At 39.7% G+C, this 72,089-nt stretch overlaps 3 protein-coding genes and 1 long non-coding RNA gene across 7 annotated transcripts in view; 2 read left to right on the forward strand and 2 right to left on the reverse strand.

The window, feature by feature from the left end:
• Positions 1-8,459: 8,459 nt before the first annotated feature.
• Positions 8,460-29,669, forward strand: cry1b (cryptochrome circadian regulator 1b). The gene is made up of 15 exons (XM_088645845.1): positions 8,460-9,617; positions 19,594-19,702; positions 20,527-20,669; positions 21,116-21,300; positions 21,724-21,812; positions 22,193-22,333; positions 22,749-23,060; positions 23,999-24,150; positions 24,263-24,465; positions 24,762-24,860; positions 25,399-25,485; positions 26,514-26,597; positions 27,092-27,169; positions 28,603-28,709; positions 29,091-29,669. Exons 1-14 carry the CDS (start codon positions 9,460-9,462, stop codon positions 28,704-28,706), a joined length of 1,944 nt encoding a protein of 647 aa, XP_088501971.1. The 5' UTR covers positions 8,460-9,459; the 3' UTR covers positions 28,707-28,709; positions 29,091-29,669.
• Positions 29,670-30,381: 712 nt separating this feature from the next.
• Positions 30,382-31,731, reverse strand: LOC148655328 (uncharacterized). Its single transcript, XR_015941244.1, has 2 exons — positions 31,631-31,731; positions 30,382-31,005 (listed from the first exon to the last, which is right to left on the reverse strand). It is a non-coding gene; the product is annotated as an uncharacterized LOC148655328 (long non-coding RNA).
• Positions 31,732-31,833: 102 nt separating this feature from the next.
• Positions 31,834-56,321, forward strand: LOC148655329 (dihydrofolate reductase). Of its 3 annotated transcripts, XM_088645854.1 has the most exons (8): positions 31,938-32,063; positions 32,321-32,341; positions 33,144-33,236; positions 35,457-35,506; positions 37,518-37,623; positions 40,347-40,473; positions 42,501-42,616; positions 43,318-43,439. In XM_088645854.1, exons 3-8 carry the CDS (start codon positions 33,178-33,180, stop codon positions 43,406-43,408), a joined length of 549 nt encoding a protein of 182 aa, XP_088501980.1. In that variant the 5' UTR covers positions 31,938-32,063; positions 32,321-32,341; positions 33,144-33,177; the 3' UTR covers positions 43,409-43,439. The 3 variants fall into 3 exon arrangements, with proteins under 3 accessions (XP_088501978.1, XP_088501979.1, XP_088501980.1); XM_088645852.1 differs by lacking the exons at positions 32,321-32,341; positions 33,144-33,236 and adding an exon at positions 55,134-56,321 and having other exon boundaries at positions 31,834-32,063; positions 43,318-43,459; XM_088645853.1 differs by lacking the exons at positions 32,321-32,341; positions 33,144-33,236 and adding an exon at positions 48,367-49,485 and having other exon boundaries at positions 31,834-32,063; positions 43,318-43,459.
• Positions 56,322-63,470: 7,149 nt separating this feature from the next.
• mterf2 (mitochondrial transcription termination factor 2) overlaps positions 63,471-72,089 on the reverse strand; it is a 10,072-nt gene continuing 1,453 nt past the window's right edge. Inside the window, exons 1-2 of one of the 2 annotated variants that reach the window (XM_088645850.1) lie at positions 66,992-68,554; positions 63,471-65,795 (exon numbers count right to left, since the gene is read on the reverse strand). In XM_088645850.1, the coding sequence (XP_088501976.1) occupies positions 64,617-65,753 (1,137 nt within the window). In that variant the 5' untranslated portion in view covers positions 65,754-65,795; positions 66,992-68,554 and the 3' untranslated portion in view covers positions 63,471-64,616. Of the gene's footprint in view, positions 65,796-66,991; positions 68,555-72,089 lie in introns of those variants that run through there. The other variant, XM_088645849.1, reaches the window with a different exon arrangement.

The following is a 72,089-nucleotide window of genomic DNA, read 5'->3' on the forward strand; positions in this document are numbered from 1 at the left end:
TCTGAAAAAAAATTTTCTCCTATTTTCACGAAACTACTTTTCATCAACTTGAATTGGGCTAAAAATCCATCCCTGAAAATAAAAATTCTCTGAGTAGTGTGGAAATGCTGATCCTTACCCTACCTGGGGTGTCCACTGAGCATTTCCACGAACTCTATCTGATGTTCTCTGGGCATGGGATTTTGACATGTTACCCAAACCAAAAGGAATGAGTGGGAAACAATCAAGACAACAGATAGAAGCACTTGCATTTGAATGAGTTTCAAGCATGCTTGGGTACTCGTGTGATTTGAGTGACTCGATTTTGCAATACAACTGTCGCGTGGTGCAACGCGACATCCAGGCACCCCGGAGTTTCTGAAAAAAAATTTTCTGCGATTTTCACGAAACTACTTTTCTTCAACTTGAATTGGGCTAAAAATCCATCCCTGAAAATAAAAATTCTCTGAGTAGTGTGGAAATGCTGATCCTTACCCTACCTGGGGTGTCCACTGAGCATTTCCGCGAACTCTAGTTGAAGTTCTCTAGGCATGGGATTTTGACATGTTACCCAAACCAAAAGGAATGAGTGGGAAACAATCAAGACAACAGATAGAAGCACTTGCATTTGAATGAGTTTCAAGCATGCTTGGGTACTCGTGTGATCTGAGTGACTCAGTTTTGCAATACAACTTTCGCGTGGTGCACCGCGACATTCAGGCACCCCGGAGTTTCTGAAAAAAAATTTTCTGCGATTTTCACGAAACCACTTTTCTTCAACTTGAATTGGGCTAAAAATCCATCCCTGAAAATAAAAATTCTCTGAGTAGTGTGGAAATGCTGATCCTTACCCTACCTGGGGTGTCCACTGAGCATTTCCACGAACTCTATCTGAAGTTCTCTGGGCATGGGATTTTGACATGTTACCCAAACCAAAAGGAATAAGTGGGAAACAATCAAGACAACAGATAGAAGCACTTGCATTTGAATGAGTTTCAAGCATGCTTGGGTACTCGTGTGATCTGAGTGACTCAGTTTTGGAATACAACTGTCGCGTGGTGCACCGCGACATCCAGGCACCCCGGAGTTTCTGAAAAAAAATTTTCTCCGATTTTCACGAAACTACTTTTCATCAACTTGAATTGGGCTAAAAATCCATCCCTGAAAATAAAAATTCTCTGAGTAGTGTGGAAATGCTGATCCTTACCCTACCTGGGGTGTCCACTGATCATTTCCACGAACTCTATCTGAAGTTCTCTGGGCATGGGATTTTGACATGTTACAAAAACCAAAAGGAATGAGTGGGAAACAATCAAGACAACAGATAGAAGCACTTGCATTTGAATGAGTTTCAAGCATGCTTGGGTACTCGTGTGATCTGAGTGACTCAGTTTTGCAATACAACTGTCGCGTGGTGCACCGCGACATCCAGGCACCCCGGAGTTTCTGAAAAAAAATTTTCTCCTATTTTCACGAAACTACTTTTCATCAACTTGAATTGGGCTAAAAATCCATCCCTGAAAATAAAAATTCTCTGAGTAGTGTGGAAATGCTGATCCTTACCCTACCTGGGGTGTCCACTGAGCATTTCCACGAACTCTATCTGATGTTCTCTGGGCATGGGATTTTGACATGTTACCCAAACCAAAAATAATGAGTGGGAAACAATCAAGACAACAGATAGAAGCACTTGCATTTGAATGAGTTTCAAGCATGCTTGGGTACTCGTGTGATTTGAGTGACTCGATTTTGCAATACAACTGTCGCGTGGTGCAACGCGACATCCAGGCACCCCGGAGTTTCTGAAAAAAAATTTTCTGCGATTTTCACGAAACTACTTTTCTTCAACTTGAATTGGGCTAAAAATCCATCCCTGAAAATAAAAATTCTCTGAGTAGTGTGGAAATGCTGATCCTTACCCTACCTGGGGTGTCCACTGAGCATTTCCGCGAACTCTAGTTGAAGTTCTCTAGGCATGGGATTTTGACATGTTACCCAAACCAAAAGGAATGAGTGGGAAACAATCAAGACAACAGATAGAAGCACTTGCATTTGAATGAGTTTCAAGCATGCTTGGGTACTCGTGTGATCTGAGTGACTCAGTTTTGCAATACAACTTTCGCGTGGTGCACCGCGACATTCAGGCACCCCGGAGTTTCTGAAAAAAAATTTTCTGCGATTTTCACGAAACCACTTTTCTTCAACTTGAATTGGGCTAAAAATCCATCCCTGAAAATAAAAATTCTCTGAGTAGTGTGGAAATGCTGATCCTTACCCTACCTGGGGTGTCCACTGAGCATTTCCACGAACTCTATCTGAAGTTCTCTGGGCATGGGATTTTGACATGTTACCCAAACCAAAAGGAATAAGTGGGAAACAATCAAGACAACAGATAGAAGCACTTGCATTTGAATGAGTTTCAAGCATGCTTGGGTACTCGTGTGATCTGAGTGACTCAGTTTTGGAATACAACTGTCGCGTGGTGCACCGCGACATCCAGGCACCCCGGAGTTTCTGAAAAAATATTTTCTCCGATTTTCACGAAACTACTTTTCATCAAGTTGAAGTGGGCTAAAAATCCATCCCTGAAAATAAAAATTCTCTGAGTAGTGTGGAAATGCTGATCCTTACCCTACCTGGGGTGTCCACTAAGCATTTCCACGAACTCTATCTGAAGTTCTCTGGGCATGGGATTTTGACATGTTACCCAAACCAAAAGGAATGAGTGGGAAACAATCAAGACAACAGATAGAAGCACTTGCATTTGAATGAGTTTCAAGCATGCTTGGGTACTCGTGTGATCTGAGTGACTCAGTTTTGCAATACAACTGTCGCGTGGTGCACTGTGACATCCAGGCACCCCGGAGTTTCTGAAAAAAAAATTTCTGCGATTTTCACGAAACCACTTTTCTTCAACTTGAATTGGGCTAAAAATCCATCCCTGAAAATAAAAATTCTCTGAGTAGTGTGGAAATGCTGATCCTTACCCTACCTGGGGTGTCCACTGAGCATTTCCACGAACTCTATCTGAAGTTCTCTGGGCATGGGATTTTGACATGTTACCCAAACCAAAAGGAATGAGTGGGAAACAATCAAGACAACAGATAGAAGCACTTGCATTTGAATGAGTTTCAAGCATGCTTGGGTACTCGTGTGATTTGAGTGACTCGGTTTTGCAATACAACTGTCGCGTGGTGCAACGCGACATCCAGGCACCCCGGAGTTTCTGAAAAAAAATTTTCTGCGATTTTCACGAAACTACTTTTCTTCAACTTGAATTGCGCTAAAAATCCATCACTGAAAATAAAAATTCTCTGAGTAGTGTGGAAATGCTGATCCTTACCCTACCTGGGGTGTCCACTGAGCATTTCCGCGAACTCTAGTTGAAGTTCTCTAGGCATGGGATTTTGTCATGTTACCCAAACCAAAAGGAATGAGTGGGAAACAATCAAGACAACAGATAGAAGCACTTGCATTTGAATTAGTTTCAAGCATGCTTGGGTACTCGTGTGATCTGAGTGACTCAGTTTTGGAATACAACTGTCGCGTGGTGCACCGCGACATTCAGGCACCCCGGAGTTTCTGAAAAAAAATTTTCTGCGATTTTCACGAAACCACTTTTCTTCAACTTGAATTGGGCTAAAAATCCATCCCTGAAAATAAAAATTCTCTGAGTAGTGTGGAAATGCTGATCCTTACCCTACCTGGGGTGTCCACTGAGCATTTCCACGAACTCTATCTGAAGTTCTCTGGGCATGGGATTTTGACATGTTACCCAAACCAAAAGGAATAAGTGGGAAACAATCAAGACAACAGATAGAAGCACTTGCATTTGAATGAGTTTCAAGCATGCTTGGGTACTCGTGTGATCTGAGTGACTCAGTTTTGCAATACAACTGTCGCGTGGTGCACCGCGACATCCAGGCACCCCGGAGTTTCTGAAAAAAAATTTTCTGCGATTTTCACGAAACCACTTTTCTTCAACTTGAATTGGGCTAAAAATCCATCCCTGAAAATAAAAATTCTCTGAGTAGTGTGGAAATGCTGATCCTTACCCTACCTGGGGTGTCCACTGAGCATTTCCGCGAACTCTAGTTGAAGTTTTCTAGGCATGGGATTTTGACATGTTACCCAAACCAAAAGGAATGAGTGGGAAACAATCAAGACAACAGATAGAAGCACTTGCATTTGAATGAGTTTCAAGCATGCTTGGGTACTCGTGTGATCTGAGAGACTCAGTTTTGGAATACAACTGTCGCGTGGTGCACCGCGACATCCAGGCACCCCGGAGTTTCTGAAAAAAAATTTTCTCCGATTTTCACGAAACTACTTTTCATCAACTTGAATTGGGCTAAAAATCCATCCCTGAAAATAAAAATTCTCTGAGTAGTGTGGAAATGCTGATCCTTACCCTACCTGGGGTGTCCACTGAGCATTTCCACGAACTCTATCTGAAGTTCTCTGGGCATGGGATTTTGACATGTTACCCAAACCAAAAGGAATGAGTGGGAAACAATCAAGACAACAGATAGAAGCACTTGCATTTGAATGAGTTTCAAGCATGCTTGGGTACTCGTGTGATCTGAGTGACTCAGTTTTGGAATACAACTGTCGCGTTGTGCACCGCGACATCCAGGCACCCCGGAGTTTCTGAAAAAAAATTTTCTCCAATTTTCACGAAACTACTTTTCATCAAGTTGAAGTGGGCTAAAAATCCATCCCTGAAAATAAAAATTCTCTGAGTAGTGTGGAAATGCTGATCCTTACCCTACCTGGGGTGTCCACTAAGCATTTCCACGAACTCTATCTGAAGTTCTCTGGGCATGGGATTTTGACATGTTACCCAAACCAAAAGGAATGAGTGGGAAACAATCAAGACAACAGATAGAAGCACTTGCATTTGAATGAGTTTGAAGCATGCTTGGGTACTCGTGTGATCTGAGTGACTCAGTTTTGCAATACAACTGTCGCGTGGTGCACCGCGACATCCAGACACCCCGGAGTTTCTGAAAAAAAATTTTCTGCGATTTTCACGAAACCACTTTTCTTCAACTTGAATTGGGCTAAAAATCCATCCCTGAAAATAAAAATTCTCTGAGTAGTGTGGAAATGCTGATCCTTACCCTACCTGTGGTGTCCACTGAGCATTTCCGCGAACTCTAGTTGAAGTTTTCTAGGCATGGGATTTTGACATGTTACCCAAACCAAAAGGAATGAGTGGGAAACAATCAAGACAACAGATAGAAGCACTTGCATTTGAATGAGTTTCAAGCATGCTTGGGTACTCGTGTGATCTGAGTGACTCAGTTTTGCAATACAACTGTCGCGTGGTGCACCGCGACATCCAGGCACCCCGGAGTTTCTGAAAAAAAATTTTCTCCTATTTTCACGAAACTACTTTTCATCAACTTGAATTGGGCTAAAAATCCATCCCTGAAAATAAAAATTCTCTGAGTAGTGTGGAAATGCTGATCCTTACCCTACCTGGGGTGTCCACTGAGCATTTCCACGAACTCTATCTGAAGTTCTTTGGGCATGGGATTTTGACATGTTACCCAAACCAAAAGGAATGAGTGGGAAACAATCAAGACAACAGATAGAAGCACTTGCATTTGAATGAGTTTCAAGCATGCTTGGGTACTCGTGTGATCTGAGTGACTCAGTTTTGGAATACAACTGTCGCGTGGTGCACCGCGACATCCAGGCACCCCGGAGTTTCTGAAAAAAAAATTTCAGCGTTTTTCACGAAACCACTTTTCTTCAAGTTGAATTGGGCTAAAAATCCATCCCTGAAAATAAAAATTCTCTGAGTAGTGTGTAAATGCTGATCCTTACCCTACCTGGGGTGTCCACTGAGCATTTCTGCGATCTTCATCTGAAGTTCTCTGGGCATGGGATTTTGTCATGTTCCCCAAACCAAAAGGAATTATTGGGACACAATCTAGACCATGGATAGAAGCACTTGCATTTGAATGAACTTCAGAGAGAAGTTGGGTACTTTTGTTCAACTTAACTTAACATCCAGGCCCCCCGGAGTTTCCAAAAAAAAATTTCAGAGATGGACAAAAAAACACTCGTTCTAAACCTGTCTTGGGACCCAAAACAGAGTGATAAGCAAATAAGCTGTGTAAATAGAATTTAAAAGCTAACACTAAAGCTAGCTGGGTTTTCAACTGAGAATTTTTCGATTTACATCTGAGCCTCTCTGGTCATGGGATTTTGACATGTTTCCCAAATCAAAAGGCACGAGTGGGACGCATTCAAGATAGTTGATCAAAGCTCTTGCAATTGAAGGAGATTCAGTAATGCTTGTTGACAGTTTTTGATCCGACCGACACAGTTTTTTGATACAATGACCGCACGGTACTCTGTGTCATCCCGGTCCTCAGGAGTTTCTGAAAACAAAATTTCAGAGAATGATAAAAAAAACACTCGTTCTAAACCTCTCTTGGGCCCCAAAATACAGTGCTAAGCAAATAAATTGTGTAACTAGAGTGTAAAAGCTAACACTAAACCTAGCTGGCGTGTCAACCTCACGGTGCACTGTGCCATCCAGGCCCCCCAGAGTTTCTGAAACTCTATTGTTTCTGTTGTTAGCATGAGACAAGTTCAAGTTCAAGTTTATATGTCAGTCCAGCCATATATAAGTATACAGAGGAGCGAGATATCATTCTCCAGGTCTACGGTACGAATACAGACACTGACAAGACAATGCTATAGGCAATGTAGACATAGACATTTCTGACAGGGTACAGGGTACATTTACAAACATGGTCTGTCTAGATCCAGCAGTTCCAGTAGTATTTCAGATCAGTTTCAAATTTATTGTCATATCAACCTGGGTATAAGGAATTGCTTACTTGAACATTTCTTTGCTTAACAAATTAATTCAACAAATGATAAAACAAATGAGAATATCAATTGTTTGATACAAAAAGATAACATGGACACATTTTGCAACTGTGAGCTACGTAGCTCAAGAGTGTCTGCTGTATGAATAGCTATTGACATTTTTATTGGATTATCTTTCTAGCTATAAACTGAGATGCTCTTCTATTTATGGCTATGTTGTAAGCAGTTAATGAAAACATTCCATGCCATTCTAAGCTCAAAGATCAAAATCAAAATGCAAATTATCATTGGCAAATGCATTTCCATACAGTGACTCTCCATACCCTTTACTTTGCTCTGATGGCTCATCTAAAGAGAACCGTAGAAAGAGGGACAGGTATGGTGGATTTTATTATTCATAAAGTTATTAAATACAAGCTTCACATGTTCATTTTGAGATACAGTATATCCCCTCAATGAAAACAGATTCCTTTTCTTGCACAGACTTCAGTCACCAGTTAGTATGTTCACCTTCAACATTCTTTGTCCTAATTTGTGGACAGCTGTGTTGCATTATTTAAATATTTATTGCATTATACTTTCATTTTTAACAGAATGCATATTTTGATGTCATTTCTTACAATGTTGATTGTAAAATCCATTGATCTGTTATTGCTATTTACAATAACAGTTGAATTTCCTGTATTTTCAGCTTGTTCAGGCTTTTTTTAACATTAAATAACCAGTACACTAGACATACATAACTATCTTGTGAATCACTTTATTGCATTACAAAAAGCAGACAGTGGATGTGATAATGGTCAGATTAGTAATTAATTTGTTAAACTCCAGGTTATGCAGTGTTAATGCACCTTGCAGTTTCAATAACATTTTTTCACAACACGGGTTGATTGGAGAAGACTTTTATTACACAGTGCATCTGTCTACGTAACTGGGGCTAGTATACCATCTTGTATAATCTTGTATAGGACTGTTCTAACTTAGTTTCCCCTGCCTAAAGAGTGTGTTTACATTCAATAATCAAATAATTAATGGATTCTTCTGTGTGTGCTGTATTCTTACTGGTATTCTTAAAAGCGATTGGCAGGGGTTTGCCGTTACTGCCTGCTCTTTAGGCTTATGTTAATGTGAAGCTGCTCAGGCAGAGGATTCTCATACACAGCACAAGGAGTGTCAAGAAAGAAAACATTCCAGTACAGAAGCTCTGCACTAGCAGTGCTTAACACTGTAACAGCTGATATGCAGTTCTACTTTCAAATACTTTTTGTTACAGAATGTCAGTTCCAATGCTCCCTCACGACCCTGTATTGGATAAAGCGGTTAGAAAATGGATGGAACAGCACCAGTTCATGGGGGAAAAAAACATCCTCGACAGCGCAGTGACGCAGTTAAATCCAGCGCCTATATAACACCAGTGCCAAGGAGGAGGAGGGGTGTGTATTGCTGTTATCTAACTCGAAGGATCCCTCCCCTCCTCCACTGCACAGTGGGGATGAACACGTGGAGACACGGTGGTTTCGTCTCGCCCTACTTCACGTGTTCATCCGGGTCCTGGGACCGTGACCAATGGGAGAGCGTCCTGGCGAACAGGGCGGAGCTTGGAAGGCCGGAACGATTCGCCATAACAACATGCCTAGTATTGGGTTAAAACTCTCGCCATGAGCGTGGGGCGCTTGAACTGTGGCTAGCGGGCCTCAGTGGGCAGGGGCGGAGAGAATTCAGGCCAGGGAATAGAAAAAAAGCGGACGATTCCCGCGAAGGCTGCGTCGTGACCAGAGCATCACACTACCAGAACGTGACTGAGGGCAGGGACGTCACTCCGGCTGCAACCAATCAGAGGCCGCGAGTGGCGGTTGCGTAGCAGCAGGGCGGGGCGGAGGGAGGGCGCCTGACTGACGTGGCCGGAGAGGAGGGTGACTGTCGCAGTCTTCCGCCGAGAAACAGAAAGAGCCAGGAGTGTGGTCTTCAGCCCAAAAATATTAATACACACGACGGCCCCGCACGCTGGGGTTCTAAGGGATGGCTGTGAGAAACCCGGATAATCACAGAGAGGGTCAGTGTTGTTGCAGGCAAAGGATCTGTTGTGGGAGACGTTGAACTGACACCTTCATCATCGGCGTTATCATCGTCATCGCCTTCAGGAAAGGGCAGCTTCAGCCCCTAGTTCGTGTGTCACTTTCAGCAAGCAAACGAGCAATTTTCTGGCGTTTGGACCCGTGTGGGAAAGAAGTTACAGTACCGGCGATCTATAAAAAAGGGCCGGCCAGAGTTCGTGTTTGTTTTCCCCCCTCAGGCGTTTCAAACCTTGGCGGATCGTCCCTGGGCTCGGCGGGTGTCGTGACGGAGACGAAACGCTGGGATTCGCGCCCCAATGGTTTTGCTGGCGTTCTCTGGATTTTACAATTCCATGGGAAAAGTTTTGTTAGAACAGGGCTAATTCCTGCCTGGGACACGCCATACCGAACTGACCACTTCTGTTTCGACTCAGGTAGACTAAGAATCGGGCAGACATCGAGCACGAAGTGAAACCCGCCGGCTCTGTGGTGTCTGGGTGACGTGCCACGCAGGGCCCTGGTAGTGTAGGAGCAGTGGTTGCAGAAGAGCGTGTTTCCACCGCCGCAGGGAGTAATGGTCGTGAACACTGTCCACTGGTTCAGAAAGGGCTTGAGGCTGCACGACAGCCCTGCGCTCCGGGAGTCCCTCAAGGGCGCCGCCAGCTTGCGCTGCGTCTACATACTGGACCCCTGGTTCGCCGGGTCGTCCAACGTCGGGATCAACCGCTGGAGGTGAGAGGGTCGGAAAAAACTTCACGATGATCAGCCGCGTTTGAAACTGTTTTGTTTTTGTTTACTAAAAACGCGCGAGAGGTGCTCCGTGTGCGGTTGTGTTGTGTTGCGGATGTGCGCTGTTCCGTGTGTGTTTGCATTCCTAGTGCTCCGGGAGCATGTTGTCCTCTCGGATTGTGCGCTTTTTGTGAGTGGCGACACGTCTCCTGTAGCTACAGAACTTCGCGGTGGGTCGAAGAAAGTTGTTTACAGCATCTCTACCTTGGGAGCTGTAGAACAGTATTGTTGAATTAACAACGAGAAACAATGAATCAAGCTGCTTAATGTATTGCTTTGTATGCAAATTTAACTACGTCCCCAAAAGAAGACGCTAGATGTTTGCTGCGCAGTGTTATTGATCAGAATCTGCCGTCTTAGTTGTCAGAGCTGAGCAATGTGGTGCATCAGTCAGGCGTTGTCTAGTCGCTGTACACTAACCCTACTTACAGTGTAACATTTCTTTTTTACACTTGTCAGGCTCTTCCTGTCACATTCTTGTATGTGGAATAATGTGCATCTGTTTTAAAATGGTTTTGAATTAAGTGTCTCCTGTTGACGCACCAGGAGACACCAGAAGGTGATGTCACCTGCAATATGGAAGTTATTTTTAGTTTTGCATCTTCTGTGTGGCAGTTAGAAGTACACTTGTAAGAAGTTCTTGTTATTGGGAATAGTAATCAGTTATTAAGAATGAAGAAGTGTACAGTGCAAAATGTTGATGTTAATGACAACAGAATTCGCCCTAGAATACCTCAAAGTTGTCTCATCTGCAAACAACAAATTTATTGACATCACAACCATTTTTTTGTTTTTTTACGGACTGTTTTAACAATAGGCAGTGTACCATTGAGAACTAGATTTGGCTTTTGTATTCATAAATGTTATAAAGGGCCAAGTGATTAGATCTTAGATTTCATTGCTTCAGGCTGAGTGTATTTATAAAGTTTTGTGACATATTAAGTGAGGTCTGGGTTGCTAAATGATGAGCTGTCAAGGAATATTGTTTCATGTTCAAATACTATATTACATTGGACATACGATAGCTTGATCTCGGATGCTTTTAAGATAATTTCCTTTTAAGAGTCTTTTAAAGAATGGAAAAATATATCATATTAATCTTATATCTAAGTTTGTCTGAATATGGATGGATGAATGCAGTTTCCTTTGAAAAATTCAGGTGGGTAGCTGCATCAGCATGCGTAGGCTGCAAAGGAACAGGTAGCAGGTTTATTCCATGCTGAAAAGAGAAGGAAGAAAACACAACGTTTTGGCCGTGGAGCCTTCTTCAGGTGTGACGCACTTCAGGTGTGTTCCTTTGCAAAATGACTAGCAAGCTGTGAATGTTATTACTTTGATCTTAATGAATGCAGCAGTCTCTTCACGTTGGAATGTGTTCCAACTTTTTAACAAAATGTGTCCTAATATGGAAAAAACACAAAGTGTGGACTTTGTAATAAATGTCTACATCATCTGGAGGCCTGAAGCCTGTATATCTGCCCAGAGAAAAGAATGAATAAAAATGCTGTTATGCAACAAATTCATTAAAGCAGAAATCCTATAAAATTATATTATATAACTGAAAGTAAGTTACATAGACCTGTATAATAGCTGGTCCTGTTTGACTGTGAAATAAGCTGACATGCAAGTGTACTGTACAAAGAAGATTTGGTGAAACATGACGAGGGCACTATTGCGAAGCCTGTTAAAAATAGTGTTGCTTCATTGCATGTGGTGTTAATGTGTGTGCCTGCATGGTGTTACACAAGGGCTAAGCAATGTTGAAGTGTGGAACAAAGTAAAAATGAAGGAAACAAAATTTGATCATTTGTTGTATTTATGATGGTGTTTTACTTCTGCAGAAGCTCAGAAAGTTCATAATTAAAAGAGGATCGGGAAACTTTTTGTTTACTTCTCTTGAATAAGGTTATTCAGCCCTTCCAGCTAGTTTTTTTTTGTATTTCCTAGCTAATTGATCTAATGTTCTTATCCAGCCATGTCTTGAAAGAAGTATCTGAGCTTCAGGAACGTGGCTGGGCATGTTGCTCCAGACTCCCATAACCCTTTGGCTAAAGAAGTGCCTCCTGCTCTCGGTTTTAATTTCGCTTCTCTTAGTTTCCATTTGTTTTTGGTTTTTGTTTTATGTCAATGGGGGGGGGATGGCACGGTGACACAGTCATTAGCATTGCTGCCTCATGGCGCTGGAGTCCCTGGTTCAATTCCTGCGGAGCGGTCTGTGTGGAGTTTGCATGTTCCCCCAGTGATCACGTGGGTTTCCTCTGTGTGCTCTGGTTTGCTAATTGACTTCTGGGATAAGTGTCAACTTGACTTCACAAAGATGCATCAAAGCTGAAACTGATGTGAGCATAGCCACCAAATTCCTTAAGAAGTAAGCAGCTTCTTATATTTCTCTACTCATTTTTATCACTTGTTTTTCTAGCCTTCGACTTTATGCTTCTCTGCATTAAACATCATCTGCTGTTTTTTACAGTCTTGAATTTCTTTTGAGCCAGTGTTCTCAAATAGTCCTGTTGTGTTGCTATAAGTAGGCCATTTGGCCCATCTAGCTTGCTTGGTAGTGAGTAGTTAATTGATTCAGTAGTTTAAGTGTTTAGAATTACATCTGTTATTGGAATACCTCTGAAATAGCTTGCTACTTACAAGAAAACTACAATATTTTACTGAACCTGAAGCCATATGGAGTGTCTCCCACACTAGTGCACGTGTGTTAAAATAATGATTCACCAGTACTGATAACTGCCTCAGGCTAAACTGGACACTTACATTCGTTTCTATGTTAGTATTTCTATGCTTTTCCAAACCTAAGGATGCTTTACATCATGAATAAAGAAAAAGATAAGAAAACTACAGTAAAAGTAAATGAGGGAGGGGGGGGGGGGGGACAGTTTTTACAAATTGACTGTAGGCAGTCAGATATAGATTTTGATAAAAAGGTAAGTTTTACGTTTAGATTTGAAGAGATTTGACTATACTGGGGCATTACTATAGACCGCAGAGTGAGCGCCCCCTGCTTGAACTTGAACTTGAACTTGAACTTTATTGCCATATGTAACCGGTACTGGTACAATGGAATTCTTACTTACAGAAAGTCTCTCGATTATAAAACAAGTGTAAAAAACAAAACAAAGTGCAAACAGTGCTGCCCCACTAACACCTGTTCCAGCACCAGCCTTCGCTTTCCCAGGAGTCTATCATCCAGGTACTGACCAGGCTCACACCTGCTGAGCTCCAGTAGGCTGCCAGTTGTGGTAGGGTGATATGGCTGCTGAGTACAACATATTGTTCAAAACAACAGCTTTGAACTTATTGCAACTTGTTGAGAGAGAGTTAGGGACCCCATACAGTAAAGAGTTGGAGAAATCATGCCTTGATGTTATAAAAGCATGGATCAGGCATTGATAAAAATGGCCTAATGCGGGCAATATTTCTAAGGTGGAAGGAAGATGTCTTAATCAAATCTTAATTAAATTTTTCACATGTGGCTCCAAAGACGGGGGAGGATTAGGTGTGACTCCCAGACTCCTGACAATGGCTGAAGTGAGAATGGTGAAGCCTTCCACTGTTGCTGTGTGACCTCTTAAGTATATCAGGCTAAGATTTGCAGTCCACCAGTAAACTTTCTGTTTTGTCACTATTATTATTCTTGCCTTCTGCATTACAGGACTCCTGTCATTACTCTGTGTGCCTCTGCTGAAATGTACAGAATTTTACTGAAGGGACAAGGCAAAATGACAATAAATTTGTTCCGATATTTTTAATACGCAATAAAATAGAACCAAATGGTAACACCGTTTTGCTGAATTTAACCACTGAGGTGTCAGTTTCTCATTACTGCTCTGGATGGATCTTACTATAGGTATTTGTTGTAGTTACAATTCAGGTTTTTTTTTTAATTCTGTGACTGTGAGCATTAATTGCAAGTTGGTGTGGCAGTTAGCAGAGCTCCCTCACAGCTGTTGGGCCCTGACAGAGGTCTGATTCTGGACGGGGAGGTCTGGTAAGAACAGGAACGTGAGTCAATTTATGCAGCAGAGTGAAATTCCTATGTTAGGTGAAAGCAGCTTTTACATTTGATTAGGAGTAGCTGGGTATCTGTAATGGCTTCCAAAGAGTTATTTTTTCTCTCTATAGCAGGGATGGAATCAGGTTTGTGTTGGTGTATACCAGTTTGTCGCCTACTAAATCTTATCGAACAGAGTTTAAATGGATTTGTATAGCGAGAGTGACCTATGTGATTGGCAGGCTCCAAGGACCTGGTCAGGATTGGCCATGCGTGTTGAACACAAACATCCAAAAATAAATGGTGTATATGAGTTGAACCATTTCTTCTTACACTTTTGGCTTGAATACCACCTGGGTCTAATTTTGTTAAGTGAAGCCGTAGCTTCCTGAAAATGGTAGTACACATAGTTCTTTGACATTTAACATGCAAGTATTCTGTTTACATCTCACCCATCGATGAACAGTGCAGTTGAAGTGTTTACTTGAATCATTTCTACTGTGCTAGATTTAGAAACAAATGCTTTTACCGAGTGTTGTTTCAGTGGAAGACAGAAAATGATTCACCCTCTTGGTGTCTCAGGAGCTAAACGGATGCTGGGTTGTGAGGACCTTATTCAAATAAGAACATAGAAGTGTCTATTGCAGATTTTTCAGTAGACATTTTATTTCAGGTTTTATTGGGGATTGCTGTACATTAACACTTTAAATTGGAGTCATGTTTCAGTGGTTTATTTAGGTGAAAGAGGTTATTCTCTTTTGTACACTTGGGAAGGATGTAGAGTACATCAAGATAGGTTAATGTGTTTGAAAGGTTAGGTTTATCATTAAAGATGTACTGTTAGGATTTTGAAATAGAACTTGAAAATGAAAGGGGTAAGAATTGAAGTACTTTTACATAAATATCAAACAGTCAGCAAAGAAACATGGCACCTTGATACAAAGATGTATCAACATGCAGTGAACACTGTATTACAGTGATGTAATAGAAACTTGATTGTTCAAAGAGATTCTGTGCAAAGATAGGAAACAGGGAAATGTATAGCAAAATGTGTTATGTCAATGATGACATAAATTAATGCATTGATATAACAATCATTGTAAAACCATTTAATGTACTAACAGTGAATTTAAACAGTGCAGAATCAGCAGTCAAGTATTCAAAGCTATTGCAGCTCTAAAATTGTCGCTTCATTAATTTCCAAGAAGATAACAGTGTTAACTGACTTTCCTTTTAACGTACTGTTGATAGGCTGGTTAATGCCTGCAGGGACTTCATGCTGCCTTTTTTGTGAAACTTTATTTTTTTCCTTTTTGTAGAACCAGGATAGTGCGGTGAAAGATCTAAATTCTAAACATGGCCTTTTCTGGGAAACTTCACACTATGTGAATGTCTCTGTAGGTTTCCACTAGATGGCTGTTACCTAGTCAGAAAATAGATGGCATAACTCACATAACCACGTAGGAAGTAGGGCACTGTGTCGTTGAGTGGTTATACAATTTGTGGCTGTTAGAGCAACTGACCTACTTCTGCAAACCACCCAGTGCAACTGTGGTATCATAAAACAATCCATCTCATGTTTACTGAAGTAGGAGGAAGAAAAAAATTGCGTTTTGGTGGAAGACGTCACTCAAGCTTTCATTGAGAACCATCACATCATTATTGGACTGTGGATCCAAACACTGATTTGTATGTTCACAATGCTATTTGAGTGACTTTGACAGGCAGACGTGTAGCAGGATGATTGCTTGTGTCATAGTCATTTTAGAAAAGACCTGAAACCGCTGAGGTGTTGAAAACAAGGTTGTTCAAAACAAGAAAACAAGGCTGCTTATGTTTTCCAGGAGTTCTGCTAGTGCTTGGTGTAGTTCAAGCTTTCAGACAAGATGTTATCTTTTATGAAACCAATCTTGACACGTTTGTACAATTTGTAACTTATTTGAAATGCTGCAATACCTGAATGGTGTCACATTCAGTGTTTACATTGTACTTAAAAGATCACGTTTATAGGAGGAAATCAACACTTCAGTGTCGTCCCGACTGTGAAATTACTGGTTTACGTGTGAATCTGATCTTCTTTCTGATTTCGTATTTTAAATTGCAGATCAAAAACATTTCTTGCACTTTAGGAGTAACCTGGTTTTAAAGTATCTTCAAGGCACACTTACCACATTCGTGCAGAGATTGCAGTATAATAAAAGTCAGAAATGGCAGAATGGATAAATATAGCTTCAGTTTTGCCATCATTTATTATTCTTTGTAGTTTGAGATTACTTTCTGCTGCTGATCGCGGTCTCCAACTGTGACCCAGACAGTGCGAAAAACACGTGTGCTATTACTGTAGCACCCAGCCATATGGATTAACTTGTGAGGCCTGTGCAGACAGCCTGCACCTCACTGGACTTTCTAGGTCAGACTTTGACCTGGTGTTGGTTTGGAGCTGTCTGTGTTGTGGTGACCCAGTCAGTTCCATTAGCCACTATAGTGGTGAAGGCCAAGCAGATTTGTAGCTCATAGGCAGGATTTGTAACAATGATTCTATTGGTCTCCTACATGTCTGATTGTAAATCACATTAACATACTGACATCCAAGAAAAGAGTTGACTATACCATTTGCTTGTCACAGCTGCTTTGCTTTAGGAGCCTTGCGCAAACGATTATTGGCTTGCTCTGAATTCTTCTTCTGGCTTCCATGGAAAAATGTTCTTGCCAAACACATTTCTTATGTAATTCATGTTATGTTACGTTAATTCAGTCATGTTATGTGGTGTTTATTTGTGGCTGTCGGTTATTTGTGGCTCTGTGGATGTTCTGGTAGGTATGTAAGTCAAAGAAGAAATTCACATCTGGAAAATGAATTAGAGCCCTTCTAACCTTGCAGCATGGAGTACCTACTCCTTCAGAAATGTCCACAGACATGAAGAAAGACTCATTTCCCATTAGCCTGGAGTTAAAATGGATACCTTTTAATTTTACTGGTGTTATGGAATGGGAGGTCTAACTATATTCAATCATTTTTGGCACAGCATCCCCCAAAAAATTAATTACAATTAATCAAAATTTGTATTCTGTGAGGATTTGAACTGTTAGAGAACAGTAAGTGCTTAATGGATTCAAGAATCTCATCCCGCTATTACCTGAAAGAAGCCTAGAAAAATGCTACCCAGCTATGTTATTGAAGCCACATATCCAAACTTTTGCTCTTGGTTTTAAATACACTCCATTTAGTTTGCTTGTGCATTTTCTGTTTGTTCTGAACAGCTCCATTTGCTTGACCGAAGAGAATTGTAAATAGTTGTATCAGATCCCCTTGTACTCCGTTCAAGACTGAAAAGGTTCCATTCCTTCAGCCAGTCAGTGTTAAACATTCCCCAGAGCCCTGGAAAGTATCTGGTTGCTCTTCTTGGGCCCAATTCCTGAGTAGTGATGTGTTTTCTAGAATGTGGTGACCCAAGTGATGTAAATGAGGCCTTACTAGTGTGTTATACAGTTCTGCACATTAGCTCTCGCTACTGTACGTTGGGATCGTTTATATGTTGAGTTGGTATGAATCACTGAATTATCTATAACAGAATTGGCATTATATTGGGAATTCCATTCCATTTTCATTTTACAGATGTTATGTAAGTCACTCTTGGGTATTTTCATTTTATGTAATCGATGTGACCTATATTTCTACCCTTTCTTAATTGTGTATGTGCAATTTTTGCTGAGCGGTAGTTAGCATCCTGTTTGGTTTATAATGTTTTGTTTCAGAATAAATGCATCAATTTATACGGTGAAACTAACAATGGGGTAAACTGTTATGCATCACGGTGCTAAAAATATTTAGTTTGATGGAATTGTGGTTTCATGCTATTTCTCTCATATACAGGAATGAACAATTTACACTATGAAAAAGCCCTCATACCATATTAATTAGTTTCCTCCTTGCTATCCTTCTTCAGTCATTATCTGAGTCATGAACAGTCAAATTGGCCAATGTGAGAGTGGCCTCCAGTTACATCTGGGATTTTATTGTAACTTCCTTGGTTATTTTCTGGTTTGTTGTTACCTTTTGATTGGGTGACCGTTGCTGCATACAGTGACTGTAGTCTTCATCTTCATTCTTATCTAACAGTGAACTGGTGGAGCCCTAAATTCTAAGAAAAGTTTTTATAACTTTTTATGTACTGATGAGCGTCAGTAACTCTATTTCTGAGGTCCTCAGGAATTTGCTTACATCATGGCATGACTTTTTTCCACACTCCTGTATGGTGACAGTGTTTGTTATCTTTATATATTGTGGAGCCTTCCAAACTCAGTCCTCAGGATCTGCTTAATAATGTAAACACCCGATTCTAATTATTCCCTTAATTGAATTTATGAAATTAGGGGTTTAGTAATTTTTTCACATCACATTAATTACTCATTGTTTTTTTTTTATTCATATGTAATTTTGATTGAAGAGACCTGGAATTAATTACTATAGGACCCTATTGGATACGTACAGACATGAAATTTCCAGATTTATTTTTGGGATTATTTTGGGATTCGCAAATCTTTTCTCTGAAAATATGAAGATGTGGAACCTTTTAAGCATTTGATGCGTGCTCAAAACTCAACTTTGACACTAGAGGTTCTCTTTGTTCCAGCTGGTATTTAAGATGGTTTGAATGTTGCCATAGCTAAACAGAAACATAAGTATTACACTTGGAGGACGTTTTGTACATTTTATGCCACTAAGCTGCCTATCAGCTTGTCTTATGTCATGATATCGTAGTATTCCTAAGCTCTGGATCAGACAGCTTCAGATGCCTTACTGATTATGTCATGAATTTTAGTGCACTAACCAGGAGGCAGTCAAAAGCAGGAACTAGGTTTGTAGGTCATTTCCACTGTATATGTAGGGCTATTCATTTAAAGAAGGCTCCATAGCCAAAACGTTGGGTGTCTTTTCAGCATGGGATAAACCTTTACTTGTTCCATTGTAGCCAACACATGCCAATGCAGCTCCCTACTTGAACTGTTCATTTAATGTGTTTTTTTCCCCAGCTGCCCATCTCACTTCAAACGGTAGTTAGCAGTTGTTGAGTCTTCATTAGATCCCCAATTGAGGGAAAACTATCCATTGCCCTTTGAGATTAGGATTATTGTTTCTTATTAACTGTTATGTTTTTAAACGCTGTGTTTTTAGTAATTGTACAGTATGCTACAGGCTTCTCCTTTCTGTTGAAAAGAATATTTACACATCTCATCTTCTTCACCATCGCATGTTTAAGTTGTAAGATGAAAAAATCTCTCCGAAATTAAAGGTGATGTCAAATGTTCTGAATTCAATAAGAAAACATTTAAACATTATTTAAGTGCATAGTGGTAATGGGGAATTTTGGCTTCTTTGTGCACGTTGATGAAGATTTTTCAAAGACCGAGCCATAGAAATTCAACATAAGGCTGCTTCATTCCAGTTCATTACACAAGTTTTATAGAGTGGGCTCCCTAATGTTAACTGATAATGAGCATGATCACTTTTGAGGAGGTGATTATATTCATGTAGAGCTGTGGGGTATGTCAGAAGGGCTGCATATTTAGTAGGCTACATGTCTTCACTTGCACTGTGAATGGATTATTTGATCATGGTGGAAAGTAAGGTATTTGGTGCCATCTTTCAACTTTCCGTGTGCACAGCTAACATTTCTATAAAGACAAAAAGATAGTCCAAAGGTATCCACCGTCTAAAGACAAAACAGTTGTTACATACCTATTCATTGCTGTTAATGTACTTTTGTGTTGCAAGGCAAAATCATATGAGCCGTTATCTATTACTTATTTACACGTTTAGCGAGTTTTGCTGACAGAGAATTTTGAAGTGTGCTCAAAACTGGCAACAACCCTGACAGAACCGCTGAAATAATCAATTTCTTAATTCCATTTTTTTAGGTTTTTACTTCAGTGTCTGGAAGATCTCGATGCCAGCCTTCGGAAGCTGAATTCCCGCCTGTTTGTCATCCGAGGGCAGCCAGCGGATGTCTTTCCCAGGCTTTTCAAGGTGCGTTTCCTAACACGGGGGTGCCAAGGCCGAAGCCCACCCACTTCCACCTGGGAATACAGGTCCCCCACATGCCAGGAAGGACAGCAGACTCCACACGAAGCTGAGCTGGAAGATGCGGAACAAAGCCCAGGGTTTAATAAGCATAGGTGCAGCGCTGTTGCTTGTGCCATTTACAGAACCTGAAGGGCTCCCTTGTGTCTTTAAATATCCCACTTGTTTGCAGTCTGTGCCTCCCTGTTTATGAGTCTGATAAGATGTTCTTGGAGTTGAGGTTCTATTACTAGGTTTCCAAAATTAAAAAGGTGCTCTTTTATTTTCTTTGTAAGATATTTGACATGTATAGTACTTGGGGTGTTTCTGGTAAGTGCAGTTGCTTTTGAGGCGCTGCTGAATTTTTGTTATATAGAAACTAGACAATTATCTTTCGTGTGTTAGCAAAGCAGCCTGCCTACTTTATAACAAAAGGCTTATATTTAGGCTCCTTTGGCCTATGATGGACAAAATGCTTGGCTGTCATCTTATTTAGTGCCCATGAACACAAGTGGACAGTTTTAATAGTCCTGTCTGAGTAAATCACTGTTACGATTAATGAATAAAAAATACATGTTTAATGTCATTTCACAAAGAGTATATTCATATTTTAGTTCTTCATGAAGTAGTATTCTTACCTGTGATTTTCTGATCTTTTCAGATGCTGCGTAATATAGCTTCTTAGCAATATTCAAGTTTGTTTCTGCTCAATGCATTACCGTTAAAAAATCTGTGGTACCTATTTTTATTTTGATTGTTTTTAAGCGGCTTTAATTTTTGATGCTCTCCAGGAATGGAACATCAACCGCCTGTCATTTGAGTATGACTCTGAGCCTTTTGGAAAAGAGAGAGATGCAGCAATTAAAAAGCTGGCGAGTGAGGCTGACGTGGAGGTCATTGTGCGGGTCTCGCACACCTTGTATGATTTAGACAAGTAAGTTGTTTTTCTGGATAAGAGAACCACCTATATTCTCAATATATAAGAGAATCTGATATTTGTGAGGTTCTGTAAGCACTGTATGCACAAATTATTTTCTTCTGTAATGCCTTGTTCTATTTCAGAATGTGTAAAAAGCTGGTTCATGTTGTATGAAAGATTCTGAATGCCGACAAAACCAGATGCAACCAGTAGATGGTGGCAGATACTTATGTTTGAAGTCACGCTGTGACTAGGAAATACTGTTGGAAAGCATGTGGTATTTCCCTATCTTGGTGAAAGGACTGTGAGACTGATCTAATAGTATGTGCTTGACTGCTAATCTTTGCGTTTATCATTTATCTAATTAACAACCCATCAGGTTTTCTGAGCATATTAGAAATGCATTATGCATATTTTTGTCTGTGTTCAGTGTAATAAGTGTTGTGTTTAATTCTCTTCAGGATTATTGAGTTAAATGGAGGGCAGCCACCTCTGACATACAAGAGGTTCCAGACTCTGATCAGTCGAATGGATCCTCTGGAAACCCCTGCAGAGCCTATCACTGCAGAGGTGATGGGGAAATGCACAACTCCAGTGTCAGACGATCACGATGAGAAATTTGGGGTCCCATCTTTAGAGGAACTGGGTGAGTCCTCCATTCCCAGTAGGGACTGAACATTTAATAAATCCACATACCTTTTACTTTTTATTCTTAATTGTGTGGTTTAAAATTGGTTTGAAAATTTATATCTTTTAAAGGTTTGATAAGATTATCTAAGCAGGCTCTAAGTTTTTCTGTAATGTACTTGCTAAGGAGTATTGCACAATATCTTCTCAATTTCAGAAAACAATCTAGAAAAACCTTCTTAATTTCAGAAAACAATCTAGAGAAATGGTTAAACACATTTCCTAGTGATGTACTGCATCTAGTTTTATCTGAACTTTCTTATCAAAATGACTTTTTTTCTGAGTTTTTTTGTGCTTAGATGTGGGTCAGCAGGTCGTAGCCCTACATGTGAGTGCGCTTTGAGTTCTGCATTTCATTATTTTCCGGCCGCTGTACTTGCAGGTTTCGACACGGAAGGCTTGCCCTCTGCTGTCTGGCCAGGAGGAGAAACGGAGGCTCTCACTCGATTGGAAAGACATTTAGAAAGAAAGGTGATGACGGGCTTTGATCTGGAAACCCCAACATGTGCTCCTATGTGTACAGAATGAGCAAAGATATGAGACAATGACAATATAAACACTACACCTAAAACAAAAACGAAGGGGCTAAATGGACTATGTGGCCTCAGCCTTTCTTATGTTCTTATCGACACCAAAATGAAGCATCCTTTCCCGCTCTTGTGAACTATGCGTTATTCAGTGATTGAGGGAGACTAGTGCAGAAGGCTGATATTTAGATCAGAATTAAATGAGATCAGAATTTGTAACTTTTTGCATGTTAAATGACCCTTCTTTCCTAAAATTGTATTATTGCACAGTTTTAACCAATGTCTGTACAGAACTCACTGAGAAATGTTTTTCGGTCGGTTCAGGCGTGGGTAGCCAACTTCGAGAGGCCCAGAATGAATGCCAACTCCCTTCTCGCGAGTCCAACGGGACTGAGTCCGTACCTGCGGTTTGGCTGCCTCTCCTGCCGCCTCTTCTACTTCAAACTGACAGACCTGTACAAAAAGGTGAGCAGGGATTAGAGCATTGTCTGAAGCCGACTTCATCTTAATTTCATGGAAATATTGTGGTGGTGAATAAAATAATTACATTGTACAGATTTGACTTAAACTTTCACATACGCAGCAAATTACCACGATACAGTAGGGCTTATGAATGTATTTAAAACTTATTTCCATGTCCTTACCATGTAAGCAAACCATCTGTATTATGGGAAATTAGTATGTGTGATCAGGTAGACAATTCGAATGGTTTCATTAATTGTTTTCTGCATGGAATTGTTAAACCTACTTTCTATGAAACTTTAAATAGTGTAGCAGATTTGTGCCGAGTATTATTTTGAGGACTTTTCAGGGGTCTGGTTGTCAGGTGCGTACAGTGCCGTGGAACAGTTTGTAATCCCCGCTCTGGGTGTGCCAACAGGTGAAAAAGAACAGTTCGCCCCCGTTGTCCCTCTACGGGCAGCTACTGTGGAGGGAGTTCTTCTACACGGCAGCTACTAACAACCCCCGGTTCGACAAGATGGAGGGGAACCCCATCTGCGTGCAGATCCCCTGGGACAAGAACCCCGAGGCGCTGGCCAAGTGGGCCGAGGGCAGGACGGGGTTCCCCTGGATCGACGCCATCATGACCCAGCTGCGACACGAGGGCTGGATCCACCACCTGGCCCGGCACGCGGTGGCCTGCTTCCTGACCCGCGGGGACCTGTGGGTCAGCTGGGAGGAGGGCATGAAGGTAAGGGATAGGCAGGCACAGTGTGCTGCTGGCACTGGCAGGAGGATATTCCATGCCCTCACCATGACTATTTGGGGTGCAATAGAAAAACAACATATGGAAATCTTCAGTATGTAAAAAAGTTGTGGAATTCTGAACCATGCTGTTGTGCTCAAACCGTACACTGACCTCATAGGACCTTATTCAGAATCTTTGGTGACCAGACCGCAAAATGGTGTGACAGATTGAGGACATTCAAAGAAAATATTCAATTAATTTGAACAAGAACGATCCTTAGTCTCAGGTGATTGTTGAATACTAAAAGGTTAAGCTAAATCTCTTCAGTCTGGGGGGGGGGAGGCTGTTGAGAAGAGACGTGATCTGAGCATATAAAGACTTCGGTGGTACAGAGAGAATGAGCCCAGAAAACTATCACTCTCTGGAGCAAACAAGAATATGGGATCCCAATTGGAAATTTAGGATCAAAACTAGGAGGCACAGGGTTCTTAAGGAAAGGGTTGTTAGAGGCTGTAGGAGGCTTTCCAAGCAGATTGCTTAAGCCCAAGACTCTGGGCTTCTTCAAGTAATGGCTAAATAAAAAAAAAATCATTCAGAATATTTCTGTAAATCTAAACCAAGACATCAATGTGTGGTGGGTTTGTATCCCTCATTTAGATCGCAGATTTTTATTTTTTAGTTTGAACAGCACAAATCTGTAAAAAGCAAGGTGACCAATATAATTGAGCATAAGAAACATTCACCGTTTGTGTCCGCAGTTTGTGAATTATGTCAATATATGGTGAATTAATTATACCATACTGTATTTTAATATCCAGTTCAGCGTGGCAGGTAGACCAAGACAAATCTCCTTTAATAACAAGATGGAGATTGTGAAATTGCTCCCTTGCTGGTGATCTTTCTCCAGTGTAGGTTGTATCTCAGGCTGTCTTTGTCCTCAGGTGTTTGAGGAGCTGCTCCTGGATGCAGACTGGAGTGTGAATGCAGGCAGCTGGATGTGGCTGTCCTGCAGCTCCTTTTTCCAGCAGTTCTTTCACTGCTACTGTCCAGTGGGCTTTGGGAGAAGGACCGACCCCAATGGCGATTACATCAGGTAATGCAATGGTTAGAATGGCTGATCCAGCTTAAACAGTTTGTTTTTCTGTTATAAAATCACTATAGCTACACACACAATACCATTTTCATTTATAATGACATTTTCCTAGACGTTATTTGCCGGTTCTGAGGGGATTTCCTGCCAAGTACATCTACGATCCTTGGAATGCGCCTGACAGTGTCCAGAAAGCAGCAAAATGTGTCATAGGGGTTCATTACCCCAAACCCATGGTGCACCACGCCGAGGCCAGCCGCCTCAATATCGAGCGCATGAAGCAGATATACCAGCAGCTTTCGTGTTACAGAGGACTTGGTAAGCCAATCAAGTCCTTATTTGTTACTTTTTGGATTGTTTTTTGACCTCAGGTGTATATAAACGTGGATCTAAAATCACCAGATCAGTTGTACCATCAGCTCATGTTTGGTTGTTAACGAATACTTTTTTGTTGTCACCACTGTATTCCACTTGCTTTTAACAAGCTTTACCTAATGAATCATGGGAGATGCCAGCAGGTGTTTGATTCATGAAGACGGTGCGTTACGTGTTCTTGCATTACCAGGTTTTCCAACTCGTTGATGATCTCCTGCCTTTTGTGTGTTGTCTTGCAGGCCTTCTTGCTTCTGTGCCTTCCAATCCCAACGGCAGCGGAGGTGCTGGGATGACGGGGTTCTCCTCAGGGGAGGGAATGCACAGCAGCAATGCTGCAGGTGATCTTTCTTCCCTTCGCCACAGTCCAGTTAGTTCACGGGATAGTTAGCACTGCCGGTCATCTGCCTTCGTGCGTTTCAGACCGTCGGCAACAATACTTCTAAAAGGAGCCCGATAAGCCACTTGGTTTCAAAGCAGGTTTTAAAACCTCATGACTGTGTGACTTTAAAAGAGTTTATTTTAAAGTGTCTGCTTTTTCCACATTAAGAATGTAGTTTGCTAAACCATCATTTTGAAGTTATGGTTATGTTATTTCTTTCAAAAATAGTGGTGGGAATGTCTTCAGTTTAAGTTCAATCTGAGTAATAGGCTTCTTGCACAGGTTCTGTGCACATCACCATGTAAAAACCGGAATAACAAAATTCTGCATTTTCAAAACCTTAATGCAGTTGTTCGCAATTCAGTTCCCAAGAGCACTGTTGCCCACCACCTTCCAAGGGTACTGTTAAATGATAACAGCTGAGGGGTACTGAATCAGAGGTTGGAACAGCTGAACTAAGTGACTAGTCATTAAACACAATTGTCCTGTTTTTGCAGGTACTTCAGCAGGAGGAGTGGAGGGACAGGCTGTCACTGTGCTGTCTTACTCACATGGAGAATCTCACAGAGGGTTGCAACAGCAAGGTGAAGTTCCACAAATGAAACAGTTTTTATATTACAGAACGTTTATGCACAATAACAAAATGCAGGTATAGAGGAACCTTTATTCATAAGTTTGGAGTAAAGACTTCTACTGGTCAGAGCTTTGTAAGACACTGAAGGCGCCTGTCTGCCTTTGTGGACTTGAAAGGTGTAGTGATCAAGTGGCCTAAACAGTGCTTCAGGCCAGGACATTATATTCTAACCTATTATATTAGATCACTTCTCAGAAAAATGTTCAGGAAGGAATCTGTCAGCATTGAACTGACAGTTCAGTGTCAGAGCTACGTTGACAGTATCATGAACTAGAAAGGAACAAGTACATAATGAAATAATGGAACTTAAAAAGAATAAATCAAACACTGTTTGGAATTAAGTCCTGCTCTGATTTTTTCACATACCAAAAGGCACCACAGGTGAAATGTTATCTTTTCTGCTTTTGGGGTTATCTTCTAAAAAAACTCTTGTAAACGGGCCATACTTTACATTTTCAGTTTTAAGAAGGCTGTCAAAGCTGTGTAGGAATGAGAGATCATCTGCTTAATTCTTGACAAAGCAGGTAGAAGTAAGTACAGTAAATGCAGCAGTTAGATAAGAGCATAGCATTTCATTACATGACTACTTTGCAGACAGTTTCTGCTTGCAAATGAGAATGTAAAATTAATTTCACTGTACCCGATTTCTTAGTGTTAAATTAAAATGTCTTAGATATCAGGTGAGTACAGACAGGCAAGTGGATATAAATTCCAAAAAAGCTATAAGTCAGAATTACATTTCTGTGGGTTTAAGGGTTTAAATCTTGTTCTGTAACTTTGGGGTCTGGGGGAGTATGGACCAGCCGTGTGCTTAAAGACAACGTCCTGTTTTATTTCAAGAAACAGCTGGATGAGATCCTTCGATCAATAAGCTACTAACTACCAAATGGGCTAGACGGGGCCAAATGGCCTTTTCCTCTTGTTTGTAACATCTCTCATGGGTTTTATGTGAATCCCGGGAAATCTTTTTCCATTCAGGATATCAGATGCCCTCTGGCAGAAGTTCCCTTCCTTCGTACTCCTCAGGGGACTCTCAGGCTGGGAGCAACCTGTTGCCGCAAGGTGAGTAAGAGGGGATCTCCCTCTTCAGCGTGCTCCTCTATTCAGAATCACATGAACAAAACCCACTCTCTGTCACCCAGCATTTCTGCAGGACTGGGTTTTGGAGCTTATTTTTGTTTGGCGTTTGATCGGCGCAATAACCAAATGGATATCATAAGACCTTGATAATCACGAGTAGCGTGGCACATCTGTTAAACGTTCATTCAGCATTGTAGCACTTGTACACAATGGATGTTTTATAAATGAGGGCTTAAAATAAGGATACTAAAATTATCAAGAAAAATGGGGGAAACCAAAGAAGATGGATTTCATTAATGGCATCTGAAAGGTCTTTGAAGTTCTTGAGTTACTACTCCAGTTAAATGTAATGTTGAAAGAAAAAGATTGTTGCTTAGTAGATTGATACTTAATAGGATTGTTTGTCTCTGTAATGCATAGTAACCTCAGGTTTTTGTGATGTACTGCATGTGACCTGAATGTAAATTATTTTCAAGGCTACACACGTGGGAGTACCATTGTGCATTATACACAAGGAGATTCACAGCAAACGTCAAGTGTGATACTACAACAAGGTACTGTTTTTTCATATCTATTTTCAGTCAGTAGACCTGTAAAGACTTAGAAATAGCCGAATAAACAATGAAACCACACATATATATGAGTGACTCTTAAGCACTGTACCATTGCACAAAAATGTCAATACTCAATGGCTAAATTACCCATTAAAAGTTGAAGAAAAAAAATGGGTCTTTTAATAATTCCTTACACTTACGCAGCGTATTTCTGGACACTTCACTCAAAGCGCTTTACAGGTAATGGGGATCCTCTCCACCAGTGTGCAGCCCCACCTGGATGACGTGACGGCAGCCATAGTGCGCCAGAACGCTCACCACACATCAGCTCTCAGTGGGGAGGAGAGCAGAGTGATGAAGCCAGATCGTAGAGGGGGATTATTAGGACGCCATGATTGGTAAAGGCCAATGGGAAATATGGGAAACACCCCCTATTCTTTTAGTGAAACGCCCTGGGATATTTAATGACCACAGAAGGTTAGGACCTCAGTTTTACTTTTCTTTCGAAGGACAGTGCCTTTTAATAGTATAGTGTCCACGTCGCTATACTAGGGAGTTAGGACCCACACAGACCATAGGGTGAGCGCCCCCCACTGGCCCCACTAACACCTCTTCCAGCAGAACCCTTTTCCCAGGAGGTCTCATCCAGGTACTGACCAGGCTCACAGCTGACCAGGTTGCCAGTTGGGAGTTGCAGGGTGATATAGCTGCTGGTGTTTTGACAGATTTGTTGATGATTTTAACAGAGCAAATGGTCATTAGGTGTTGTGCATTTTTTTTAAACATGCCTATAATTATAAAATATGTTACAAGTGTTATGAAATGTTGATTTGTTTATGCTATCAGTTGTCAGAGTATGTGAATGTGTGCAACAACATAGAATAGAATTGAAGCTCTTAGTTATAACTCAACACTACAGTTCTCTCAAATCCATGGGGTTGAGGGAAATGGTTTCATGTATTGTTATATCCTATCACTTAACACCTACTCTAATTTTAAGAACCACGTACTCTTGTCGTCATGGAAACAGCAATGGCAGACGACAGACCTCCATAAACCTCTGTGAAATGCAAACCATAGTAACAAACTGCTGCAGAAACTGAACATTTTGATTTCTGCTCCCTACTTTTACAACAGAAGCTGAATAATTAAGTATTGCTGTTTCCTTTATTTATGGTAATGATTTGGATATTTCATGTAACTATAGCTGCATATTTTTTTATCAAAAGAAACATCCAACTTCCATTTGGGGTGTTGTAGTCTTGTAATAAATATTGATCTTATGATCGCCAAATAATAATGACATTATTCATTGAGTGATGGATATAGGGCTGAATCGGACATTGGTTAGAACTGCTTCAGTGATTAACTCTGTTAATGGGGAGAAGACAAACAGTAGATTTTTGACAAAATAATATTTCTGATCTTCTTAGGGAGAGGGCACCTTCCCAGTGTGCTAACCACAGTGAAGCGACCCAGTCCTGAGGAATCCACTCAAGGCATCGTTCCCAAAGTCCAGAGACAAAGCAGTAACTAGCTTGTAAGTGTCTCGCATCGCATTGTCTCTTCACAGTATGCACAATGTAGCCTGTAGGAATCCGATCGTTCTATATACAGAGAAATACAAATGATACCTCACAGTAGCCAATCGATTCTTTTAACACAATGTTCCCGGTACAGTTTCCACAACTCCCTTTACGCTAAGCACAGAAAAACCAAAATGCTGAGAAATGACAGACGTCTTTCTCAGAGGACACATTACTTGGGCTGATACCCTTTAGTAAACTCTATTACCAACCCAAAGCAGAATGTTTTCTGAGAAATTTGATTTGAAACTCCAGGATAAATAACTGTGTTTCAGTCTCTTGGTTTTCACCCATCCGGTGTTTACTTCGTGTGCTGATTGTCGTTTCCTTCACAGCGATTTGGGACGTGGTAGGAATCAGAACATTCATATACCGATGGACAGAAGAACTCAACACTTTTCTCAAAGCTGTTTATCTTTGCTGAAAAAACAAAATTATCTTTTATGAAGAGCACGACCCTTTCTGTAAGCACATTTCCATGTTCAGAAACTTTTTGAAATGTATATTCTTACAGGGACAATCTGGAACTTTGTGTATATAAATTATTTGATTAATTCAGCTTACTAAAACTTTAAATATTTGATATTGTATGTTTTTGTTTAGTTAATAGACCCATTGATATATTTTTGATATTACAAATATGATACGTTACAATTTAACTTTGATCTATATTAAATCTTCAGATAAAAGAGAAGGATGTTTTTAGACATTTTTAGATGCTGTTCATCCTACTGCTACCTTTGCTGTCAGGATGTTTTTAATTCTGCGTGCATTCACTGGTGTCATCTATGAAGCTTTCTCTTTAAAGTTGTTCCTGTACAGTATTATTGATATTATGTACAATACCAAATATAATTGTTTCTTTATGTATTGTCACTTCACAATGTGCTTGTTTCATTAAAAAATCTGGGTAATTTGCTTTGTTACTGTTGTTCTTTGTAATTTGTCTCTTAATCTATACAGATGCAGCCATTCGAAGTTCGCGATACAAACCCTAACCGCACACATCTACCCACAAACCACCGCGGTATGTGATTGACTGGCCAAAATGACCGACAGGGGCACTCGTGGTGCATTGGTCGGTAGTGAAAAGATTTAATCATTTAATCTCTTTACTGTGCACATTTTCATCTGCTTAGTATTGAATATTTAAATGGAATTTTGCCACTAAAGGGAAATTTTAGTAGCTGAGCCTATAAAGAAATAGGAGCATGATGCATCTGAAGGTCATAAATGATATTAATTTAGGAACATAAACATATCATGTAAACTGTATATTGCTGGTATTGGTGTTTTAAAGAAAAAATACATTTCTCCCTAAACATTTTAAGCATCAAAGTCTTAAATGTGGTTATTTTGAAACGTTTTTACGTGCTCCTTCTGACCATATTACTGTACGTTTATATACTTTGTGAAAAGTGATCGTTTTAATCTTTTCTGTGAATACGCTCGTTATCGGATTAAACAAAAGCATACTTTTAGAATTGGAACGAGGCGATGCGACATGCCCACCGCATTGTACCGCAGCATACCCCGCTCATTTTGAATGGCTGCATCTGTATATATTGAGCATTAAAAGAAATATCACTTATAAATGCAACAAATCTACCATGAGGAAAATTACACTTTTTGTCACAGGTGCACTGACACTTTATTGAATATGGCTCTATTCATTATGCTGATTGGCATTTCTTCATCGGCAGGGGATCTTACATAAGATGCACCACAGGGGCCACCGGTGGGGACAATACTGTGCATGTGCATGCTTTGCACCAGGTTGTAGGGCGTGTCTTGTGCGATGGTGTGCCATTTGTCTCATACAGCCTGGGCAAGCATGTGCCAGTTCACTGGTCTTCCAGGGTTAGGTACCACACTTCATCCCAGCTAATCCCACTGGAATTGAAGCGTGACAACCTGGGCATCCACAGCATTACTGTCACAACTGCTTGCAAGAAAGCTGATGTAAGATGAGCGGTGTAAGGACGTGCACTGTCGTGCTGGGATGTCGTCAGGTCAGGATGAGTCTGCAGCAGATGAGGTCCCAGCACTTATTACTGTCGCATCATTGCTGTCAGGTCACCATCAATCAGATGAAGCTCTTTAGTGCCTACTCCTGCCTAGGAGCTCCCCATAGTTTGATCTGTTTTACACAATAATCACCATGTTCTGCTCAGCTGTGCCTCACTCACTGATGGCTGTGGCTGAAGAGCAGGGTCCCCTGACAAGTGTGTCTTTGTTCTTTTCGCCGGGCTTAATATTTTATGAAATACAAGCATAGTGATATTTTGATGATCAGTTTGTGAGACAACTATAAAAGACAACTTTAAATGTGTGCCATTCATTTATTAGGCCTTTTAGAAAACTAGATAACATTTTCCGGTTATTGTGTCCATTCTCGGACATTATGTAAGAGACACACTCCGCAAAGACGAGGGAAACATGTAAAAGATAAAAGGTACATGATTTAAGAGGCTCTGTGGGTTATTTTGGTGACGCGATTTAAAATTACATTTTAAAACCGATAGTAAACTTGGCTTCAGCGTTTTCCTATTCACAGATGAATGAAGTCGTCGGAAGAATTGAGTAAATACGATCTTGCTATTCGCTGCGTGTATCCAGGAGCTTCAAATTGTCGATATAATACCTCTATAAATAGTTCTGTCCCTTTTTTAAAAATAATAAACTAAATATCGTTCGGCAATAAGAAAAAAAAACATCGCATCACTATTGAATTCTTAAAGTATTAGGTAAATATTGCAATTTCGTATTTCTAAACTACTGTACTGCATGTGCTCAGACAATACGTGTTAATTCAATATTACTGCAAGTATCGCATTTAAAACCCCCTCTAAAGCATTACTACTGTCAAACTGACCTTCATTTGTCAAAGTTTTACACAATTGCCATGAGAGTCCATAGCAAGTATATAAAAATTAGGTGCAAGCAGCTACCGAGACACGATCCTGCAAACTGCAGTTATGTGCTGCTGAGCAAAATGTGAGAATAATTACATGACGTAACCTTCGCGGAGAAGGTCACGTGATAGGACACACGCGTCATCCGCATTTATTTCCTCCCAAATATTGGCATCTTGCGAAAGCGCTCGGCTGTGCAGTCCCCTTCTCGGATTAGTCTGTTGCACAGAGGGTTTTACAAAAGTTGCTCAGCGGAACACGGTCGGTGGGGATTTGAACTGGCAAGATGAGCGACCGTGAAGGCAAAGTTCATCACAAATCGATCAGGCTGATCGCTGCCGCTTGTAACGGCATGGGGATTGGGAAAGACGGGATTTTACCCTGGAGTCTGCCGTAAGTAACAGAGCACAGCTTAATTGCAACTTAATATCGCTGCGTTATGTCCTGTGTAATGCACAATAAATGGTTTGTGGTCGTGCGTTGGAAAAGGGTTAGAGGAATTGAAGCAGCATGATGCTATAGTATTTGCTGCTGTCTGTAATGAATTGCATTTGTCTTTGATACTGTACGCAAAACACATGCACGCACTCATGAAACTGCTTGAATTCACGAATGAGTTCCTGCCATATTTCTGTATGTCTTTCATGCAGATCTACTTTTCAGAAGTAGCTGTAGGTATTTTGTTTGTGGAAACCACAAGTATTAGGGAACTTCCTCGTTACCTGTTGTGTAAGGCAGAGTAACATGTAAAAAGAGTGACATGAAATAATGTATAAATAAGAAACAATAATTATATATAAATAATCTAAATATTATGTCCCATTGCATGTAAATATTACTGTATAAACAATAAGTTCTGGGTCGCTTCAGTACAGATGTAAAAAATCCCAAATCTGCTTATTTGGATCTAGTAACATTGTGGCTGTGTATCCAGTCCTTAGTAATTTATAAGTCAGGAATATATGATAAAATAGCAATTTAAGTTGGCCTGTTCATTTAAGTGGTGACAAACACAATTTACAGTTTATGTCATGTATGTGCCGTGGTTAAAAAGTAAGGTTTTGTGCACAAAAGCCAGACAGAACAGACTTTGTTTGTTATAGTAGTAAGGATTTGTGTAGACCATTCCTGCTTACAGAACGTTTCTTATCCAAACTAAATAATTTGCTTTAAATTAATTTGCAAACCGTTTAATAATTAAACTTTTTGGAGTGTCAATGACATAATTATAAAAATTAGTTGTCTAAAAAGTCATGCTTGGTGTTTGAGCACATTATGAATAGTGTTAGAGGATTGTGATGTTTTATTCTGGAAGGATATACTTCCCTTTAAAATGCACTTAGTAGTCATTGTGTTGATCCCAGCTAAATCCCCATTCAGCAAAACTGATTTATGTTGACCTTTGAGTATTGTACATTTTTATTTCTGTTGAAAATAAATACCTAAAATACCATAATTGTGATTATTATAAAGTACATCTCGTTTCTGTGGAAAAGAATAAAGTCAGATGTCTCATTCTGGAACTGGAATAACAATGCACCGTCACATGTACTGCAGGGCTGAAATGTGAGTATGTGCTTTTCCATTATATTGAAATGAACAAGTGTCTTAACATCTCATTCATACATCCATCCATTTCTATCCGCTTCATCCAATTCAGGGTTGTGGGTGTCCGGAGCCCATCCTAGCCAGCAACGGGCTAGCCAGCAACGGGCACGAGGCAGACACAAACACAGACAGGCACACACCTGTAGTATGGTAGTGCCATATGACTGATCTCTGCTGAACTAGTATGCTGGACAAATTTAATGGGGCCCTAACATGTCACTGCGGCTTGACTTTGAATGTAGAAGGAGCCTTCCTGTTGTCCAGCAAATATTGCATGAATTGAGTACTGTTAAGATAGAACAAGACCCCATCCCATGTTACAACAAAGATATTACTGCTCTGGGATCATCTGGAGAAAAGCAACCAAATTCATTATTGGGCTTAAGGCTATGTCCTGCACTGACAGGTGGAAAAATCTTAATCATTTTAGTCTCTAAAAAATTAGACTACAAGGGGACCTACTGTACATGTATTCAGAATCCTCTAGAGCACTGAAGAAGTCAACACAGTAGAGTTCCTCAGAATGAGCAATGAAACACAAAAAACATGGAACAAATGGAACCTGTGTGGAGGTGCATTAACAACTAAAGAAAAGAGATTTAGGGTGCACAGATTCAAAATCGGCCACAGAGAGCCACCATTTCTTGGATCAAGGAGTTGTGTTGAATAAATATTCTTGCTCCAGTGAGGGAAGGAATGTATTGCTGATAAGAAGGAAGCCAACCCTCAAAATGGGAAATCCTGGCAGCCTCCACTGGTCACTGCTGTGAAACTGAAGGTGGTAGCCTCTGATGTAGTCTGTCCTATCCATAGGTCAGGGTTGATAGTTTTTATCATAGTAGGGCCCTGTGGCCTGCTCAGAAATGTCTAAGATGTCTACTGACTGGGATTGGTGTCCATGCATCTTGGTGAAGGTGGTGATTCAACCCAGCCAAAGCAGACAGTTGTGACGACTTTGTTGCTATCTGAAACAGGTGAAAAGCTCATTGAGCACAGGGACAGAAGTATGGTATGACAAGCTGGGCCATCCAGATCAATATTTGGGAGTTGTCAAGCAAAGGTGGCAGCAGATCTTCTGAGTCGTGGAATACTCATTGAGACCATCTAGTTGAAGGCAATATGAAGCTATTTTGATAAAGTGGAGGTTGAGAGTCCTAATGAATGCCCATGAGTCTTTGATTCCAGGATAATCATGACAAGTTCAAGGTATAGAGGGGGTCATCGAGTACTTGTAAATACCTCATACACAAATGATGACCAGGAAGGGAGTCATGGATGAGATCCCTTGTAGAAATGGCCCAGATAAATGAGTATGCCAAACATGTGGTTAGAGAGGAGTATTCGAAAAAAAGAAGCCAAGGGCCCTACCTTAATGGAAGACACTTCGAGGCACCAGAGAGTGACAGATTCAAATAAAAAAGACAAAATCCAGAGCACAAGAAACTAGGCCAAGGCCAATCCAGACAATAACGGGGAGCTCGGCGAGCACTTGGCCATTTTCACAGTGAGGCTAATAATGGTGTAAATTAAGCCACGTCACCCCTGGTTGTGTACAAAAACGGCAGGCCAGAGTGAGAGTGATCTGTGATAGGGTACCTTCCTGTTGATATTAAATGCATTCTGTCCTTGAAAGTGAACCAAGGTTTTCCTGAAAAATCCTGTACAATGAACTACAGCAGATCAGTTACCTCCAGAACATTTCATTGTCATGTGGTGCACAGCAGAGGCCATACCAGTGCCAAAACCATACAAAGAGCATAGAAAACTCCTACACAAAGCATGATTTTAATTTCCCAGACTGCATGCAAGGAAAAAAAAACTCGGTTCATGTTTGCTTTTGAAAAAAAAACTAATGATGGACTGCATTTTTACAAATTGGTTTTTCCATTAAAAATCAATTTCAGGAAAGGTTTGTAAAAGAAATGTTAAAATTGTGTGTTTTTGGAGAGCATGAGTATCCAGCTTGCTGTGAGCTGTGGAGCAGTTTCAAAAAGCATTACTGCATGTACAGGATTTCCTGCAGAGCTTTGTATAAACTCCCATCTGTTGATTGAGACTTGGTGTTCTAGAATTGCATCATTAAATTAATTGCACTACTAAACTGTATTTTCAAAACTACAATAAAGTGTATTTTCTATACTACTTATAAACTACTAAATTATATTTTTTTTCCAACAGGAAGGAATTTAAATTCTTTTTGGACACCATCACCTCTGTTTCCAGTCCAGGTAACACTTGGATATCATAGTTAAGTGCTTTCTTCGTAGAATTGTATATACTGTAAGTTCAGTTTAAGTTTAAAACACTGTTTCAGTAATAAAGATAATAAAGGGGAGAACACTATTGTATTTTGAAAGTGCCAGGTTAAATTTTATGAACTAAGAATATATTTCAGGAGTGTTATAAGACCCTTTTTGAAATACAGTAGGGTCTCGACATTCAAGAGGGTTTGATGCAGAGAACCACCGTGAACAGCAAATTTGCGTAAGCACTTTGAGTGGTGTCAAAAAAGGCACTATTTAACTGTAAGGATATGTATTATTATTTTGTATATAACTAAATTCACCCCTGTACAATCATATAATGTACTACAGTAACCCTTCTTTATATGATAAAATAACATTGATCCACTAAAACAAACAACAGTAATCACAAACTGAGTGTAACCAGCTAAAATAAACAACATGAATCCCTTGGGCATATAATGTGGGCACTAGGGCAGGGGGCAGATAGAGGCTCACTCACTAACTAGATTAATCTCATGATTCCAGTCTGTTATGCAGCTAATTTGAAAGTTGCGGTTAACTACCTTTGGCTCCGTTTCATACCAATCTGCTTTTTTTCCATCCAAAACCCTATCAGCGTGATCAAATTGAAAATAAGCGAATTCCCAAATGTTAAATTCCAGGCAATACCAAGGGCTCTACTGTAATCACATATTGAAAACAAGTAGCTTTATATATCCTGTATGCATCTGAACACGACTAGGTATTTTTCAGGTGGAAGTTATAATGGCATTCAGAAGCTTATACTGTGTTATCTGTAACAGTTCATAGTGAGTTTCTTTTAAAATAATGTAAATTTGCCTATTATTTGGTTTGGTAGTTAGTAACTAATTGATCCAAGGATTTCATCCAGCTATTTTTTGAAAGAAGCCTGAGAATCAGCTTCAACAAAATGGCAGGAGAGCTTCTTCTGTACTCCCACAACCCTTTGAGTAAATAAGTGCCTTTGTTTATAGAAACATACATTATATGGAAGTAACAATCACATCTTCATTGAAACTTACTTCTACTGTACATCCCCACGTCCTACCAGGGAGAAACGTACATGCATTGCTTGGCTTCTGCTGACATTTGTAAGAATCCAATATTTTGACACTATGACTATTGTGTTGCTAGAAGACTAAAACTAACCACAAAGTCTAAGCTACCCAACACAGGCTTTTTGTGCTTGGTGAGCTGAGTGCTTCTTCATCCCACTGATCCCTGCTATAGCTTATGCCTTTAGAAAAACAACATAACAAATATTATAAACCAAAGGAGTTTGTTTGGTCTGTCCCATGTTTGTTTGCTTGCTTTGTCCAGCTGTTTATTGATGGATTCCAGTAAATTCATGGCTGGATTGTTTATTCCAGACCCCGTCTACTCATTGTGGAGAGACATGCCTCCCGTTTTCTGTTTAAACTGGACTTCCTTTATATTTCTACCTGTGATCGACCTGTGACACATTGAAACATCAACGTTTGCTGTAGCCTGTGGTAGTTTCCTGTCAATACCCTGGTGAACCTTGAATATGTGAATTAAATATGCTCTTTTGTGCTTCCACTGGGTGTTCAAGTAACGGCGTGGCCTTGTGTTCACACCGGTGAGCTCTTGTCTGTAGTTTCTACTGGATGAGACGTGTAGGATCCCCAGAGCCATTGTCTCACTCACACATTCTTTTAAAATTTCTATTTATTACTTGTTCTGACTCAGCATTGACCTTGGTCAGCCTGACATGGCTACACTGACACATTTAGCTTTGATTGTAGCAGAGATTGTGTTTTGTGATATATTGCCCAGGATTTGTTTTTAGCCTTAAATGAAAACTAGAATAAAAAACAAGAGATTTTATGTTGCCAGCTAAATGAAAACCAGAACTGAAGTTAAATAAGCTTGAAGATGTTCTGAAATGCACTGAGCATTAAACTCAAGTTAATGGGTGTGACAGTCATCCCTCACGTTTCTGCTTCCCCAGACAAGAAAAACCTGCTGATTTGGGGGAAACAGTGCTGGATATCCTTCCCAGAGAGTCTGCATCCCCTGGCGAACTGCATTCATGTGGTCTTGAGCAGGACCATGGGGTAAGTCATCTGACAGAGAGAGAGGAGCCTGGCAGTCGGACTGTCATCTTCCCTCTAGCTTCCTTGAGACTCTTCACTGTTAACCAGCAAAATCTAGATTTCCACGGTAACATCAACAATACAAGTTTACTGACAATGTTTCCTTTATACAAACTAATATAAATTATCTGTATAATCAAGAGAATCCTTACAGTTTCTCAGTCTTCTACTGCTTCTGCAGTGTAGATTCTTTTCATCTCAGTTTTCCGTTACATTGTGTTCCGTGATTCCCTGTATCCCAGATCAAAAGGATTTGATGATACCACCATTAAATACTATGCTCCTGGGGAAAACAAAGGTCATATCCTTTCACAAAAGTACAGTTTAAGTAAACTGAATTGTGATCCTGAAGATGAAAATTCATCTTTCACCACGACAATAACCCAAGAACACGTCCAAAGCTACATACAGTATAGTGGGTTATCAAGACAAAAGTGAATGTCCTTGAGTGGCTCAGTCAAAATTCTGACTTGAATCTGATGGAAAAATTTGTGACCCCTTGAAAATTGCTGAACATTTTCATGGACGGTTCTCAACCAACTTGATAGAATTTTAGCAAGTTTGGAATGAAGAATGGGTGAAAAGTGCACCATCCCGATGAGCAATATTGGTAGAGACTTATCCAAAAATACCTAGAACTGTATTTAGTGTCAAAGGTGCTTCCATCAGACTCGGGGGCCTCTCAGTGACCTGCACCTTCTTGAATCAGGCCTTTTCTGTCATCTAGTTATTTGTTGTGATTTTGAGATTTTAATTACTACTCAAAAGTTCTTCTGTCAAGGGCCTTTAGTTAGCTAGACATGAGGATTCCATTATGCTGTACAGTTACACTATGGGTGGAATTTTAGATTTTGTTAGTTCTACAAAAAAATGCAGACAATTGCTGAAAATGTGTTAAAACATCACCCCACTTGAATACAATAACCAGCTTTGCCCCATGAAAACTTCGAATCGGTACAAAAACAAAAAACTGGGACATGCAGGCCTTTCAAAAAGTGTTCACCCTCTTATTTATAAAAGTGAATATTTTAAGTATTCACTTTAAAAATGTGAATGCATCATTGGAAGGCAGTGAATACATTTTGCAAGGCACTGTAGATAAGGTGACACTGGCCCATCTCTTCATTTAGTTCCCTTCGAATGCACTAATAATCACACAGTGCAATATTGTGATTCTGATTGAAGAAGGGAAGACATAACTTCTTTTCCACAAGTTAGCATCTCCTAAATCCAATTAAGAAAAGAACCCTACAAGAGTCTGTTGCCTAATGCAACTGCTTTTCTTAGATTTTGTCATCTAAAGCTGATAAACTCCTGGGTCAGGCTGAGTTTTGTGAGAATTATTTATGTACTCTCCAACTTAGTGCATCTCATCTTGTGGAGTTTCATGCAGCCCCTCCTCAGCAGCTGTCTGAAATGATAAATTAAGCCTGTCCCCACCACATGATATTGGATCCTATTTCCACTGTTTTGCTATGTTCAAATTTTAGCATTTTGTTTCCCTTGGTAACACATATAATCCATAGATAATAAAGAATCAGAATGATTAACTTGGCCCTTAAACATGCAGTTGCGAAGCCTATGTTAAAAAAGCAGAACTTGGACTAACCCTGTTCAGGAGTCAATTCATCCATAGTTTAACTGCTTTACCCAATGTAGGGTCATTGAAGGGTCGAATTATATCATGGCAAGCAATGGGTCCAAGGCAGGATACACCCTAAAGAAAACTCCAGTCCATCTCAAGGCATACACAGACACATACACACTCACACCAGGGCCAATATTCCCAAAACCCAATAAAACTGCCAGTATGTCTTTGGACTGTGGAAGGAAACCCATATGAACACCAGAAGAACAGGAAGTTCACTCAGACTGCACCCCAGGAATTGAACCCAGGGTCCCAGCGCTGTGAGGTAGCAATGCTAACCATGGTACCACTGTGCCACTCTGTAGTTATCAGCCAATATTTTGATTTACTAGTTCAAGTAGGGAGCTGCGTCAGCATGCGTAGGCTGCAAATGAGCAAGTAAAGGTTTATTCCATGCTCAAAAGACAAGAAACGCAAGATTTCGGCTGTGGAGCCTTCTTTAACACACCCTAAGAAGGCTCCATACCTGAAATGTGTTTCATTTGTTCTCTTTTCAGCATGGAATAAACCTTTACTTGTTCCTTTTTAATTGACTATTTTTGAAAAGGTTCTAGATTGGATTGTTGCTGTTCAGATGCATGCTCACCTGTCAGCCAATAAGTGTATATGTAAAATATGATGTATTTAACTTCAGTTCAGTTGCTGAATACATAGTACAGAAACAGCTCTTGTGAGGGTTACTAATGATCTACTGATGACAGTTTTTTTTGCCAATTCTTGTCTTTCTTCTGCTTTCAATACTGTTGATCGCCATCACACACCATCATGATCAGTATATCAGAGAGGGCTGTTGGTGTTGCTGGAACTGTTTTGTTGTTGTTTGATATCATATCTAACTGAAAGAAAACAATGTTACAATTTGTCATTTTTCCTCTCCAATAAGTTTGGTCACATCTGGTGCCCCACAAGGCTGTATTTTTGGTTCAATTCATTGCTGTACTGATGACACCCAAATTTATATTTAAAGTCTGCTGCATACAATATAGTTTGCTTAATGATAGAAAAGTCTAACTCTCGACTCTCGATTTTTTTACAGCTGTGTGCCAGACCATGCTCACTATCTCTGCCATGATTTACCAAGTGTGATACAGTTAGGATCCACCCATCCTCTCAGTGATAAGATTGAAACCATATGGATCTTAGGTGGGGCTGAGTTATATAAAGTGAGTATATCAGAAATTACTCAAAATGTCTTTATTAATAACTATCTAGCCCATTTGATTAACACTTTTTACTGCTTAAAATGAAACTAGAGTTTTCTCAATCCATTTTAAAATAGTATTCAGTCCAAGGGTGTTCGCATAAGTACATAAGAAAGGTGACAAAATAGTTTCATAGCTGAGTGAATCTAAAATGTAATTGAGCCCACTTCTTGAAGTAGTCCAGACACAGGCATCAGCCACCTGTCAGTTCTTGGTACTCACAGTTCTTGTGTAAAGAAGTGTTTCCTATTCTCTGTCCTAAATAGATTCCCTTTTATTTTCCAGTTGTAAACACTGTGTCTTTGTTTCACTACTGAGTGTGACACTGTCCTCTGGGATGATCCTATCTATATTACTTAGGATATTATATTCTTAGATTCAATGTTTTCAGTCTTCTTTGTTCTAGGTTAAATAGATGTATCTAATTTATAATGCCATTCCAGTCATACAGTACATTACCCTTGATTCATGTAGTTTTTAATTTTATTAATTTAATTAACCTTTAATGAGGCGTCTTGTCAAAAGCAATAAACAAGCAAACAGTGTGTTAGAAAACATCCTTGAAACAATAGAATTTAAATCAAGGAATGTTATTTTAAAATTGTGCAGTGCAAGAATTTAGAATGTACTGTTCAATTTTGGCCACCATGTTAGAAAAATATATTACTGCTCTGGAATCAGTCCAGAGAAAAGCAAATAAAAACTCAGGCTTTAAGGGATGTTTTTTCAAAATCAATAGTGAAACATTAACATTAAAGGATAGAAATGGAAACTAAGGGAAAGTTGATTGAAATTAAAAAGTATAAGTGTACTCTCACCTTGGCTTGAGTTTTGAGCTCAGGGTCCCCTCTTACTCAATTTAAAGAGATATGTGTAATTCTGCTTTGTGTATAGTAAGTTTCAATAAGCAGCGACAGACCAGTGTCGTGCCCTTATTATGGCTCATCAGCGTAGCCTAGCTGTATTTCTACTAATCTTTTATAAGGTTCACATAAGGAACACCTTTTAGGGGTTATTTTTTAAGAAGCAGAATTTGTTGTGAATTACATGAGAAGTCTCTTTAGAGATTTCTCCTTTATAGTATTGAGGTTGGATATTAAAAAAAAGGTTAATGCTATTCAATACTTCCACATCCCATAATTCATCACAAATTCTGCTTGCTGTTATAAACCCCATAACCCTAATACTATATGGAAACCATAACAGGGTTTCCTTACTTTAAGATATAATAGTGACGTGAGTGACCAATTCAAAGTATATTCTCTCTGATATGCAAGAGCAGACTGTATCTGCTTTAGCTTACTTGAACTGGCTCCCTGTGGGTTTAGAATAAGATGAAAACACTGCTGCTCTCCATTAGGGGCTCAAATAGTTTGACTCCTGACTAGTCAAACATTGGACATTCTTTCAGTTCCCAATATGAGGCTCTCATCCCTGGTTGACCCTGAAGGTCTGTGTTTCCTGTTTTCTTGCTCCAGGGTTGTAGAATCTCCAAGCTCCTATCATATCTTGCAAGTTAGTCAGCATTTTCCAACTCCACCTTAAGACACGCTTTTATTCACTAGCTTTTGATTTTATGTAACAATGTGTTAGTTTGTGTACCCATGATTTTGTTTTTGCCTGATTTGATCATAAACGGCCTTGAGATGCATCATGATAGGTGCTATATAAAATAAAAATGTTTTATTGTAATCAAGTAATTTTTTCAAACCAGAAACAAAAGCAACTGCTCTATTCTAAATAATTCTTAACGGGTAAATTAGAAATGTTTCGTTGAATAGGGAGTATGGAACAAGCTGCCCAGCCCAGTGATTGAAGCTGATGGCCTGGTTTCCTTCATGAAAAGGCTGGATGAGCTTCTTGGATCAATTGGCTACTAACTGGTCTAAATGGGCTAAAAGGGCCAAATGGCTTCTTCTCATTTCTCACCTTTCTTATGTTCTTACAGATCAATAGCTTTTTAAACTATTTTTTTAAATCAAATATAGGAGTCCTTGAAACATCCATGGTGTGACCACATCTACCTCACTCAGGTCATGGCAGATTTTGACTGTGACACGTTCTTCCCAGAGTTTGATCAGGAGATTTACAAACTGCAGGATGAGTAAGAGCTCTTTTTATTTCTGATGGGTGTTGATGAATACTGTGTAGGGGTAAGCTGCCGTTACCCCCAGGAGACCCCAGTAGTAGGTTTTGTAGTTCCCTGAGTTTCATCAAACAAGATGGGTCAGGACAATTTGTCAAAGTCAAAGTCATAATGTCAAAGTGGTGTTAGTATGATTCATTTTTACAACGTTATGTCAGTTGTGTTGTGTTCTACTATTATTCTATTGCAATTCCAAGCACAACACAATTTTTCTCATATAAATCAAAGTCACATACAATGGTCGTTTTAAAATGGAAATCGATACTCTGTTATTGGAAAACACTTTGAGCACCTTAACTATCTCTGACCCAGGTTCCAGTTGGAGAGACGATGGCTTCTAATCTTCTATGCTTGTGAAGACCAATGATCCTAAAGTTGCAGTAGTCTTCTCTGTGCCTAAATTCATTTTGATAATTTATGAATGAAGAAAAATACAAAATAATATACATTTCCTTTGGGTTCTCATCTCTGAATTGTATTTTAGAGGATTAATTCAGCATCTTTTTTGATTAGCATTTGTGAATGCAATTCAATATTGTATATCGTATATAGAAAAACAAAAAATCTTAAAATGTCTAAATCTACAGCTATTCTAGTTCTTAATCCCAGTAATCCTACATAATATGTTTTGTTTGTTTTTTTCTTTCCACAATTCCTAGGTTTCCTGGTGTGCCAAGTGAAATTCAAGAGGATCAAGGTATCAAGCTCAAATTTCAGGTTTTCAAGAAGGACATGCATCAGAAGAACTGATAAAAGAGGAATGATTTGAGTTTGAACCAAATTCAAGTGCACATTATGGAGGTATCTATAATTTTAAATACAAGATATAGCAAAAAGAAATATCTATGTGCTGATAAAAAAAATGTTGAACTTTTATAGCAAGAAAGAAGTGAGTTAAAAAATTCTAAGTTTGAGTAAAAAACTAAAACTCAAATTCCGTGTAGACTTTAAAATCCTCATGCTCAAGGCTCTGCATGGCTTGGCACCTCAGTACCTGTCTGAACTAATATCGCCCTACTCCCCACCTCGCAACCTTCGCTCTTCTAATTCTGCTCTCCTTACTGTCCCCCAAGCCCGTCTACGTTGTATGGGAGACAGGGCCTTCTCCTGTTATGCCCCCAAGCTCTGGAACTCTCTCCCCAAGGATATCAGAGGGTCACCTTCTCTAAACTCCTTCAAATCCAGACTCAAAACCCTCTTCTTCAGAATAGCTTTTACTTAACTGCTTCCATTCTTCACCCCTCTTCTTTTCTAAGTACCACCATCCACGATCTCCTCTGTATATTGTAATTGTGTTTTATCTTGTGTATTCTTATTATTTATTGTTGTTGTCATCCTGTAAAGCGCTTTGAGAAGCCACCTTTAAAGGCGCTATATAAAATAAAGTTTATGTCACGGATGTCGGAAAGGACGAACCGTAGAATGGCAGGAGAGCAAAAGACCCTATGCGTAGCAGCGAGACGGGGAGTAGCCTGGCTCAGCTGTTCAGGAAATGCCGTATAGAAACCTATGCCCTCAGGTAGCAACGTGGGGCGACCTGGTGCTAGGCAGGTCTCAGGACATCCGAACGTCAATGCTGAGCGAAGGCAGACTGAAAGACCCGGAAATATATAGCCCCAGAGCAAGAGAAACACTGGAAGGACAGCAAAGAACCGGAAATGAGAGACGGGACAGAGAAGGAGCACCCTCTGGCTGCAGAGGGCGTGGAAGTTTATTATTATTATTATTATTATTATTATTAAAAATACATATATTTTCTTTCTAAATGAAACAGTTGCAGAACACCGTGTGCCTTACTTTTTGTGTAGATCTGACTAAGACCAGGCTTTCTTGTCGTACTCGAAGTCTTCCAAGTTTCATCCTATTAGTGCTCATACATATGTGTTTGGATTAATTAGCTAATGAGAGTGCTTGGTCCAGTGATTATGGTGAAGTGTTTATTTTCATATGGTTCCTGTTTGCCATTTTTGTTCTACTCACTGTGTTACAGTAAGAAGGGCACTGAACCTCCTTGTGCTTTGTCAATTAGGTGAGAAGTAAAACTGAAATGATTTTGTAAAGGACTTTGTAACTGCAGCTACAGTGTGGTAAAAGTACACCCCCTTAAGAGTTTTTTATGGTTTAACATATTGTGATGCCACATGGGGCAGCCTACAAAAGAGGCACACATTCTAGGCAGGCCTGAGCACAGACATACCCTAAATACAAGACTAGAGGGACTTTATTCAATAATTTTCTGTAGCCAGAAATTTGGCTCTTCAGCCGGATGTTGGGAAAAATATCCGTGAGCTCTTGCAGAAAAGCCCTTCTGGCCTCTTGTCAGGGAAAAACGTCCACGGTGAGGAAAATTAGTTACCTGCACTGAGGAAAATATCAGCCTTTTGCTATGGCAGATTAAAGCTCTTCTGGCTACCTAGCTGGGAAAAACTTCAATGACTGCAGCAGGCAACGTGGGTTTTCCAACTCTCACACTGGAAAAGAGCCCGCAGACACGTGACAGGTTCAGCCTTTCCAAGCAGAGACCAGGGTTATCCAGAAGAGTTTATCTTTGGCCTCTATTCCTGGTCATTACCCTCTTCCTCTCTACTCGGCACTGTATTTATGCACAGCTGATCCTGCTTCAGTGATTGCTAGCCCTGTCAATTCTCCTGTGATTTGCACACTGCCATGTTGGGCATCACAATATTAAGACATACAGTATTTGACCTTCATCTGTTCCTAACGGTAGATAAAACTAACATCATTTGACAAATAACACACAAAAATTCTTGTGTGAACTTTGTGTGAAAAAGTTAGTGCAGCCTTACTTTTGGTTCAGTAACCTGTGGTACCTGTTAAGTGGCAATAATGTAAGTTAAAAGCTTCCAGAAACAGTTGATCAGTCGCTCACATCAAATAGGAGGTTTCTGACTCGCACCTCCTTACAGTTCAGTAAGCACAGTTCTCTTTAAGTCCCACCACAGCATTTCTGTGGGGTTTAGGTTTGGACATTGACTGGGCCATTCCAAATTTCTGATTTTATAATAATTGCTTACACTTATATAGCGCTTTTCTGGACACTCCACTCAAAGCGCTTTACAGGTAACCACCAATGTGCAGCATCCACCTGGATGATGCGACGGCAGCCATAGGGCCAACGGGAAATTTGGCCAGGACGCCGGGGTTACACCCCTACTCTTTTCGAGAAACGCCCTGGGATTTTTAATGACCACAGAGAGTCAGGACCTCGGTTTTACGTCTCATCCGAAGGACGGCGCCTGTTTTACAGTATAGTGTCCCCATCACTATACTGGGGCATTAGGACCCACATGGACTGCAGGGTGAGCGCCCCCTGCTGGCCCCACTAACACCTCTTCCAGCAGCAACCTTAGTTTTTCCCAGGAGGTCTCCCATCCAGGTACTGACCAGGCTCACACCTGCTTAGCTTCAGTGGGTTGCCAGTTGTGAGTTGCAGGGTGATATGGCTGCTGGCTCTTTTGTTTTTCTTTTTTAGCCATTCAGTTGAAGATTTGCTTAGGTTTTGGATCATTAGACTGTTGCCTGATGCACTCTGAGTTCAACTTAGCGGCTAGACACATGGTCTCACATTTCCTCTAGGTTACTCTGGCATGGTATGGAATTCATGGTTGACTCAAGGATAGCAAGGCGTCCAGGTCCTGGTGCAGCAAAGCAGGCCCAAACCATCACCCCCCCCCCCCCCACCACCACCGTGCTTGATGGATGGTATAAGTTTCTTCCCCAGAACACATTGTTCCAGAAGTCTTGTTTTTCATTGAAGTGCTGTTTTGCAAATGTAAGCAATTGAAGAGCAGGGTTTCCTCCTGGCTTTGCTCCCATGAAAGCCATTCTTATTCAATCTTTTCATGATGGTGATGGACTTACGAAGAAATTACCTTATGTTATCACAAACCTGAATGTGTAATACCAAACTGACAAGGTTTCTGATTTTTATACAGATGGATAATGATGATGATCTAATCATTTTGCACAGTTGTGGGAGACCTGATTGTACATACCTTCTTAACTGAGATGGTAAAACTATGAGTGCTCTTACTTTCTCACAAAAAGGTATTGAATGCTGGCTGATTTTTAAAAATTAAATAATGAAAAATAATTTTTGTATGATGTCAGATTAGGTTAGATTTTTCTACTATTAGGACTTGGTGAGGTCACAAATGTTTAAATATGTGCAGTCATAAATTCTAAGTAATAAATGTAAGGTGTACTTACATTTCACCACACTGTATTAATGTGTCGCTTGTCCAGAAATACGAATATGTCACTTAAGATAAAAAACATTTGATAAATAAGTAACTCTATGTTATATAAAATGTGTAGTAATGGATCTGATTGATTGTTCCCTTTTCTCCTGGTCCAATGTGGCATGTCACTGCAAGAGCTTAATAAACCCTTCTGGACTGTATTGTTGTCTTTTGAGAAATCATAAATGAAAGAAATGTATTTTCTGTAATAACCATGTTTTGATTGATTTACTTGCATTTGATCTGGAAGGTTTTGTTACTTTTGCTAAAAACCTTTGAAGTAATAGGATTCCCACATTTGAGAATATGAGTAAGAGTTTAGTTTCTGAGTTGGCACACCTGTCTTGTTTGGGGATCCCATTAGTTAAACCAGTAGTTTTTAGTCCTTATCCTGGAGTAAGTCTTTTCCACTGAATCTTGCAGTTTCAATTTCGTTCTATTAACCATTCAGACTACTTCATAGGCATAATTGAACTTCTTGATTAAACATTAGAAATACTTTGACACAGGCTTTTATTTGCAGAGAAATGTCGCAAACTGAATGCCTCCAGTTTCCACTCTTTTTGCGTACTGAGTGGTTGCTCCCTTAATTCTATCTAAATGTCTAATATTTTAGATGACCTATGAGTGTTGAGAGAGGTGGGAATTACTGTATAAGAAACTCAAACTGAAAAGGGAATATTCTATATTCTGCAGCGGACCCCAGAACTAATTACTTACGGCCCACACACCTGAGTGAGATGAGGTGTGACTGCCAGACAGAGTTGATACTAATTTCTAACACCATCGAACTTCTTGGGAGCTGAAAAAAAGGTCTTAATGTAATTATAGATCAATTGGCTGCATAGATTAATCAATTTGCCTTAGTAGGTCTCAGCTGGAAAGAGTACAAATCACTGAAACGTGACTTGGTGTTAACCTGAAGTCATGCAGCAGAGGTAGTACTTTTAGTACTATCTGCTATCTCAGAGATAGTAGAGTTTGTGAAGTTAGGGTTTTGCCATTTTGACCTCTGCAAAGCCCAAGGAATATTTAAGAAACAGAGGTTTTAACATAATGTAAGCAGCTGATACAAAAGGGATTGTGAGAGCTTAAGGTTAAAGCATCCACTTTAGCTGGGATTTGAATCTACTGTACAGCCCTCTGGTCAGGTGTCCAGATCTCGTATTACTACTCCAGAAGTGAGCACCCACTCTCATGTTTTTCTAAACTCCTTCACAAGGAAGGTTATCACACCTGTGCATTTTAACCACAAACCAGATCAAAAACAGCAAAGAAAAGATCACTGCAATCACTTAAAACTGCTTGCAGTAGTTCTCTCTTTTAGCTGCTTTGTGACTGTCTTTTTAACACATTCTTAGTATTTCAGATTTGTGGTTGCTAACCCTGGCATAGCAGGAACACTGTGTCGTCTTAATATTGATTTCTGTTTCCTATCCAGGACAGATTTTTAATTTTGCTACTGATTCTCAAAGGGTAAATGGAATTTGTAATGGATATCACCCCTGTACCGACTTTTGACTTTCAGAACTTTCAAAACATTGAGGCATGTTGCCTGAACTGGAGCTCTGCAGAAGGAAACAAAGCTCAATGTGAGCTTTTCTGATAGTGTCATTTCCACCTGTCTCTCTTCATCTTAAACTGAGCACCTTATTAAGAAGTTTTGTATCAGAAATAAGGGTAAGAATTTTGAAAAGGGACTGACTTAAGTTGTTGGAAACACTTCTTTTTAATTAGAGAATGTTTTCGAATATCAGGAGTGTAGAATCAAGTTAACCAAAAGTAGTTATATTAAGTAGTCAATTAGTACTAGATATTTAGATGTCAGCTTCAGTGAAAACCAGAAGATTTCAAACTCAGTTTCATAGACCATGGAATTCCATGTGGTTTTGAAAATGTATTTAATTTGTAAAGAAATATTTTAATAAAAATATATTTCTTTATTGTCCCTTTCTTTTGATTTTAACTTTACCTTTCACTATTGCTATGTCAATACATGGAACCTAGGCACATTAAGTGCGATTGTGTTGACAAATTGAAGAATATTTAGGCTTTAAAAGAAACAGGAAGTTTATAGAGACTTAACAGTAAAAGCTGTTTTCAGAGCCTTTTCAAATCACCTATCACCAATTGTAAAAACTGTTTTGGAGCTACATGTTTTTTTTTCTCCACAGATAAGTTCATCACTCAATTATTACATTTACTTCTTTAGATGCAACTGTACTGTATGTACACACTGTACATAGATACAGTTTCACATAGTTTTTGTATTCATCTCTGTGTTTCAGGCTACTTTAGTGTTATTTCTCAAAATAAAATAATTCTCTCCACTAGATGGAGACAATCCATGTTATCCACCGATCTGCAGGAAAAAAAGATGAGAACATCCAAGAATATTATTGTTTCTAGTGTATTCCACTCCAAGGTGAAAAACAGGCTGAGCACCCAACATTCAAGCAGATATTCCAAGTAGTACTAATTAAACCCATTTTCATTACCCTATAAATTGAGTTAATTACTAAATTAGTTACTAAATGTAAAAAAGCAAATACATTTTACAAATGAGAGACTGTTTGGAGTGTCATTGATCTCAGGATCTCAGGATCTCATCGTATTGGTTCTTGAAAGGACCTGGGGCCTCAACAACATCCTGTAGCTGGGTTGCTGGTCCAAGACTCCCACAAGCCTTTGTGTAAGAATCTCCTGTTTTTGTTCTCAAATGCACTTCCACATAGTTACCACTTGGGTTCCGTGGTTCGTGTTTCACTGTTGATTCTGAAGAACACTGCTGGGTTCACACTGTCAGTGCCTTTGAGGAGTCTGAATACTTGTATTGGGTCCCCTCGTACTCTGCTCTGTTCAAGACTAAAAGGGTTAAGCTCCTTCAGGCTGTCCGTGAAGGACATTTCCTTCAGCTCTAGACTGTATCTGGTTGCTCTTCTCAGGACTGATTTCAATGCAGATATATATTTTATAATGTGGTGACCAAAACTGTACACAATATTCTAAATGAGGTCTTACTAGTGTGTTATATTTTTACAAAAACATCCCTCAATTTAAAGTTTTTCTAAACTTATGAGGTTTCATATACTGTATAGCCTCTTCCAGCTCAGTTTCCTGTTTTTATTTATAGTTTGTTTTTGCCACTTGTATGCAAAATCCCTCATTTGTCTGCTTTAAACATTGTTTTCTAGGTGTTTGCACAGTCTTTGATTTTTGCTGATTCTGCAGTGTTAGTTAATCCTTCAGTTCTGCTTTCATGTGTGAATGTGACTAATTTACTAACTACAGTATACCAGAATATAGATTACCGATATATGTAAAAAGAGTTGTGGTCCTAGTGTAGATCTCTGTGGTACTCCGCTAATTAGATTACTCCAATTTGAGTATTCATCCCTAATCTGTATTCTCTGTTTAGCATTAATTCATTTTCAATCCAAACTCTTTAAATATTATCTTTTAAATTTTACTAATTTATTTGCTAACAATGTTAGGTTTTATTCCTTATTAATATAATTCCAAATTGATTGCTCACAAAAATATTGACAAAACCCAATATTATGCATGAGCATATAGAGTTACAATGATAATATACCATAATAATATAATAATCATTATCACAAATTTTTGCATTGACTCAAGTGACCCCAGCTTTAGAACCACATTAACACAAACCTGTGATGATACAAGGGACTGGACAGCATGCCAGACCATCACAGGTCACCCACATGTACACACAAGCACACAGAGACAATTCAGTGACACCAGTTAATTAATTAGCATGTGTTGCATATGTTTGGGAGAAAATCCACACAATAGCATGGTGAACATGCAGACTTCACACAGAAAGTATCCAAGTCCTAAATCAAACTTGGGACCCACAAACATCAGACATTCTCTGGTATTGACACATATTTCCACTGACATACATCTGTAGAAATTCTGAGACTTTTTTTCCCTTCTGGGAGTGTCTTTGAAGTACTCATCCAGAAACAAAACAAAAACAATATGATGGTTCTCTTTCATTAGACAGAAAAGTCAATGTTTCTGTCTGAACTGTGTCAATGGCTGTAATGATGAAAAAACGTACCAGCAAAAAATCAAGATTATTTGTACGATTTGACATCAGATTTGACAGCATCAGTTAGCATACTGATTTTTACTTCAGACAAAAGAACAACCACAAAATTGTAGTGAGGGGATTTAATCTTCTGACAGATTTTCTAGCTGATTCATTCCAGAATCACTATATCTATTCAATATAAGAAATGTGTATGAGGCAGTTAGAGAATTCAGACAGTGGATTTAATAATAATCCCATCCTGTTCATGGGATTTAGATAACAATCCACTTTCAAAACGCTTTTCCCAAAACAGTGGAGCTGGAGCCTATCCCAGCAAGCAACAGGTGCAAGGCAGGGTGTACTCTGGAAAAGACGCCCATCCATCGCAGAGCAGACATACTGTACACAAACACAGGCAGGTACAGTACATACAGTATTCATACCTGGGCCAATTTCCCCAGAAGCCAATTAACCTACCAGTATGTCTTTGGACTGTGGGAGGAAACTCATACAAACATGGGGCAAACATACAGACTCCACACAGACAGCACCCGAGGTCCAGAATTGAATGCAGGACCCCTGAACTGAACGCTAAGTGTCCTGCCATTGTGCCATCCAGAATTTGGATATTAGGAAAATGATTCCAGATGGTTTACTTTATGCTTCACAGAGCTAGACTATCTTAATATTGTTTAATATACTGTAGGTTAATATTGTCAGTTATTTAAAACAAAAACCTTTGTCATAATTTCATCCCCTGCTGAGTTTCATTTGTTTTTCAATTAATTATGTCCTACAAAAAACTGCTACTGAGATTCAACAACACCTTAAGAAATATCAGAAAACAACATGGAGAAAAAGTTCTTGAATGATAATAATACACAGGAAAATCTACTCTCTGTGCCTGCAGCAGTTTGCATTTTGCTGTTACTGAAATGCAAATATAAACAGCAGTCAAACTTAAGTTATCTATCCCCTCATGCTCTATATGCCATATCGAAGGCTTGGGGGAGTTATGTGAAAAAATCAGACGTCTGTTTAATTGTCTATTTACACTGAGGCGTTGTAATCAAAAGAAGAATATGACAGTTAAAATGCCACAGCTGCAGCAACACTGTGCTTGTCAAGGACAAGGACTGTCCTAGCATTATGGAGTATTTCCTATGAGAAGGCATTTGCTCTCAGACACAGAAGGGAACTAATGTAATAAAGAGCCAGAGCTGGGAAAAAATTAGACAAAATTGCTGAGCTTAGGTTCTGAAGCAGATATTAATTTCTGAAGATCTACTGTATATGACCTCAAAGACAGTATATTTACCACCTTAATTCCTTAACCCAGTTGTTACACTGCAGAAAATTACAGATTTTAATTGCATATGCCATCTATTTTCATATTCATTGTGAATTATATGCAATAAACTCAACATGTAACATTTCCTAATAATACTGTATGTCATGTTTAAATGAAAAAGAACGATTTATACTCCCTTTTATTAACCTCATGCGCTTTCAGGTATAATTCAGCTTGACAACTTCACTGTTCTTAATAGACACAGGTCTCATCTGGAGGCTTAGTAAGGGGTACATTTGGTGCAGCCAAAGGCTTGTTTAATAAATTAAAATCCAGCTCTGCATATTTTGGAAAATGAAATGGACCCTCTTTCTGTTGTTTTCCCATGTACAAAGGCTTCATTTAATGAGTCTATACTGGACATGCCCTCCTCACTTGGCTCACACTCTCTCCAAAGAAAAATTAGTGCTGAAGCAGAATTTAGTGAGGAAAAACTGCAAGGTCTCAAGAAATTCGGGATGTTTTAATTAAAGGTCTTGAGAAGTGGTTATAAAAGATGTTATGCCACGAGGGGCCTATTGTAAGAATTAACTACTTCTCAATCTTTCTTCTAAATTATTAAAAACTTTCAAAAACTGTAAATAAGCTAAGGTATCTGCAAAAAATGCTGGGAGGTCTTTAAGGGCTTTCTCTATGTCTAATGGCATCTCCCTTCTACGTTGTTCAGAGGGTACAGACCGCCTGTGTCAGCAGGGTGCTGTATTTTGATGTTGGTCAAAGCCATGTGGATCAGGCACTTGGAGATGCAATTAAACTTCCTGTCTGACCACACATGCTGCAGAACTGCAGTTTAGAAATGTTATTTGAAACGTTTTTTTTTAAGACAATTTGGAGGGCAGGTGCAGAAATCTTTAAATACTGGAATTCCAATATAAACAGTGTTTCAAGTCTTATTTGAGGAGATAGTTTGATAATTAACACAGTTGCCTCACAGCTCCTGTGTCCTGGGTTTGATTCTGACTGGGGTACCTTCTGTGTGGTGGTTGCATGATCTCTCCATATTTGCATGGGTTTTCTGCTAGTGCTCTGATTTACTCCAACTCTCCAAAGACATGCTGGCTAGATTAAATAGTCCTCTATGTTGTCCCTATCCCTGTGTGCTTCTCTGTCGGTATATGCCCTGCATTGGATAGGACTCACAATCTTGCTTGCATTCCTTCACTGAGTCCCATGTTTTTGGGATGGGCTCTGGTTTGCTGAAACCCTCTCCAGGAATAAGCAGCTTTCTGAAAGTGGATGGATGTGCTGCAAGGTGGTTCTAGTGGCAAAATCGAAAATGGCTTGGAGAGGCGGAAATGGAATGTAAGAAAGTTTGGGTTATCCCTGTTGGCTGCAATCAGTAAGAACTGAAAAACAGAGCACAATGTCCTCAGGAAAGAAAAAGTGAGATGCACCATTCCATGAAAAATGAATAATTCCCTAAAGCGCAATTCCCCCAAAAGTCCAGCAAAGCAATAACTCAGATAAAGTCACCTTGTGCAATATATTACATCCAACTCAAAGCATGCCTATGACAGTTTGATTACTGCCTAATACATGCATCATCGTATTGTCAGGTAAGTATTAGTAACTCCTTGGATAACTAGAATATAACAGCATTCAGGTATTGAGAAAGGTACAGAAGTTTAAGCAATTGCTCTTTCTAAAGGTTTGAATTTGCCTCCTCCTCCAGCCTCTATCGGTTAGATCTCATAAGATAAGATCACTTTATTGGCAATATACAATTTCTTGTATTAGGAATGTGTCTTTTTGCATACCCCAACTTGCTCTCCATGAGACACACAGACAGGGAGAGAAGCTTGGGGTCAGAGCACAGGGTCCACCATTGTACAGCACCCCTGGAGCAGTTGGGGTTAAGGGCCTTGCTCAGGGGCCCAATGGAGTAGGATTCCTCTGCCGGCTGCGAGATACGAACCGGCAACCTTCCAGCCACAGGCGCAGATCCTGAGCCACAGAGCCACCCCATAAGTGAGAGGAGTGGCAGCTACAATAGTCCTTTGCCAGGGACCAGGCTAAAAACTATACACTGCATTCTCTTCACGTACAAGAAGCCGAAGGAAACATAATACCTCCAGCAAATAGTGTAATAGCTCTTCTCATGGCTGAAGCACATGGATTTGTATATTTTGAGTTCAGAATGAATTGAGTATCAAGGTACGGAGAAAGGAATTGGTGAAAATATAAGCATATTTTAATTCCTGCTCAGTGCATAAGGTTAGATCATTTATATTCAAGCTAATCAGTCCTTACAATGCATCTTAATATGAAAGCATGAAATAATGTGTGAAAACTTTAAAAGGAATGGGTGAATACTGTATGTTTTGTAAAGAGGAAAACAATGTGTTAAAATCCTCTGTACACACTTGAGTTAATCATGTACAAAAGCATAAACAGGAAGTTACAAATAAAGCACAGTACATCACTACCACCAAGCACTTAATCCTGGATATAATGTTCCTTATTAAGGAAGATATTTAAAGACATACTGTAGCAACTAATAAATAGACTCATCATCTACAGAAAATAATGCTTATAATTACGACCATTAGTACCAGTTCAGCAGCTGTATATAATGCATGCGGAGAAAAGTATTTTTTGAGTGGCAGATGCTTTAAAAAGACTATTTCAAATAACCTGTAATATAAAATGGTGCAACAGTCAAAGCCTGTTTTGACAGGCTTATGTGTTGAAGGTATGACGACAAATACATTTCCATTGCCTTATTTATAGGCCTATTTCTGCGCTAAAACATATATCGTTGTGCTCTGTTACTACTGAAACAAAATGTTGTTTTTTTAGTCTTTCAGGACTTGAATGCAGTAATTGCTCCCTTCTCACAGAGACAGGGGCCTAATTAATCCTCGAAGGGACACTGAAGCCTGCGTGTCTTTTGGAGTCCAACAAGCTCGAGTTGGGGCCTCACATGAGGGTACTGGCCGCCTCCAAGCCCAGCACAAGGAGCCTGTGGTGCGTTTCTCACATTCATCTTGTTCATTTGTTTGTCCTTGCGCATTACTCTTGCGCTTTGGCAGGTGGAATAAATGAACACAGTTTGCTCTTCTCCCAGGAGGGGAGAGGTGGTCAGAGATCCGGCTGGCTGTGGCCTGGTGTCCCCCAGGGTCTCCTGCGCACCTTAGACTGGGGTTTCTCCAGGGGCCTGCTGAGCAAGGCATCTCGGAGCTGAACCGAGGCTCTGACCATCCTTAAAATAGATGATAAATTGCAGAGCATATCCAGGTTTTTTTTTTTTGCTCTTGCTCTTCTGTGAAGTTTCCTTAAAAATGTAAATGCCCTGTAAATCAAGCGGTACCACACAGAAAGTTCCAGTTGGTCAGCTTGACATTATGATCATTTCTGGTGTCTTTGAGTGACGTCTCCGGACAGACAGAGGTAAAAGCCTGGGTGATGTTCCCATTTGCTCACACAAAAAATGTAAAATAGCCAAAGTGAGCAAATAGATACCCTGTTCTCTTTCATTATATGTTTAAATGCAATTTCAAGGGAAAGAAAATTCTAATGCAGTGTAAAGTTTTAAAAAAGACTTCTATAATTGGGCACATTGATAGAGAACCCAGACAGACTAGTTTAGCACTAGTTTTGTCAGATTCTGGCAGTGAAAATTATTCTGTCTAGTCTATAACCTTATACATGTTTGTCAGGCAAAGCCGAGAGGTAGTGTCATTACTATTTTAAGAACATTGATACAGTAAAGTTTGTCATATTTCTATATTTGTGAAAAAAGTCAAATATAAAATGAAAATGATTGTATACAGAAAATATGTGTTGATTGTTCCTTAGTTTAACTGTTTGACAAACGTATGTTATATTACCACAAGCACGTTGACAGTCATAGACTAATTCTCAAATTTTGACATTTGGTGCAGATCTTTAAGAAACACCCTGTCATATCTGTGACAACTGCTGAAACAAGAAAAACCAAGATCATAACAATTGTATTTAAAAATATAACAGTTCTTGTGTAGCGTGTGTTGTTTGGTATAGTTTGCTTTTATTAATTGTTCAGTTTCAGGAATACGTACAGTAGGAATGAGTGAGCAAGTTTTGCGTCTGCTAAATGTTTGGTGATGAAAGAAAAGATTGTTCGATTTTGCTTCCTCTTGCACAGCAAAAGAAGAAAAGGGGGACAGGAGATTTCTGAATTACTTTAAGGAGAATTTTTTGAAAAACTAACTAACACGCATGGAATACTTCATACAATTCAAAGCCCATTAAATGAAGATGAAATCACTATAAAGGTCACATTTCTACATTAAATTGCAAAATACCTAGAAGGGAATATATTTAAGGCAATGGAAAACTAGTGTATCAAAGAATAGGTCATAAGAAGCCGATCCAAGGGTAGGCCCATTCATCATAAATGAAGTGGAACCTTAGACCTGATTTTTTTAATGTTAATGTTTTTAAGTAATGTGTTTCTCAAAAATATATGAGACTTGCAGTGTTAAGGTTTCAATAAAAAAAAACTCCACAGTAAATACATCAAAATTCAGGAAGAGCACTATGAGAGGTTTAACCCAACAACATGCACAGTTGATAACCTTCAGGCAACAAAGTGCACTCCCTCTCTGTAAGGTGATAGTCGGTAATAGGCATATCCCACCCTAGGCACTGAATCTCTGGCGCCAGGACAGCGATTTCATGTTTGTACCAAATCTTCAGAAGCCTGACCTTCATGAAAGCACTTGCTTAGAGCTCGGGCGTCGCCATGACAACCACATTTGCGAAGCATCTGTGGAGGTGGACATAGTCTCTGGCAGGCGCTCCTTACGAGAAAAGTACCTTCCCTTTGGGACCCTCTCAACTGCTGCCGTCTCTGAGCCAAGCACGAAACACTAACATCTGCAGGAGCCCACTACCAAGTTCCGGGGCGTTTTTTTTTTTTACTAATTATGTTCTTTTAATTGAATTTCACTCTGCTGATTCCAGTTGTTAACAGCAAATTGCATGAATGATCAATATTTAAAAACACAAATACAATTGAAAGATTTGAATTTTGGGACTGTGACAAGAACATAAAGCTACTTTGAGTCCGGGATCTCTTCAGATTTTGACGCTATTGTTGCTTGTGTCCCTGCAGCTTGAGGATATATGGATATTGCTCGTATCATTAGAGCTGATCCGATTGATAGAGTTGTTCTGTATTAGAAGTGTTTTGCTGGATTCCCTTGGGGATAGCTGCAGTGGTTCCTTGTGATCAAATCTTTTCTTTCTTTGAACTGAGAATGGGCTTTTTCAGTTTGTTAAATGTATTGACCAATTCCAAAGTCACTGTAATTTACTAAAGTGTTTTATTTTCTTTTCTATTTCTTTTCTAAGTGATTTTTCGTTTCTATCACAGCACAACATTAATCCAATCCTGAATGAGACCAGTGTTCTAATGAAACACCATGAGATCGTTCTATAATTTGGTTGGTATTGAGTTGACCAGAACAATCTAAATACAAATGAGCATGATGTGTATAGCAAAGATATTAGCATGCGGCTCTGGCTCGGTTTGTTGTATTTTGTTTTATCCTAAATTGAAGTAATAATAACAGATGTTCAGTGCTTCAAGTGCGGGCTTGTATCTAATTTTCTTCGAACTGCGCGAAGGCTGAAAATGAATAACCCCCATGCGTTAGAAATGAAAGATTAGAAAACGGAACAACTCTGAGAAAATGGCGATAAGACAAATGAATTACGATCTTCAGCAGAGCAAAGTCGTAGATTGCTGCATCATGGTGTAGAAACATTACCGGAAATCAGCCTCTAGCAGTGTTTGTGCTTCATATTCTCCCTGCTGTCATTGCAAATCTCATTAGGCTAATCTGCTGCGCAGTGTGTTCAGTTAGGCCACAAGTACATCAGAAAGGTTACGAACAAGAGGAAGCCATTTGGCCTGTCTGGCTCATTTGGTTGCTAGCAGCTAATTGACCTGAGGTTCTTATCCAGCTGTTTCCCAGAAGACACAACCCACTCTTAAACATGCTATCTATTTACAGTTTTTCTAAATAAAACCCTGCAGAAGAACAGTTACAGTTATTGTTGAAAAACAGCATCCAACATCGTACTATAAATTATTTTAGATAAATTATCATGTCAAAATGAGAATTAAAAAACAAAAGCTGATTAGTATTTTAATAAATCTTTTGAATCAGCTTGACATCTAGTAATATAATAGTAAGAATTTGAGTAAAATATCTAAATGGGCTTTATAGGTTTGACTTTGAAGATGCACTGTACCTAGATTTGAAGTAGCTATGAATTTTTAGTTGTTTTGCTCTTCATTTGCAGCAGAACTTTTTTAGCAGGTTTTTTAAGCACCCATGAACTGCTTTATGATGTCAACAGCATGAAGAATATGCTCAATATTCTGCAAGATGCAATTTACTATTGTATGCTACAACCTTATACTGTATGCAGCATTTCATTATTTTAATTTTATACAACACAGAGGAAAGAATCAACAAACCGAGGCAAAATATGCATAGAAAATTGAATATATATGTTCACTTTCATACATTATTGACTTTTCTTTCAATTTCCATGTGCAATTTATCATGAGAGTCACAATGTGCCGTGTTTAGGCTAATAGCTGTGTTCTTTTGCCTGAAGATGTACACTCTTTACTTATTAAAATGTGACTTTGAAATATTATTGCTGTATCTATCCAATAGATAGTGTCTGGAAGGAGTGAGATGCAGAACTGTAGAAGTGAATTTATAATGCGGTTTGTTTTTACTTATTTAGAGAAAAACAAAACCCTGCAGTATCGTAGAAGGCCTGATGATTTTCTGAACAGGTGAAACTCCTTACCTGGCTCATATGGAAATCAGTGGAACTGCAGGCCATACTTCTACAGAAACTCCTAAAATTTCAGTACACACCTGAAAAAGACTTAACAATCAAAACATTGTGTATTTTCTCTCTGTCTACTCTTCAGTGTGGAATTAACTTTTACCTCTTCCTCTGCTGCCAATGTACTCTGAAGCAGCTATCCTGTCAAACCAGGCAATGTCAGCATTTGTTTTTAGAACAAAACAAAGCCATTTTTAGATCTAATAGCTAACAGAAGGGTTCTTAAAGGACGGAGAGTCCAGAAAGTTTAAATTAAACATATTGGTGTAACGATAACCATTCTATTGAATTGACCCCTGTACTGCATGGGGAGAGAATAAGAAAGAGCTAATTTGCTCCTCAGACATACCCACCCATTAAGTCATGACATCATCCCTTCACTGACATCACTGCAAGCCCACAGGCTGGGAATGTTAGGAGTCACAATTGTACCTGGAGAACCCTGCAGACTAATTTGTGGGGCACTCAAGTGGATTCCACTCTGCCAATCCCAGTCACAGTTGGCTAGTGACATGACCCAGGCTGGAGCCTGCCAGTAAGGCCTGCCACAGGGCCCAACCTATGACCAGGAATGATTTTATCTGAAATCACAAATTAAAGTTACTTGAACAATGAAATGCATTTCTGGGTTTGTTTATTTTGAGTTGCTTTAAATGATATTCCAGTTGCCCAAACCTCCTCATTGGGTGACTCATTATACTTGATAATATTTTGGTATTGTGGAAAAAATAAGGCTGTGAATAACTGAATTAGAGGATGCTAAAATTCTTAACCAGAATGTCATAAGATCAGGTCCTGACACCAGCTTGCTATGCAAGCAAATGCATAAAAGTTATCAATTTCCCACCCCTTACTGTCAAGGAACACTGAGTCACCGGTCACATGATTTCTCTGTTCTCTAGCAATAATAATAGGTAGAAAACTATGAGAAGTAAACATTTACAATAAATTACAAATACACAAATGACAAATTTCAACTACTTTGTACTGACATGTATGATACAGTGAACATCAGAATCTCAGCTTCTTCAGAGATGGAAAAATTGAACTCTACTTGGTAACTAAGGTACAAATAAGAACATAACAGACACACAGGAGAGGCCTTGCAGTCCATTGAGCTTGTTTGTTTGGTATTTTATAGGTTAGTGATCTACGGATCTCATCCAGAGGTTTCTCAATAGAAGCCAGGGTTTATTCACTAAACTGTGACATTTACAAAACCGCTTTCGCTTGAACTGTTGTGTTTTGTAAGTGAAATAAAATCCCTAACTTGTGACTAGAAACAAAATGCAAAATTTCAATTGAAGCAACTTTTTACATTAAGTAAGGTGTCAGTTATCTAATGAAGGTGGGCTGGAATGAAAACCAGCAGGTATGTGGGGCACCGGAACCACAATGACAAGACCATTCGTGAAGGATGCATTATTGTAGAGATTTTAAAGGTTTTACAACAAAAGGACTCTGTAGCAGCCAGACTACTATCAAAACCCAAACACCACTAACATCATGAAAATATTTACATACCCACCAATTAACCCCAAGTGAGAATGTGGAATTAACCACCTTCAAAAAACAAATTCATTAACTAATTAGCATCTGGTCTATTTATAATAAAGACCTTTAATGGTCTGTAGTGTCAGGTTGGCTGCTTTACAGTTTCTTCCAAGAATGAGCTACCACTGCATTACTAACCAGTCACTCCCTGGAAGATATCACAAATCAGAAATAACTATTTAGACAATGGTCTAGACAGCAGGTTCCTCACTTATAGCCTATTGTTAGACTCCTTAGCGCCCAAATTACCTGTGTCTATCTGTAGTCTGAAGGAGGAATTCTTTACCAATACAGATGCTTCTATACCGTATTGCTGGCTTCTCTATTTATCCTTTAAGAAGAATAATTTAATGGTAAAATGTAATTGGTTTACAGTGAATTAAAACATTAACACAATTGGTTGGCCACCTGGATCTTTGGCCACTGTGACTGCCCTAAGCAACAAAATAAGATTAACAAACAATTGCACAAATACTTTCCAAGGATGATTATTTTTTTAACGTTAAAGAAATGGGTGCTTTTGATGTGAAATTGACCCATTCTGAGACCCCCTAATAATGTAACATTATCCTCTCTGTAAGAAGAATATTGTCCTAAATAATTATATTCACACAGAGACAAAAAGAGGTGTCCACTAAGAGGAGAGGACTTGCAAAGGGCTCAGGAAAATGTAACAGATTTCTGCTCTTACCTGAGACATACTCACAATCACAACAGACTTGCTAATTAAAAAACCCTGGAATGAGGAAATAAGCAGCTTATCATGGCTAGAGCCTAATGTGCTTTCCATCTCGATAGTCCTTAATTATAGGTTTATCAAAAGGATTCTCATTAGGCAATGCTATGACAACCACTCTATGCCTGTTGATACTGTATATGGATAATGGTTTTTGCATAACTCAATAGCGGTCCCTTATACAGACTCAAACTTTCCAGTTTATCCACTATACAGTGGCAGTCATATTAATTTATGCGATACATGGGGGTTTTAGCCACAGTTCCTACAAGTGTTAATTTTGCTTACGATCTGACAAACATGTTTGCTAGAATAGATCGTTGGTCATGGTAACTGCCTGATGAGATAAGGTGAAAGGTGTGAAAATACTCTGTCCCAGAGATGCCCAGTTTTACATTTGAATAATGGGATACGTATGTGAAATTTAAACATTTGGATACATATGAAACAATTTTTAATAAAAACTCATTTTATACCTTTAACAAAACCCATTTACATATAATATGAGCAGATATTATAGTGAGACACAAAGTTATTTATACAAACGTTTTTTTTTTCTCTGATGTGAAACTCTTATTTCATATTAATCCAAATGAATTTTGAACAGATGTACTTCTGCCTGACATTTACTAAAGTGTTTGACTCTGTAAAGATTCACACAGTATGTATTCAATACCCTCTGTACTGCTGTACGGCTGAATGACAATTAACAGTGTTTCTGAAAACTCCCTAAGATTCCCCTAATAAAATGCAACAGTCACTTCAAAATAAGAAAATGTAAAAGTTCCCAAGGTCAGAATTTGCTGGGATGTTTTTTCTTAGTTTAAGCTAAAAGCACCAAGACCAAAATCACAGAAACACAGCTCTGACTTCTGATTTAACAATATTTTTTGTCATACTGTATGTACTTAACCGTAAAATTTGTGCTCAAGGAGAAGAAGACTGCTTTTGTCCCCTAAAAAGAAAATAGTGAAGTCATGAATGAAGACAGGGTCGATATATTGGATATATTAGTGTAAAACAGGGGACATTACTAATCGTAATTAACGCTCCAGAAATGTACTTCCAATCAGGTTTAATATTCTTCCCCGAAAATAGGGCTTATTAATACCTGTTCCTGACAGGAAGAGTTGCTGGTGCCTTGGCTATCTTGTCCTTTATCTCCTTGGAACTGTTGGCAGAAACGGGGACCTATTAGCTCTGTCACTCAATCCAAAAAGAAGGCTGCAGTCTCCAGGGATGCTACTGATTTAGTACCGCTGACAGTGGCTCGTGCATCGCTCATCTCCCAGAGTCAAGTGCAGGAACAAACTACAAGGGAAGGGGGAAGGAAGTCTGGAGACCTCATAATGTATTCATGCAGGCTCAGAAAGTTTGTCACACAGGTCTGACAGCACAGGACCTCGCCACCTCTCGGACACCAGGTGAATCCCAGAGTCTGAGAAGAAGATGCTTATATATTCACAAAGTGAATCCAACGCTTGCGGGAAGGAGATGGGGACATTATTAGCATCCCCCCTGAGTGACTTTTCATAAAACACCACTTAAATTTGCCCGGTGATTCTGACATATTACTAAAAAGTGAAGCTGGAGGCATCAGGGTACATTTTCATTAGCATTGCTACTTCCTTCCTGTCTGAAAAAGCGCTTAAATGTGGTAAGGCAACTTTCTGACATTTTGTTTTTCAAAACATACCACAAGCTTCCTACAGAGTCCATGCCGTTATCTCTGGTACTCACGTTTTTTGTGATCTGGTTAATAAAGAAATACACAACCATTATGCCATGGTTATGGTACAGAGCTTAATTACATGAACAGATCTGTCATACTGTATGGTGTGTAAAGAAAAAAGGCAGTATATGGAGAACATAAACATTTGTATTGGATTTGCTGCCTTTATGTTAAGCACAATGCTGTGTGCAAACAGTACTGCAGAAGGCTACTATTCTTAGAATAGGTCCTCTGCAATTTATAGACAAAAACACAATTTTTAGACATGCATTCTTTTTAATATATCATTACCCTGTAAAAATATACAGAAGGCATCTAGAGAGCATCTCATAAAATGTGATAACATTTTCTTGATAAGGATGTTTTCAATAAAATTGTGAAAAATTCACAAATTTCATTATTTTAAAAAAAGTTTTCTTAGGCTTTCACTGAGATACTGTAAGTAAATTATAGTCTTTCTTAGAAAAAAGATTGGTGCCCAATCTTCCTAGTTCCTCTGTGTTACCAAATTAGAGATTTAAAGGTGAAAAGTTCTGCTCAAGCACTGAGAAATCCTTGTAAATGATTATTTCACAAGGCATTATGCAGTAAAGGTTTTGATCTGAACAACAAGTAAAGATTTACACAGTCCAGATCTAAAACCAAGAGGCCATCCCCATGTCATCCTGTCCCAGAGAAACCTGCCCTCTTTATGGTGCATCTCCCCATCACTGACAAGAAGGAATTTTGATGGAATTATCTGCTTTGTTGCAGACACCCTGCAGAGCCGACTAGGACCGACTGGTGAATCAGACTTGAGCCCCCAGGGAAAGAATAGGAAATGTTCAACCCTCAAACGTTATCATCATGATTGCTATCATCAGTAGCAGTACCAGAACTAGAAAGGGCAGTGTCTAAATCTGAAAAAAAAACAATACGATATTGTTTTCCAGAGACGATAGCATACAGCTAAGTATCTGCAATAAACTCCTATTACAGGTATTATCCATCCTCTGGTGCCTGAACCAGCAGGCACAGGATGCAGGGCTGGACTACACATCGGATGAGATGGCAGTTCACCACAGACTACAGTACTGTATTATATATAATAATAAAAATAAATCTATAATCTATAATATCTATAATATAAATGACTTTTGTGCTTGTGTCAGCATTGTACCATGATCAAGACTTGGAAAAGAATGTGATAGCCACATATCTTCTCCTTGCTTGAGACCATAGTGTGTCCTATGTCCTTCACACCCTGGGTGGATATATACATATAAAATGTAGCATTTAACTTTAACATACTGTTTCAGTGTTTTATAGCCTAATCAAATTTTAAATAAAACAATGAATACATTAATGTCTTTGAATAAAATTTCAAAGATTTTGTCAAATTCACCACCCAACACTGCTGTAATTATTCCTCTATTGTCAAGGGAGCAACTGGATTAAAAAGTGGCCGCTGCTTCCGCAGGTGTAACTTCTCGTAACTTAGCTCAAAATCTTTGTTTGTCCCATTAAGAGGCTCAAGGCTGCCCTTTTTTATATCATAACCTGATGCACTGAGTTTCTGAATACGATACTGTACTATCTGTGTAGTCAACTCTAATACTGATGGAGATTCTTTTATTTGGTCCACACTGATGCCTCTGCTTAAAAGTCCTTGTAAGCGATCAGACAGAACCGGGACAGAGTAGTAGAGGAGAGCTGGGCATTTTAAGACAATCTCTTTCAGCTCCCACTCGGTGCAGCACAGCACTGCTTTGGAGCATGTCAGGGTCTCTTCCATTCTGCAAGGAGAAAGCTCAGCAATAAATCCTCTTAGTTTAGACAAAAGCAAAAGGAGTTCTTCACTGGAAAATCCCTTTTTCTGAAGGAATTTCAGGTTCTCCTTTAAGGTCTCAGGGGCCTTCATTAAAATAAATGGGTTTTGGGTCAAAAGTTTCTGTAACCAAATTTGCAGATTGCCTTCCTTTCCTCCAAGGCTCCGATACATGTCCTGCAAAGTGCTGATCATCTGCTCATTCTGCTCCACTGGGTTGCTGAAGCTCTGAGATGCGCTCGCCATCAGTTTTATGATGGTCCTCTTGTTGATCTTTAATCTTTGGAAGAACTGTATGTTTGCCTTCTGGTTGATGTGCTGACTGGCAGTGAAAAATGAGTGGGGGAACTTCTCTATGATCCCCAGCAGCTCCTTCTCTGTGGGACACACTGACATCCACAGCTCTCTCTGGGCCCGGACGTCTGCTGGGGTGCACAGCACAGCCTCTGGGCACTGTTCCAGCACTGTAGCTATTAGAGTGGCTTCAGCGCCCAGCTCTTTTAAAACAGAAGCAGTTTCATCGACGTAGGCAATGTCTTGTAGAAGGACCCAGCCTTTCAGCTTGCGGATTTTTCTAATATCTACTGACAAACTGTACAGAGAGTTCACAGTGAGTTTGTTCTCGGCCCTTCCATTTCCACCGCCGGACACAGCGTAGCTCCTGCTGCCTGACAGGCAGGCTCTGACTCGAGGGCAGTGAACACAAAAGGGTGCTACTGCCAGTCGGAACATTTTGAAAAATTAACTGCAGTCTTTCCGGGTTGATTTTCACAGCTTGAAAGAAACAAGAAACATAAACCATAATTAATTCCGAACAAACATGTAATAAAACTTTATATCTGAATGCTTGTTAATCTGAGACCATTTTATAACGCAGGCAGAACTAAAATAATAAGTAACAATATGCAACACTTGCAAAATGCAAAATAACCTAGTAGAACAACAAACAAAAACAAACACTTTCAGCCACACTCACAGGACTTGACTTGAAGTGAGCTAAATTTAGATCAGGCACTTCAGGGTTATTTTTAACCAGATGTGTTTCTTCTTCAATAAGTGGAGTTAGAAAACCACTCTAACGAGTTAGCTCTTAAAACTAGTAACAATACTGTTCTAAACATTAATGAAAGGAGGCTACTTATTAGAAAACAAATTACAAATGTCTGAATGCTTACATTATTTAATGATTTCTTACAGACCGTCAATATGTTTTGTTTTTATCTAACCAAGGTTAGACCGAACTGCAAAATGTGCTAACACTTTATTTTTTGCAGGCTGGCCATTAATCACTGGGGGTGAAAATAAATGTGTGGTGGAAGAAGAGCAGAGTGCAGCATTAGGAGGTGACATCAAAGGTTGGCTTCTCTTACATTAATGCCACCCAGTGTACTTGTCCCAGATAGTATAATAGATAGTTTTAACTTTGATAGAATAAGTACAGCACAGAGCCTGTAAAACCAGCTTGTGTATTTTCAGCTCCAGTCATTTTTTTTTGTATAAGACAGGAAGGAGATGAATTGTGTTCCAGTTCTAAAGCACTGGCTACTTCTTGATACTTGGAACTGAAAGCTAAATCGTGTGGATGTGCTTTAAATGTGAGATCTGAGGCAGTTCAGAGGTCAATGGAAACCAATTTTGCACACTAATAGCATAAATATAACTAGGGGTAGTTTTCAGATCATGGAAATTACGTACCCAATTTCCCTTTATCATACCAACTTTTTGAGAAATTCTGACAAATGCTGCACTGAATTACACTATTACCTGTACTGTATATACAAAATTACAATTTAAACACGTACAGTGTAGCCTATTTGTTACTAAAGGGGAACTGTGGTCCCGATTTTTCAGACCATTTATTAAATGTCAGTAACAAAATAAATTGACAGCATCACAAAATTGTGAAAAAACTGAAGCACAAAATTGCGAACTTTGTGAAAGTACTGTATAGTCGCCATGTTGTTGCAAACCCCTGGTCTCGCCATGGGTGAGAATGAGAGTTCATTCGAATTGAGACGTAAGATTGTCCCTTCCTGCTCACTAGTCACTGTAAGCAAAAAGAGAAACTTGAACGGCAAACAACATTAATCCTTTTTTGTCTTTCTCAACTCGCATATATATTTAGATGATGCCCCACTATTGAGTATTTGGCTGTGTAGGACATCGTCATCACACACAAAACAGAGGATCAGATCAGCAGAAAGTAAAACTGTTTCCTTTTCCAATGGATATTCGACTAGCCAAGAGATAGGTAATAAACATGGGCCCTGATGTTAGGCCTATCGACAAATATCTCAATGAGATTCAGTGCAATGTACAAGCCAATAAGTACAGGTTGTGTAGCAGGCATTTTATCGCAGAAATGTTCCAACATGATCTGTATGAGTTAACAAGTATATAGTATATAGTTGTTGGCAAAATTGTCTTGAAGTTGATAAGATGAATTCAATTCTATTGCACTCATTCAATTCAGCAGTCTAGATAAAGTATCTAAAAAACATGTTGCCTTGTATGTGTCGTTTTCATAACATTGTACATAGTTAATTTGAGATAGGGCATGTATTGATTTTTTTTCTAATATGGACGTAATATGAATGATGATTCTTTACAACCACTAAATGTAAAAATAGCCTTGCAGTTCCCTTTTTCAGGGTTAGAGTCGGGCACAGTGTGTGTGTGAGCCACAAAGAAACAAATCCAAGATAATTTTGTTTTTGTCAGCACTTCCATTCTTTTAGTGAAGAATGATCCTCTACATGTTCTAATTGTGTTTAGGTGGTTTTAATTGTGTTGTACATATTTTCAAACACGTGTTGATGGTAATGGACAGTGACTGATTTAACTATTTAAGTGCAACAGTCTGCACAAGGAGACTGGCAGATGACAGCCTGGGAGAGGAGGAGGAAGGACAGGGAGGAGAGAGGACGAGAGAGGCAGAGGGGAGGGGAGGAGGAGAGGGGACGAGAGAGGCAGAGGGGAGGAGAGGAGGAGAAAGGGGAGAGGAGGAGAGGAGGAGAAAGGGTAGAGGGGAGGAGAGGAGAAAGGGGAGAGGGGAGGAGAGGAGTAGAGAGGAGAGGAGGAGAGAGGTGAAAGGGGAGAGGGGAGGAGAGGAAGAAAGGAGAAGAGGAGGAGAGGAGGAGAGGGGATGAGAGGAAGAGCAAGGAGATGAGGAGAGAGGAGGAGAGGGGACGAGAGAGGAGGAGAAAGGGAAGAGGAGAAAGGGGAGAGGGGAAGAGAGGAGTAGAGAGGAGAGGTGGATAGAGGTGAAAGGGGAGAGGGGAGGAGAAGAGGAAAGGAGACAAGAGAAGAAGAGGGGAGGAGAGGAAGAGGGAGAAGAGGAGGAGAGGGGAGGAGATGAGGAGAGAGGAGAGAGGAGAGGGGATGGGGACAGAGCTGCCAAAGAGCAGGCTGTAGCTATGGCAGCATAATTGAAGTCGATCAGTCTCCCAGTGAAACGCTTCCCTCTCTCAATCTTAACCACTCAGCGCACACTTTTTAGTATTTTAACTTAGGCTGCTGTGTGGTGAGTAAGTGTGTGGACTGCTGCTACAACTCGTGTTCAGTTTTCACCCTCTGATCATCCTGAAGTCACAGGGCTTTTATTCTGAGGAAAACTTAAAATTGTTCTTGATGAACCCGTATAGCTTGCAAGTACTACAATACCGCAGGTTTAACTAAGGCTGCGTGATCAGTTTCCAGGAGTGTCTGAAAGGAGTGATGAGGCTAGAATACATGTACAGGTGTACATTTTTGGAGTGGGAACTTGAACACCTGGGAATAACCTACCACAGGTAACCGTCAAAGCTAAAATAATTAGACCCAACAATCCATGATAATCAGTATGAAACCGAGATGATAATCTTTCTGTTAAAATGGAACACCTGATGAATTGTTTATGGGATATATTTTTTAATACAGCAGTCCTGTACTTTACTAATAAAATAAACTTCGTAATTAACCGTCCCTGTACAGTTAATGAGGAGGTCATAACAATTCTCAGCAGGGGAATGTTTGCAGCTCAGATGATAGGACAACCTCTAAGCCACTTCTTGTGTACAGAAGTAAAGAAGTCTGTCTATCTTGGAATTGGATTTCTGTCACACCTTTCCCTATGAAACCCTGAGGGACAAGCGTCCCTACAGGACCTGGCTATATCTCCCATTCACACTGCCTGGCAACTGAACTGCAAGGGGCTCTACGAGTCCAGCCATGTTCATAGCCACTGTGGAAAAGATGTGCCCATGCTAAGACACTAGACCCTGCAGTTAATGATGGCAATCGTGGACTACCTGGATGCTTAAAACAAGCGCCAAAGCAAAGCCTTTACTTATTAGCTAGCTAGCACTACAGCAAGGGAAATACATCCAGATTATGGTCAGAAAAAGGTCATATGGTCAGAGGCAACCAAATGCCTTAAATTAAGAAAAGGTTTAATAAGCACTGTTGCACCTTCAGATATGACACCTGGCAAGCACAAGCGAGAATAAGGAATGAAGTGCTCCATGTAATCAGACACAAAGAAACAGATCTGGGATCTGCTTACAGAGGCCAAGACTGGTGATGCTGAACTGTCTACACACATTAACTGGCAGATTAAAAACAAACATCAAATGGAGACAAGCGCAAAGGGCGACCTCAGTACAGTTACGGAAAGAGGCATTGCTTGCTTATGATTCTGAAAAAAATGTGTTAAAACATTTAGTTTATGAGAAGAAACAAGAAGATCTGGTCGAGCGCCACAGTGAAACCTGGAATGCCCATCATCTTAAATAATGTAGCAGCCCTTAAACCTATTCCTTGCCTACCAGCTGTCAATGGAGTTGTGGAAGAGAAGAAGCCTCATGACAGTCCTTGGATTTTCCCAATGGAGATACTGCCAAAGGAAGGCAGCATTGGGAAGCTCTGTACTGGTGCCTAAACATGATGAAGGTCCAAGATGAGTCTCTGGACCTGGTAGATCTGCTACGTCAGATGGGCATCTCTTCAGAAGGTAACCCAAAACTGTGTGTTAGACAGGCGGAGGGATATAGCCATTCAGGCTCTGAACTTTGTCCAGACCATCAGGGAAGAGCTATTTGCTTGCTGATTGCTCAGCTGAGCCATTCCAGAGGGCTGTTTGTGTGGATTGACAAGTGTTAGGAGGCTTTTAATGCTTTTGTAAATGTGCTGTGCCAAGCCTTTGTCCTAGTCCCAAAGCTGCAATCTGTATTAGATATTGCCAAAGCAAGTAACAAGGGCCTGCTAGCAGATTTCTCCAGTAAAGCGGACAGTAAATACTGTGTCACGAAGAGTAGTCCCTGCACTACGTTAAAGGTGAACTGCAATGCTATTTTTATATTTCAGGGTTAGAATAAGCACTGACGAGTGCATTTCAAATGACAATATAAGCAAAACGTGCACAGTAACTTGTAAGACCTCCAATTGTGCAGCGTTCTTCTTCTTCTTCTTTTTCACAGCCTTAGTCCCAGACTGTCCTGGGGTCAGCTGCTTTGGTTGCTCTTCTCCACTTGTCTCTGTCGAGCACATCTTCCTCACTCACTTCACATACCTCCATATCTTTTCTCACACAATCTATCCATCTCTTTCTAGGCCTGCCTCACCCCCTGTTACCTTCCACCTCAAATTCCATTACCCTCTTTGTTACTTCCTCAACATCCATCCTCATGATATGTCCATACCACCGTAACCTCGCCTCTCGCATCTTCTCAACCACATCCACCACCCTACATCGTCTACGGATTTCTTCATTTCTGATCTTATCCTTCATTGCAATCTGCAGAATCCATCTCAACATCCTCATTTCAGTTCTTCTCATCAAGTTCTCTTCCCTCTTTCCAACTGCCAAGCATTCGGCCCCATATAGTAGTACAGTTCTAATCACAGTCTTGTACATTTTGCACTTTAACTTTCTACGAATTTTCCTGTCACAGATTATTCCAGTTATTTCTCTCCACTTGTTCAATCCAGCTTTCACTCTTTGTTTTACTGCCTCCAGTGTTTCTCCTCCCTTTACCAGTTTTGATCCAAGGTATTAAAGCCATCAACCTGTTTCAGTTTTCCTCCATTTGTCTCCTCAACATTGGTTATAGTATCTCCTCTTCTCTCCATTACCATTATTTCAGATTTTCAGTCCGCCCTTTTCCAGACTCCTCTGCCATTTGAACACTTTCTCCTGTAGTTCTACTTCTGAATCTGCCATCAGTGCCACATCATCAGCAAAGATGAGTTCCCAAGGCACTTCTGTTCTTACCTCCTCTGTCAGTGTGTAGGAAAGGAAAGGACTTAGTGCTGATCCTTGGTGTATTCCAACTGTGATTTCAAACTCTTTTGTCTCTCCCCGTTGTGTGATCATCTTCGTAGTTGCATCTCTATAGGTTGCTTGAACTAACTTCACCATGCTTTCTGGTACTCCTTTCTTCCTCAAGCATCAATACACCACTTCTCTGGGCACACGGTCATATACCTTCTCCAAGTCCAGAAAGGCCACATACAGCTTTTTCCCTTTCTCTAGTGTCTTCTCCTGTAACTGTCAAAAATGGCATCTATTGTGCTTTTCCCCGCTGAGGATCCAAATTGTGAGTTGTGGATCCTGATTATCTTCCTGAGTCTCTTGTCCAGAATTTTTTCCAGGATTTTCAATCCATGTTCCAGACGTTTTATTCCTTTGTAGTTTTTACACTCCATTGGGTCTCCTTTCTCCTTGTAGATGGTAACCATACTGCTTTTTGTCCATTCTTCTGGAATTCTCTCTTCCTTTGCAATATTGTTTAGCAATCTCATCAGCCACTGAATCCCCTCTTCATCGAGGTTCTTAAAGTGTTCTGCTGCTATTCCTGATGGTCCAGTTGCTTTGCCCACTTTCATCTCTTTGATAGCTTCTGTCACTTCCTTTACTGAAATTTCTTGGATTGGTCCACACACTATGTCTGCCTCCACTAGGTTCTCCCTCCCAATTTTTTTACATTTAACAGATTTTTGAAGTACTCCAGCCATCTTTGCTTGATCTGTTCTTCTTTAATCAAGACTCTGCCTTCTCCATCCTTGAGTACTGCCACCCAGATAATATCT

Source organism: Lepisosteus platostomus, chromosome 9, assembly GCF_059453375.1.
Source record: "Lepisosteus platostomus isolate fLepPlt1 chromosome 9, fLepPlt1.hap1, whole genome shotgun sequence".
Lineage (NCBI taxonomy): Eukaryota > Metazoa > Chordata > Actinopteri > Semionotiformes > Lepisosteidae > Lepisosteus > Lepisosteus platostomus.

Coding starts and splice junctions, on each gene's coding strand:
- cry1b (XM_088645845.1), top strand. CDS start 9,460: ATGGTCGTGAACACTGTCCACTGGTTCAGAAAGGGCTTGAGGCTGCAC. Junction 22,334..22,748: donor TGACAGACCTGTACAAAAAG/GTGAGCAGGGAT, acceptor GTGTGCCAACAG/GTGAAAAAGAACAGTTCGCC. Junction 27,170..28,602: donor AAGTGTGATACTACAACAAG/GTACTGTTTTTT, acceptor TGATCTTCTTAG/GGAGAGGGCACCTTCCCAGT.
- LOC148655329 (XM_088645852.1), top strand. CDS start 31,957: ATGAGCGACCGTGAAGGCAAAGTTCATCACAAATCGATCAGGCTGATC. Junction 37,624..40,346: donor GTCTTGAGCAGGACCATGGG/GTAAGTCATCTG, acceptor ATTTTTTTACAG/CTGTGTGCCAGACCATGCTC. Junction 40,474..42,500: donor GTGGGGCTGAGTTATATAAA/GTGAGTATATCA, acceptor AATCAAATATAG/GAGTCCTTGAAACATCCATG.